Source organism: Arachis stenosperma, chromosome 5 (assembly GCF_014773155.1).
Source record: "Arachis stenosperma cultivar V10309 chromosome 5, arast.V10309.gnm1.PFL2, whole genome shotgun sequence".
In the NCBI taxonomy this organism is placed as follows: Eukaryota; Viridiplantae; Streptophyta; class Magnoliopsida; order Fabales; family Fabaceae; genus Arachis; species Arachis stenosperma.
In genome coordinates, this window is record NC_080381.1 from 127,068,417 (window position 1) to 127,140,505 (window position 72,089).

The window sequence follows — 72,089 nt, forward strand, 5'->3', positions numbered from 1 at the left end:
GCTGCCGGTATTTCAAAATTTGAAGTCATAAGAGGCAGGGACAAATTTGTAGTGGATCTTCTGAAGAAAGAGTGTACTTGTAGAAAATTTCAAATGACAGGTTTACCTTGTCCGCATGCAGTTAGTGCAATTAATTGTGCTAAGGATGATATTCGAAAATATGTTGCAAGCTGTTACACTAAAGCTGCTTATGTGGCTTGTTATACCCCCATGATTAACCCTTGTAATGGACATACAATGTAGGAGAGAACTACTCACCCAGATGTGATGCCTCCACCACATAGACTGCCAATTGGGAGGCCTAAGAAGAAAAGAGCAAGGGGGAGGGTGAAGAACCACAGGGCCCAAGCACATCTAGGCTGGGGTTACAACAAAAATGCTCTCGTTGTCTGAAATTGGGTCACAACAAGCGAGGCTGCCCTCTTAGAAGGCCAACCGTAAGTACTTGTCTATTGTTCCCTTTTCCATACATAAGACTGTTTCTAATGCTATTTACCTTTTCTAAACTGTAACTGGCTGTTTTTTGTTCATGTCCATCATAGGAAACTACTGCTGCTACATCGTCGGCCCAAAACAATAATGCTGGAACTGCTACATCATCACCATCCCAGCACAGCACTGCTAAGAAAGCTGGATCTACTGGCTCAGCGCATAAGAGGACCAGGTTGGCCAATGTTGCAGCAAGGCCTAATACCCAACCAACTGCACAAAAAAAATTCCAGCCACCAAGACCAACTAGAATCCTTAGGAGCAACTCCACTTCAACTGCACATGGACAACCCTCATCACAAGGGAGTCAAACTCAGAGTACTCTCACAGGGTCTTAGTTGTGTCAAATCTTGTAATTGGTGTTTCTTTTGAAAGCTTGAACAATGTTGCTGTTTTGTATTATGACTTATGACCTATGACTCCAACTCTTTCTTTGTTGCTGAATTATTTTGCTTACGAATTATGTAATTCAGTTTTTACTTTGGTTATGACTTATGTTAATTGGAGATTATGTAATTCAGTTTTTACTTCGGTTATGACTTATTACAATTGGAGATTATGTTGATTAACAACTTATGTTATTTTGCTTATGATTAACAACTTATGTCATGCAAATTTTAATTAGAGTTTGTCTTGTCACAACAGGTTCTTAATGCCAATTTTAGTGCCAAACTATTTTAATCCTTTTAGGGATACTTTTGAAACATAAATTAAACTTCAAGGACAACAACATTAACAAGTTTTCGACTTTAGTACAGTTTTGAAACTGTTTACAAACAGCCATCCTATTCTTACTCTGCTACTTTCATCTGTCACAAACGCACTAGTACCCTAACCTCAAATGGGTTCCATTCTTCACCCACAGATAAACCATTAGAATCACCATAAACCAACCCAACACACCAAAAATTACAGCCACCAACAGTTTGCATTTGGCATAAACTAATTTAGCCTTCAAGGTGGAAATCTTCATCTTCAACCTTGCAACCTCAGCCTCTTCTATCTCTGCAACTCCATCCGCCCAGGAAAAAAATGTGCACTCCTTCCCAATTTGCAACATAAACACAAAAAAAAAGAAATTGAAGATACTCAGGAAGACATCAAAATGAGAAAGCACTCAAACTTACATCAAAGTATACACAGCCCCAAAATCTCCGGCCGGGATTGTCTGGTGTCTTCGACCATCTCAGTACAGGGGGTTCACCACAGTTGCACGTCAGCGTTCTTCGTCGCCGACTACTTTTTTGTGATGATACAGAGCCTTGGGAAGCCATTCCTTAGGGTTTCTGATTCTTACAGAGAATGAAGAAGACGAAGACGCAGACGTAAATGAAGAAGTTAGTTTTAGGGTTTCATGATTTTTACCTATTTTATTTTTTTAATATAAATTTTTAAACAAAAATTAAAAATTATTTAAAAAAACGTTTTACAAATGAGTCACACACATAGTTGCCACATGGAACTCCTTGTTGCCACGTCATTAACGTCTGTTAGTGATTTCAACGCTGTTAACGTTCAGGGATAAAATTGATGCAATTCGAAAACTTCTGGGATAAAATTGAAACAAATTGAAACTTAGGGGTAATTTTGAAACTTTTAGTAAACTTCAGGGACAAAAAGTATACTTTACCCTTACCCAAATCAATCTCCAATAAATTTAAAAGCGGATATTTTAGTCTCAAGAAAGATTAATACACAGATACCTAAGGTTTTATTCCGACAGAAAAATCAATTTCTAATTTATTTTTTGGTTGAGTAATTACCAAAATCAGTCCCAAGGATTTTAAAAGCGAATATTTTAGTCTCCAAGAAAAATTAATACACAGATTAATCTCTAATATTTTTCTCTGTCATACATAATATAGTCCCCCGTCCATATTACTTTTATATGTCAACTTTTATTATTATTATTAACTTAGTTTTGCGCATGTGGACAATGACATTAGCATATTAATACACTCTTTTTGTTAAAAACAAGTAAGGTGAATAATGATGCTTTGAAATTTAAATTAAAACATTTTCTTTTAATACAAACGTATTTTTTAAAATAGGACATCTTTTAATTATATTAAATATAAAAATATCAAATAATTTCTTGAATTTCTTGTAGAATAATCTAATAATTGTATTGAACATTATTATTATTATTATTGAGTTATATATATATATATATATATATATATATATATATATATATATATATATATATATATACTTTTTATATTATAAATACATACATAAGATAGAATCTAATGAATAAATTTATTATTATTTTTGTCTAAAAAATTATGGTACAGTATTATTGTGCAATTAATAATAATAATTATTTTATTTTATTTTTTTTATGAAGGACTGTTATGTACTTATGTTTGACAGAAAAAAAAGTTAGGGATTGATATGTGTATTAATTTTTCTTTGAAACTAAAATGTCTGCTTTTAAAATTCTTGAGGACTGATCTAGGTAATTATTCTGTCGAAAAATGAACTGGAGACTCATGTGTCTACCAGAATAAAATATTGGAATGTTTTTGTGTATTAATTTTTTTTGAAAACTAAAATCTCTGCTTTTAAAATCCTTAAAAACTGATTTGGGTAATTACTCAACTTTTTATAATGTAATTATGTACTAAATAGCATCTTTATTATGACATTTTATTTTATTTTTATTTTATTTTATTTTAATTTATCTTTCATGATTTGCATGCCATGAAAATTGTTTTTAAACGAAAAAGTTTCTCCCACACAACTATTTTGATTGAATAACTCTTGCCACTCAATTATTTTTTGAATAAGTACCAATATAATAACTCAACTAAACTTGGAGCTCATCATATCATTATTCAATTATCTTTTAACAGAGTTATAACAAATTTTATCATATGATCGACTGACAAAATTTGAAGGCTGTGATTCGTCACTTTATAGTTCGATTTTTATTGTGCATTATGAGTCATAACTCGACTTTATTTGCCTTCATTCTAAGTTTATAACGGACGATCTTAATAACCATTATTCTGACTTAATAACCAATGGTCATAATATCAACTTTATTCATCAACTCTATATATATAAATTTTTACTAATTTTTTTTACCAAACATACTAAAAAAATCTAAAAGATATGTTTCACTTAAAAAAATATTTTTTAATCGAAATAAGAAAGCAAAAACGTTAAATCTTAATATTTCTTTAGAAAAAGTTTTTTTTTTATGTTTTGATAGACAGTTTTAAAAAAAAATTTTAATTTCTTTGTAGCATCTGATAATCAGTATTCACTAGTTTTGTTTATTTATTTATGTAAAAAACCTCTTTATTGAAACAAAAGAAAAACAAAAAAGAAAAGAAAAGGGGCTTTATTCTGCAAAAGCCAATCTAAAGAGTAAAGACCGTCCTTCGTAAGTATGACAGCGTCAATTAAATAGACAACAATGTACCAAGTCACCACACCAACAGTATCACATTCGCACACTGACAAACAACTTGTTTTTCATTCAAGTCTTCCCGTTGACTTTGTCAAAGTCTTTCTCCCTCACACTCCTAACGCACCGCACACGAAGACAAGACTGTGTCACTGTCTCCCTCTCTCACACATGTTCATGTTTTAACTCTCTATGTTGAAGGCTTCCTCTTCTTCTTCTCCCATTATCAGCTACCTCCCAATTCCCAATAATGCACGCTTTTAGCTTTACTTGAAAATTTCTCCCCACACCCACAGGTAAGGTCAAATTCTTTTCGGGCTTCTCTTTCTTTTCATTGCATTTCTTTCTGGTCATTTGTGAACGAATTATGCTTGAATGTTCCTAATGATTCGTAATTCAGTTGTAATTGATCGCTTTGCTACTCGTAACACTACACAAACACGTATGTATAATTGTAGAGATAGAAAAGATGGTGGGAATTGGGAAGGACATTGATGCGTTTGCTTACTCTTTATTTGAAATTAGTGCCTGGACGCTACAAGCACTCGAGTTATTGTGTTGTTAATTTAGGTCAATTGTGTCTAGTTCTATTCTTCTAAGCTTCATCGAGAAATTTTCCAATATATACACAATTCTACACAGGGTCTCCCTTATGATGCATTGTGTTTGGATTTTGTGTTTGAGACAGAAACTTAAACATAGGGAGACATGACTGAAAAATTTGTAGTCTTTGATTTGGTTTGGTTAGTGAGTTGTAATCTTTGGCTTTCCCTGCTGCATTGGTTATTTCTGTATTTCCGGTTATATATAATTGGCAAGGCCCCATTCTTTTCAAATATAAGTTGAATTGAACTGTTACATTTTGAAATAGTTGAGATGATTCATAAATATATATATATTGAGTGTGTTGTTTGCTTGATAAAAGATTACAGTTGTCAAGGAAACATGGCTAGCTTTGAGAAAGATGAGGAGCCAATGCTGTTAGAAACACGTGGGCCGCGATCTGATGAACCTGTGGATTCTAATTTCCGGAGGCTTGTGACAAGGACACGAAGTGCATCAATGTCGATTCCCATGGTCTCCATGGAATCATCCGACAGAGAAGCTACTTTTGTGGGGCATACTGGTCCACTACGTACTGTGAGAAAAACCCCTTTTCCACAAATGAGTGGTCCACTCTATCCCACCCAAGGAACCGGAAATTCTTTGCAGCGTAGTAGAGTTGTGGCAGGAAACAATGTAGGGGAGAGCAGGATAGAAAGGTTCCGCAACACAGGTGAAAGTCATTGGAATAACAACAATGATAGGAAGAATGAACACTTACTGAGGTCTGGGCAATTGGGAATGTGTAATGATCCTTATTGTACTACTTGCCCTGCTAACTTTAAGGCTGCCCAACAAGGAAATTCAAGAACTTCGTATAGACGTGATCCCGTGGTATCTTTCGTTCTTAAATATATTATTTTCTTGCCACAAAATTGTTGTCATGTATTGATATTTTAATCTCAATATGTTTTGTTTTGCTCTATATCTTTATTTTGGTACATGTCTGTGTTCTGAGTTCATTTCAATGATTTTTTGTTACTCTTAATAAATTTATAGGTACTTAGCTAAATTACAGTGCCTTATGTGCTTATCAAGTATAAATAGTTTATAATTGCATAACTTTGATGCATTTTTTTTTCTTTTATATTTTTTCCATCTCAGTCACATTGATCTGCATTATTTTCCAATTATGTAGTTGTGGGTTTCTGAACTTGTATATCATCATATGTAATCATATTCAAATATTTTCATTTTATCAAATCAAGTGATTCATCTATGAAAAACACTTTGTTTAAATTGTGTCCTAAGGCATGAGTTCAAGCCTAGCTTCTAAGGTTCATTTGATATGTGATTTTGGTTTATCATGATACATGAGTAACTAGTGTCAACAGAATTGATTGGATATTTTGGCAAAATATTGATAGAGTATCTACCAGTATATTAGCAGAATATTTGCTCATTCAAATCTTCTAATTCTGTGATTGTGCATCTGTAATTATGTAATCAAACTCTGGGATTGTGCAGCTGTAATTATGTAATTATATCCCAGATTAGGTTACCTAGCTATAGGTAAGCATATGAAATTAGCATGTGTTTACTCTATTTAATGCTGTAGAAAATTCAGAATACATAAAAAATAATAGTTTGCAAAATCTCTTGAACCTTAAGAGTAAGACTAATTCTCATCAGTATGGAATTGATTTAATAAAGCTGCTGTGTTCAAGGTGCATAATTACATTTTTTTTACTATTAAGGTTTAAGATTTAGGGTTCAAGGTACACAATTATTGCTGTTGTTATTATCATTGCTCAATTTGAGGGGCAACAAAGTGTTGTCGATTAACAATTTCTGGTGTTCTTGTTTATTCAATACTTACTTTTCAAAGGCCATTTTGACAAGGGCCTGTGTGTAGTTTGATCATCTTGTAATCTTTTCCATTTCCATTTCCCTTTTATGAACATCTATTAGCAATTTAGCATCACCTTTAATAACCAAGAAATTTACTTTCTGTTGTTTTTCTATCATATTTTGTGTTCATAGTTCCATAATGTTCTCTATGGAGATGCCAAGGGTTTCGCTAGAAAAGTTTACTCATTTTTCTCTTCTCATGTTCCTGGAGTTATGAATCCTCACAATAAAGTTGTGCAACAATGGAACAAGGCTTTGGCTATTTCTTGTTTGGTGGCAATTTTTCTAGATCCATTATTTTTCTTCTTACTGAATGCGCGGGAGGTATGATTGTTTACCTTTTATTTAACTACAAAATTCCACTAGTTGCCACTGTTATTCTTCTCTTGATACTATTTGTAACATGTTTACACCCTTTGGGTGTGGCTGTTCTCCGGGACCTGTGTTACAGGATGCTTGTCCATCGGGCTATCCCTTTTTATTTTTAAACTATTCTCTACATTTTTTTTCTGCAGGATTTGAAATGTATTGTTATCAACTGGCCAATGACAGCTACACTTGTTTTGTTTAGAAGCTTGAATGATGCCATATATTTCTTGAACATTCTTCTTCAGGTAATTTCTCATTGATGATCTGTTTTGAAATATTCTGATAAGTATATTTCAGAAGAGTTTTCTGGCAATAAATAATCGGGTTTAGAAAATCTTTCATCAATCAGAATTTTCTAACCAACGATGTTTGTGTTGTATATACTTACAACGATGTCTATTATGATATGAGTACTTAATATCTCCTTTACCTCTGAAAGAAGCTTACATAAAATTTTAATTGATGCCTTGTATGTATTTTGTAGCAATATGATGTATATAAAAAGTTCCTCTGAAATTTTATGTTATGATAAATATTAAAATGCATTCATCTTGCTTAAATAACTATACCAAGTTGCATGTTTGCAGTTTAGGTTGGCTTATGTTTCTCCCGAGTCAACAGTGGTTGGTGCCGGAGATTTAGTTGACCATCCGAAGAAAATTGCTTTACATTACCTATGGGGCTATTTTTTGCTTGATTTATTTATTGTGATTCCCCTTCCTCAGGTAAGTTTCTTGTCATCACTTATTTCTCATGGAAGCATAGCTTTTGGTACTTCTCTTCTGCATCCTTTTTGCTGGGTTTCTTCTTTTCATTTTAGCTTCATATTTCGGGTCTCCGTTTGAACTTAATACTTATTCGTGTTTTCTCTCCACATCTTTGTTATATGTATTCTGTTTATGGTATATTTTTCTATTCTTATATAATATGTATGTAAACGGTTTCACTGTAAACATGATATATGACAGGACACAATGACATTGCTTGATCCATCTAGCCGATCCCACATAATGGGATAAGGCTTTGTTTTTGTTGTATAATCAATATCAAAAGAAAATGTCAAGGTCCTTAGTTTGACATTTTGTTGGGATTATCATTTGAATCTATAGTATGTCAAAATATATGAAAAGGCTAGAGATTCATATATCAAAACAACTTTGATGCTACTGTAGAATAATTCTCTCAGGAACGCGTATATATTGTTTGTTCTCTTGTTACTATATCCTCATTTCTACTATTACTTGTACCCTGTTATCATTTTAAAGTTTAAAAGTGAACTACAACTTTTACTCTGCTTTGTGTGGCACTCCAAAGAATAAATTGTCTATGAAGTATGAACATGAACATTTTCATGAGAACATGTGATTGGAAGATAAAGGAAAAACGGTTTTTTTTTTTTTTGGTAGAAGCAACTATCGTTTATGATGAAATAATCGATCAAAGACCTCTCCTGACACGTAGTGAATTGTGCAGATAATGCTTTATTTCATTATACCAACCTACTTGGGTTTCTCAGGGGCAAATTATGCTAAGAATCTTCTGCGTGCAGCTATCCTTGCGCAATACATGCCTAGACTATTCAGGTTTCTGCCTTTGCTAATTGGCCAGTCTCCAACAGGATTCATATTTGAGTCGGCATGGGGGAATTTTATTATAAATCTTCTTATTTTTATGCTATCGGGACATGTTGTTGGCTCTTGCTGGTATCTCTTTGGCCTACAAGTGAGTAAAAACATTGTTAGGCTTCCCCTCTCTTCTTTATTAAATGCTTATATAGATTCAAGACATCGATCATGAATATAACATAAAAGAAAAAATAATAGAAATATTACCTATTAATTGGAAAAAATGAAGTGCTTTTTCATTATGATAATTGTGTGTGATGGTATGTGCTCAGATATTTAATTCTTCTATTTTATTACAGTTGATTCTGAAATTCGACTATTAAAGTTTTTTTCATACCTTGGGACACTCAAACATAAATCATGAATGTATTTAGAATCAAGAATTTGATTCAGTAAATGAAAATTATTGTTCTATTACTAACTTTATACAATTTTTTCCCTCTTACTTGTTCCAGAGGGTTAATCAATGTTTTCGAAACGCCTGCTCTAATTCTACTCTTCCTGGATGCAAGAATTACATTGATTGTGGCCTGTCTACCAACACACCAATTGAGTGGCATAATAATGAAAATGCCACTAATTGTTTGAACTCCAGTTCTGGTGTTTTTGAATATGGTATTTATGCCAATGCTGTAAGACTTACCACAGAAACTAATGTGGTCAAGAAATATGTGTATGCTCTGTTTTGGGGTTTCCAGGTATGCAAATTATGTCCTATACTAGTAAGTTTCATGTGCAAATTTCCATTTTGATTATTTTTTTTGGTTTGTCTCAACCTTTATTGGCTTTTATTTGGTAACCTATTTTTGTAATTACATGATGTACATTCCTGCGGTGAAAAAAAATTGAATAATCCTATTTTATATACATCAAACCCCATCTTTCATATTATTATTTTTCTTCATCTTTGATCTCTTTCTCTAAAACTCATGACCAGTTCCCTTAGGTTTGAAGGAATACTCGGCACATAGTCTATGTTGTGCTGGAATTTTAATTTAAGAATTTTGGGGTGACAATTCATGAACGTGTGCTCTGATATCATGCCAAGCAACTTAGATCAGTAGTAACTTAAAAAAAGCTCCATGTGATGACACATTTGATATTTCCTTAACTTGCTTTGTGATCTTTAATACAGCAAATAAGTACTCTTGCTGGTAATCAAACCCCAAGCTATTTTGTGTGGGAAGTCCTGTTCACAATGGCCATCATAGGGCTAGGACTCTTGCTTTTCGCACTTCTTATTGGAAACATACAAAATTTTCTTCAAGGCCTCGGGCGAAGGTAGATTTTTTTTTTTTCTTTCATGCCTAGTCCCCTTAGTTGTTTTATGACAATATTGCTCATATTCATCTGTTTACCTTAAATTTATCTTCTGTTTACAGTACTCTCCATGTGAAAATTTACGAATGATGTTGGGATTGTGGCTTTTAGATAGTGAAGGGGGAGATGAGAGATAAGATAACGAAATAATATGTATGAAAATCACTAATATTATTATATTGCAGTGTAATACAAAAGACAAATTCCCATTTTTGTTTATAATTCATACCCTAATACTACTGAATAATGAAATAGTCATACATGACGGTAAATATCACAGCCAATCCTCAATATCATCTCTAGTAGTCTTTGATATTCTAAGATATATATTATATGCTGTCTTCTTTGTGTCTAAGAAATGATATTGGTGAATAATAGCTGTACTCGTGTTAACATATCTAACTAGGGTTTTTTAAACCCTGCCATGATTTATAAACAAACCCAACATGTCTAATTACTCATAAATAGCTGACTTCTCGGTTTTCCAATTTCTTCATAAAACCTTCTAGAGTGTAAATCGTGACAGGATTAAAGGTTTGTCTTTTTATTCATAATAAGTAAGATCGCCATATGTACTATCTCTATATAGTTGTTCCCCTAGTGGGTTGAAGAACCCACTAGTCTATGTCAATTTATGAGTATTAGAGGTGTTTGGTCAGATTTTTCATCTGCAACATCAGTGATGAAGTGCACTATGTTTAGGCGTATATTGTACTTGATATATTCTCTTCTATCTTGCTTACAGGAGATTAGAAATGCAACTTAGAGGCCGTGATGTTGAGCAATGGATGAGCCATCGTCGCTTACCAGAAGGTCTAAGAAGGTACAAAATGTAGTTCTTTTGACAATCATTCTCGCAATGGTAGTACTGTACATTGTCAATTGGTTTTTCTATTCATTCGTCATGAATCCCTACCTCTCTTGCCATAATTCTTTTCTTCACAATGTGCATGAGAAATTCACTATTACAATGACCATAGTTATCATGCATACCAAAATTTTTTAAATTATACTTCTGAGAACTTATTTTGGTTCTTGAAAGAGGTAAAATTGTGGGGCTCTACTAATTATTATATAGTAAAGGATGTATGCTTGGATGCTACGAAAATATTATTCCTCCAATGTTTCATTTATATTGCATGCAACTTGAAGTCATTGATAAAAATGCGCAAGTGACAGAGAATATTCTTGTATTGCAGGAGAGTAAGACAAGCTGAACGATATAATTGGGCTGCAACAAGAGGGGTAAATGAAGAAATTCTTCTAGAGAATATGCCAGAAGATCTCCAAAGAGACGTAAGACGCCATCTGTTCAAATTTATCACGAAAGTAAGTATTTAATATTCGTGGCATACGACTAGTTATATTCTCACCAGTGTAACATTCTTACATTTTGAGTGGAACGTAATATGTCATTTAGATGCTTGTTATACTTAACAATCTCAGCTAATATGTATAATATAAAATTCTTTTTTACCTTAGGTTTCTCTACTTACATCTGGCTGGGATTAGACAAACATTGATTGTGAAAACCATTTCAAAGGCTAATGATTTGCATATTCATCATGAAATATAACCATGTATTAAACAACCCTGAAAATTTTGTTTAACGATGAGCTTGAGGGTCTATTTGCAGGTTCGAATTTTCGCCTTGATGGATGAGCCCATCTTGGATGCCATTTGCGAGAGGCTTAGACAAAAGATATACATAAAAGGAAGTAATATCTTGTATCAAGGTGGTCTAGTGGAGAAGATGGTCTTTGTCGTGCGCGGGAAATTGGAGAGCATTGGAGAAGATGGAACTAAAATTAACCTAGCCGAAGGGGATGCTTGTGGCGAAGAACTCTTGAGATGGTATCTAGAGAATTCATCAGTTAGCACAGGTATAGTAGATTTTGATGCTATGATAAGTCATGTCTCTTAAATATTTTAAATCACTAATCAGCATCTTGGTCTCTATAAATTAAGAAACAATACGGTTTATACATATAGTTTCTCTTGCAGATGGTAGAAAAGTAAGGCTACCTGGACAAAGGTTGCCGAGCAGCAGGACAGTAACGTGCATAACAAACGTGGAGGCATTTTCACTCCGAGCTGCTGACCTTGAAGAAGTAACAATCATTTTCACTAGATTCTTGCGGAGTCCACGTGTTCAAGGAGCTCTAAGGTCATTCATTTCTGTTTTTTTATCTCATTTTTTGCCTTTATATAATCTTTGATTGTATAACTTAAAATTATGAAAATTAACCAAAACTAAATCTTGAAGTTGAACATATATAAGTCACAGATGCCTCACTTATATTTCCTTAGTAGACCAAATTTTATTTTATTTATTTATTTTTTAGTCTTAACGTATCCTCGTTAGTGAAAGATTTTTGCGGATAAAGTTTCGGTTAAGTGTATTTGTTGTTAAGGTACCAACGAGCATATCAGTAGCACGGAGGTCTTATATATTTATTTATGACTATATCGTTGATATTATTATCGTAACAGTCTTAGATAGTAAAAGCTTTTATTAAATCCATGACTGAAATTGTTTGATAATTTTGAAATTCTAGATACGAGTCGCCTTATTGGAGATCCCTTGCAGCAAGCCGAATTCAGGTTGCATGGAGATACAGGAAGAAACGACTAAACCGTGCCGCGTCACAACTAGATTAGGGTGTAGATTGTGTTCTATTTTATCATTTTTTTTTGTATAACCAAGCTGTGTCATAGGTTAATATAGTATGTATTGCTAGCTACCATGTAGAAAATATTTCTTGTTCACTCAAATGATGAATGAATGCTTCAACATAACATGAGGTAACCACGTGCAAGGGAACAGCGGAGTTATATTATTCCAATTCGTTCCTAATATAATTTAACTGGGTGAATAAAGCTTGTTATTTGTGACAAAGGAATAAAGATGTTCTTGCGGATTACATTTGCCTCGGCCATGAATCTTTGTAATGAAACATCGCACCAACTGAAAAACCCATATTATCGTTTTCTTCCAATACTGCTCTCGTTTGCCAAAATCGCCGGCACACTTTAACAATGGCGACAAGGACATAATTGCCTCACCAGGATGCCAAAACATGTTGACAGCAGCAACAGACTTCAACTTGATTCATCACATTCACAAAAATATACCAAGTACACCGTCTAATTTGTTTGGGAAAACAAATTTTTTATTTTCGTTGAGTGTTTTTTGTTATCCGTTCTTTGTGAAGTAAAAGGGGAAAAAAAATCACGAGAATAGTGAAAATGAAAACCAATGAGACATTGCAAATTACAATTTTATGTAACTCTAGTCTCTGCCACTAACATGACAATTTTCTCTAATCCCATACATCTAAATTACTCCTTCATCAAAACTAATTGCTATTCTCTAACCCCATACAACATTCTAAATCATAATATATTAAACTAACTTGAAACTATTTCATAAAACTAACAAATCTCCCTTAATAGGATATTTAATATTTTTACATCAGATCGTTACCTTCTTAATAACAGAAAAAAACCAATGCCTTGTTAGGTCTCTCTGGATATCCTCTGGCATATTCTTCATCAGTTCTTCTTCCTTCATTCCTCTTGTTGTAATCCGATTCTGAATTTCAGCCTCTAGTATTCTCCTGCATGACGAAATGAAAAACAGAATAAAATCCTATCATATAAATTAATGATCAATTCATCAAATGGAATAATTAATACAAATGTGTTCTGCCACACATTGTTTCTCTCCTCTAAGACTTCCATCCACCCGTTCTATTTTCTATAAATTCAATTCATACCTTCTTAATTTTTTTGGTAGGCGACAATGCCTTGACCATTGTTCAACTTCATTGTATCTAGTTAGCATGTTTGTGTTCCTGCAAACAATATTGAAGCATCAAGGACACTGTAATAAAGATAAAAGTAGTGGAACTTTACTATCAAATAAGATATAACAAGTAGAATGAACTTCTAATCTTCATTGTACATAGTAAATGCCCCATTGAGAAATATTTGCAACATAAGTTACATACTAGTTACAAATTTACAATCAAACTTTAAATCATTATATAGAGGAATTGTATACATAAGTTGAATTAAAATAAAATAGATGAATTTTATCAAATAATTAAAATAGTGGATACACAATATTATTTACCTCCGATTAAGGCCTTGAAGAATGCTTTGTATGTTTCCAATAAAAGATACAAAAAGTGAGAGTCCCATTATTCTGACAACCAATATGAAAATGGCTTCTTTCACTTCAAAAATGGTTGAGGTTTGAATAGAAATACTGCTAATTTGCTGCATTAAAATAATACAGTTAGTTATATGACAATTAAGCAATATATCAAACTATTCATGTATCCTCATTTAATTAATAGTTAAAATTATTCATAAGTGATAAGCTTTGTGTGTGAAGGTATTCATAAGTGTGCTGATAACTAATTTAACAATAGCATAACTACATCCTAACAGTACAGTAACAGCTATCATAATCTCTAACTAACTTTCTCTAACTTGGTTAATATCCCTAACAGTGTAAGCAGAGTAGAATGCAGAGGAATCAGAAACTGAAGATTTAAGGAGGAGATAGTGGTTGACAGAGAAGTAAGCTTGCAACTTAGAGAGAGAAAAGTAATTGAATTGGTGCAGCAAGAAAGCAAATTGATCGTATTAGGTCTTATTTTATGTATAGAATGGATAAATGATTTATCCACATGTCAATATACGGCTAACTGTCCATTAATAAATCAACTACGCATTAACTAACCCACTAGCCAATTATGGATTAGTCTAACTACTTAACCAATTGGTAAAACTACTACTCTCATTGTCTCCCAAATTCGAACTCTTATGATTAAGTTACAACTGTAGAGAAAAAATGATCACAAGAGAAAACACTTTGATTTATATTATAAAATTCTTGGCTGCTACTATATATATTATATATATATATATCCAACCTAAACTGCAACATGAAATGCAACTTGGTAGAATTATCAGGTAGATTCTAAGATTTAATTAGTAATTTTTTAGTGGCTAATTACGTTGGATACAGGATGCTCTAAAACCTGCTATTTAGTATCAAAAGTCTCTTCCAGAAACACATGTTCAAACTAATTTTAGAAAGGTCATTAGTAGAAACTACTTAGAGAAAAATGCTGAATAAATAAAACAAGTCAGTCACCATTCTGCCGAAGAAAACATATACTTCTACGGTGATCGAATTGACTCCAATACATTTCGAGTCCAGATAAGCATAAAAAATAGTGAGAAGGAATGTTGTTGAACCACTGGCATTTCCATTAAGAGCATTGGAGTGTTGCTATTTAAAATATGTGAAGACAAATAAATAAATAAATAAACAAAATTGTTGATGATAGTCATATATTTCTAATATTTTCTGAATTTCCCAAATCTATTACTACTAACATAATCACATGTCACAATAAATCTAACTTACATAGCAAATAAACTTTATAAACTTAAAATCTTACTGAAGTAGGACATACGATGCACAATATTTTTGAGGGGTATCGAACCGAACCAACTAAATTGGTTTTGAAACCAATGGGTAATCGGGTCTAACCCGAACCAAGTTGATGGCTTCTGTTAGTGATTGATTCGGATATCGATTTTGAAGATACAGAACCTAGACTAATTTGCGAACTCGATCATATATTAATTAAATAAAAAATATATATATGGCTTTTCCACTAGACAATGATTATTCATTATCAATATGTTTGAATTTTAATGAGTTTAGTTTTTAATGTATTTAGTGTTTAACATGTTTGAATTATTTCTATTCATGTTACATGTTTATTGTACTTGTTAAATTTTTTAAGATAAAAGTTTGGTTTTTTTTATGAATTTCAAACTTATCGGATACCCAATTATTTGAACCGAACCAATTCGTTCTTAATCGGTTTGATTTAGTTCGGGTACATGTACAAAAAAACACAAATTCAAATCAAACCAACCTAATTACATTTTATTCTAATTTTACCATAAATCCGAACTAAACCGACCCGTACTCACCCGGTCACCCCTAATATTTTTCCGATATCATAAGAGTATAGATATAAATGAATAACATTTGAACCAAAGTGCTTTCAATAGATGTATCATAGAAACTTGATAGCTAAATAAATGAAATGCATATTGACACTTCTCATTAAACTATATGATTTATTATCGTTTTTATTTTTACCTATACTTAATTACTTTTGAACATGACGATATAATAATATATAACTTTGAAAAATAAAATAAAATAACTATATAACCAAACCGTACATCACTAATAGTAAGTGACACAAAAATAATAATAAAAGCAAACCTACTCATATTCCACAGATATGAAAATTATAAGATACTTATGTAAAAGTACACTCTCTAATCTAACTAATTCATTCAAATCTTCTTTATGTTTTACTTTTTTTTTTAAGCTCAAATATTAGATTAATAATAAAAGTTTTTATTTTTTATAAAAAATATCAAATATTATATTTAAGGTGAATTCTATCCAATTCTCTCTCAAATAAAAAATAAGTTATCCCCTATAATATAACATGACTAATTACTATTGAATGAAATGAATTATATTATCATGATTAACATTAACTCTTAATTTAACTTGAATTTTGACAATTAAACTAATTAAATATAATAAAAAAATTGTAAATTATAAAAGTTACAAAAAAAATTTATTTTATAATTTTTTTATTTTTTTTAAAACCATACATATATTAATTAGATCTAACAATACAAAAAAAATAGAAAATTAAAAAGAACAAATGAAAAGAAAAACCAAAAGGCCTAATCACAAATTTAAAAAAAAAAGATGTTAATCGAGTAATTCCATAGTTATTAATGGGGTTGACATATGAATGGTGTGATTTTGTAGGGATAACATTCAACTGGTAATAATTAGTTTGGTTGTCAAAACTCAAATTAAATTAAGAGCTAATATTAATCATCTTGATGACATAATTCATTTCATTTAATAACGGTTAGATTGATCATAAAGGATAACTTATCCTTTGTTTGGGAAAGGGTTGGTGGGTAGAATTTACCTATATTTAAACACCTCTAATTTTTTGTTTCTCTTTTATCTTACTCCTAAACTCTATTGATATTGACTACCTCTTCAACTATTTCTTCGATGATCTCCATTCCTGTCATCCTTCGTGTGATATTATGCAATTTAAAAAAAAATCACTTTTATACATGTATCATGTTATCAATTTCAATATTTCATAACAAAATAATTTAATAGTAGTTCAAATAATATACTTGTCATTATATAAATTAAAAATTACTAATATCACAATAAAATTCTAAAAATAAAATTTGAACTGAAAAATAAATCTTAAATATTCTAAAATATAAAAGAACATCATACATAATTTATTGTCCACGTTAAAAATACACAATTATGATTTAATTACTGTAGTCGTCTTAATAATATTTGATAAAATTATAAAGATTTAAAAAAATATTATATTGTAAAATAAAATAATATTTTTAAAAATAGATGAAATGATAATTATTTGTGAAACTGCTTAATGTCATTTATTTTATTTGATCACTTCATGTGCATGGAGAGAAAAACTCAAAATAAAATAAAGAATGGCAAGGAAGAAGATGGAAGGTTGACTTAGAAAATAATGGAGAGAAAAAAAAAAAGAGAAAACATGTATAGTGTGTTTCTGAGCACATCAAATCATCAATATGAAAAAAAACATGCCATTACATTAATAGAACAGAAATGTTAAAACTTAAAATTATAGATATAATTGGGACAATAATATCTATTAAAAGAAGCACACAAAACAGCAGAGTTAAAATCATGATTATCATTATGTCCAACTATTTGATTAGGTAGGAAATGATGATTAATTAGTTTATGAAAATATTTTCTAGCTTTATTTTTTATTTTTATATTTTCATGCTGTCTTCTTTAGTCCCAAAAGCTACTTTAATTAACAATTTCCTGCAATTATTTTCATTAAAATGGTGGAAATAAACTATGCACCATACAAAGCATAGAATAAAAGATATCAAACGGATGTTTTCATTAAAAGATATTTTTAACAATTAAAACAAAAAATCATTAATGAAAAAAATTTTATGTCTTAAGTTATTTAAATTATGATGTTAATAGTTTGATGAATTAAAAAAGAGAAAAAAAATGAATTCTTCTTGTTTTTAAAATTTTTAAATGAATGAAAATAAAAAATTAAAAAATATATTTTTTGGTAATTAATCTTATGTACTCTTTATGTACTCTTATTATAATTAATTATTATCAACATTACATTAATAAAAAATAATTTAAATAACAATTTAAAAATCCTGAAAATGTGTCATTTTTATTTTTTTTTAACTTGTGTATCTTTCTAAAAATAATAGTATAAGAATACTATTATAATAAAAAAAGTTGAGAGTAAAAAATCATAAAAATAAAAAAAATTACCTCAATTAAAGCATGTTTTCGAGCCTTCAAATAATATTTAAAAAGAATAATCTAAAAATTTTTATGTATTAAATTGGAAAACCTATGAATAAATTATCATAGAATTTATTGTAATCAATTAAAAAATACACTCAAATTTTATTAATACTTGTACTTTTTTTTAAACTATCAATAATATAATTATCAATTTTTTTCAATCATTTATCTAAACTACTCCTTCATCAAATTCATCTTTATTATTTTTATTATAATATTTAAATCCATAATACATCAAACGAACATCAACTCATTTCATAAAATTCACATATTTCTAACATATGTAAAAATTCAAAGAAACTATACAATTTTAATTTAGGAAAAAAAAAACTTAAAAAGTATTGTTTCCACTTACCTCTATAATAACAAGATATCTGAAACAATCAATAAGATGTCCAATAAACACATGGACGGCAACATTTTTCGCATAAACAATCCAAATAGTCCCATCCGTGTTAAATTTCTAGGGAAATATCTCACTATTTGGATGACATGCTGGGCATTACAAGCATCCTAGAATCAAGACATCCAAAAAATGTAGACACTACCTCATTTTCTGAGACACCATGTAGCATTACCTAGAGACATTTCACCACGGTTATTTATAACTATGATTTATTATGAACTTTAATCCCCTAATTTAAAATTAAAAAAAAATTCAAAATGTTAAACGGCAAATTCATTAAAGACAAGAATATGATAACAAAGTAAGAGAAACGAAGCGATTTATATATATGCAATAGAAAAAGTTTAGGAACTAAAATTTGGCCAATATTTAACTAGTGTTATCTAGATAATTATTTTATTAATTTAATATTAATAGTAATTAATTATAATAGGAGTACATAAAAAGTACATAATGTTAATTATAAAACATTTTTTCAATTTGTTTTTATTCATTTAAAATTTTTAAAATGAAAAAAAATCATTTTTTCTTTCAACAACTTAGTAAAATTATCTAAGTAGATTCTAAAATTTAATAATTTTTAAGTGACTACTTATGTTTAATATAAGATTTTCCAAGACCGTCTACTTTAGTATCAAAACTCAGAAGTATTTTAAAAATGATCAAATTAATGTTGACAACTTAAAAAACGGTGACAACATTTACAAATAATACTAAAAATTATTAAAAATGATGATTATTTATGAAAATTTTTAATTAAATATAAGGAGGAAAGGATCATACCACATCCCATATATAATGAAAAAAATAATGCCTCACTCTAAATAAACCAGGTAAACAAGTGTGTGTGATCCACAAGGATACTCATTTACATACCGTGAGGATTCAAAACAGGTGAAAGGCAGAGGGAGAATGTTGTAGAACTGTTAGCATTCCGATTAAAAGCATTAGAGAGCATTAGAGCATGAAAAGATAAATAAATAAAAAAAATAACATAAATAATAATAGTCTTATATTTCTATATATTTTCTTAGTTTCCTAAATCTATGACTATTGACATGGTACAATAAACCTAAGTTGTATATCAAATGAGTTTTATTAACTTAAATTCTTCCTTCTGTAAAAAACAGGCTAGTTATTATAGAATATAATAAATAATAATAAGAAAGAATATATCACCATTTTTCATTAAACTATACCTATACTTAATTAATGTTGTTACTTTGATTCTTTAAAAAAAATATGAACCTATATTTTTAATAATTTTTTTATCTATGTTTAGTTCAAAATTTACTTATCACCTTTCTTACAATAGTTTATTTCATTTTATATTTATGTAGTGTTAACATTAAATAAAAATAGTATAAGAATATTATTACAATCAAAAAAAGTTGTGAGTAAAAAATTTTGGAAATAAAAAAATTACCTCAGTTAAAGCATATTCCCAAACCTTCAAACAGATGAAAAATGTAATACAAAAGTATTCATCACATAATCCCAACATCCCAGATGCTAGCAGATATTTATTTTCAACTTGATCTTCATCTATTAATATTCAAATTTTGATGATGATTTGATAAATAAAAACAAATTGAGAGAGGAAGAAAAATATTTTTTTTTTAATTTTAAAAAGAATGAAAAAATTTTTTAAAAATATTTATTCAGTTATTACAACTTATATATTATGTACTCTTTATGTACTCCTCTTATAAAAAAAATTACAACAAGTAAACCTACATCTATTATTAATAAAACAAAATAATTCAATAATTTAAGTAATATATTTGTGATTTTATTCACTAAAAATTACTAATCACACAATAAGATTATAAAATAATAAAACTTAATTTAAAAATGAATCTAATTCCTCTAAAACATGAGTAAAACAAAATATTCAATAATTTAAGTAATATATTGGTCATTCTATTCACTAAAAATTACTAATGACAGAATAAGATCATAAAATAATACATACAACTTAATTTAAAAATGAATCTTAAATCCTCTAAAACATGGGTGAAGATAAGGGGTTGGATATATAACTTTGTCCCCACTATGTTTTTTACTTACATGAGCTAAAAATTTTGTTCTGAAATCTAACTTGAATGGTCAAGGTTAAAGATATATAATTATAGTTTAGTTACTTCAATCTTAATAGTTTTACTAAATTATCGAGCTAAGATCTAAGAGCTGTACTATTATCGTTCTTCCTATTCTAGCTAAGAGAGCACACGAATGATGAATGTAAAGTATTAGCTTGTTTTATTTTTTATTCTTGTAATCATGTTAAATGAATATAGTATTAATATATTAAATACATGTTATAAATTTTTTATATATAAAATTAGTACAATTTTACTCTAATGAATCAAAATCTTTTTGAACAAATATAATTTTAATTAATATCATCTAAACAATATTTAGTTTTAGATAAATGATATTTTAAACACAATTCACGTTATTATCAATATAATTTTAATCAAAATTAATTTTACAAAAATACATGAACTTCAATTGTTACTTATAAATGGTAAACCAACCACACAACAAGAACTTTTGCTCTAAAGACACTTACAGATGTGGTGGAAAAAACAACAATGCAGATAAAAGAAAAAAATAATTAATATAAAAAAAATGTCTACTAGAGTTATTAAGAAAATAATTTTCAACTATGGGTATATATAATGATATTTTTTTTAAGAATCTTTTAGAATTAAACAATATATATTATATTCTAAATCAAAGAAAACTTATATTATATACTAAAATTCACATTTTCTTTCGTATTTCAAAGGTCTGGTGAGTTCCAATTTTGTATTTTAAAATCTCGTAGATCCCACCAAATTTAAAGGGTTTAATATTTGTTATGTATTATATCAATAAAACTTTTAACCTAAGAGTACGAATAAAATAATAGATTTTTTTAACTTTTTAATATATTAAATGTATTAGGAATATAAAAAAATTATAATTTTTTTAGTAAAGTATTTTTTTAATATTTTTAAAATATATTAAAAACATAAAAAAAATTATCACTTCAATAATTTTGTAACATTTTAAAATACATTAAAAATATAAAAAATTATTTTTAATAATTTTTAATAAAATATCTTAGAATGTGTATATGCATTAACTACAACTAGTGACCTCAACAAATATGGGAGTGGATTCTCTCTAACGACAAAAAAAACTGGATGATGTGCAGTTTAATCTAACCATTCATCATTCTCTCTTTTATTTATTTTTGGTCCCATTTAGAGAATTAAAGATAAAAGATTACACTGATTCTGTCAAGTGTTAAAAACACTGGAAAGGATCCATTTCCCAACAAACACTACTACCAATCAAACCACCGTTCTATTGTTATTAAGTGGCATTATGTATATAATAAAAATAGTATAAATTATATAATCAATGTAAAACCGTAATGTTAATGGTAAGAAGTGTAGCAATGCAAATCTATTTTGAAAAATAATAGTAATACTACTAGAAATACATAAATCTATGAATTTCTAACAGAGGGGAAAAAACATTAGATAGGAAATTTCTTCATTGCCATTCTCTTCTTTATCTTCTTCAAAATAAAGAGCCAGTAACATCCCAAGAAGAATTCAAAGTCCATTCTTCCCATTACATGAATAGAACAAAAAATAATATATGTTAAAACTTAAAACTACAGATACAATCGGGACAATAATATCTATTAAAAGAGGCACAAAACAGCAAGGTGAGAGTTAAAATCCTCGCTATTATGCCCAACTACTTAATTATTTAGGAAATGATGATTAATTAGTTTATGAAAATATTTTCAGTTTTGTTTTCTATTTTTATTTTTTCATACTGTCTGCTTTGGTGGAAACAAATTATGCACCATGCAAAGCATAAAATAAAAAATATAATATATATAATCAAACAATTTTTTGATTGGGTAAAACTTGAAGAAACGTAACTGATCTCTTTTCTTTATTTTTCTTGTTTTTTAACCGAATAAAGTATTCTAAAGTTATTCCTAACATTTCAATTGTCCTATTTAAATTCATAACGTTTTAAAATTGACTCGATGTTATTCTGCCGTTAGAGACAGAATTGACGGCGGAACAAAATTGAGACGATTTTGAAACGTTAGGGACTTAAATAGGACGAAATATTGAGAACAAAAATGATACATAGAAACAAATTTTAATTTTATCCTTCAATAATATCAATTTTTTATTATACATAGTATTCAGTTATTTTTAATCACGTCTAAGTAAATTACACTTAATCATATTACTTTCATTTTAAATAAATTAATTTTTTATAATTTTACTCTTAAAGATTTTTAGTTATCATGAAATATTTGTAAAATGATTAGTATATAAACTTGTAGAAATATATATATATAATAAAATATAAATTATACCTTTTGTCTCTAATGTATTAAAATTATTTAAAATTATAAAAAAATAAATTTATTTAAAATGAAAGTAACGTGATTAAGTGTAATTTATTTATATGTAATTAAAAAATAATTGAATATTATGTATAGTAAAAAATTAATATTATTGAAAGATAAAATTAAATTAAAATTTATTTTTATGTATCGTTTTTGTCCCTAACGTTTTCATCCTATTTAAGTCCCTGATATTTCAAAATCGTTTCAATTTTGTTCAGTCGTCAATTCTGTTAATGAATCTCTAACGGAACGTTAGGAACAACTTTAGAACTTACCCAAACATTAAAGATAAAAATAATATTTTACTTTTTTTTTTTTACTCTTTAGACTCTAGAAACTAGATAGAGAGAATGTTAGTAGCCATATATACATGCGAGATGAGCTGAATTTATTTAAGAGGATCATCCATATGTTAAAATGTGCAGATATTGATATATGTTTAATGTTTATGATTGTAGCTAAGTCTGTGAATAGGCTATACACTATTATAAATAAATAAATAAAAAGGTGATGATTACTTACGAAATTCATGAATTACAAACATTTTTGCATTGGATTTCTTTCGTTTTTTTTTTCAAAGAATTTGTTTCGGTTGAAAGGTACATTATAGACTTATAGGACTTATATGATTAAATTTTTTCACAAAAAATACATGTTAACTTATTTCAGGAGAATAAAAATATATGTAAAAATGTATACATTTTTGCATATTTGTTTCAAATCCAAAACAAATAAAAATATATTACATGAAAAATTCTACAATTGAAGGAATATCAAACTTTTTAAAGAATCAGAATCTTTGTGCAATTTTTTTTTAATTTTAGGGTTCATTTGATATTAAATCAATTTAGAATTAGAGTATATTTTTTTACTCATTTGCACATGTGACACAACCACATTTCACTTCTTTGATGGTCAAAATGACCATTTTACCCTCCACACAAATAAATCTCTATTATATTTAATTTATTTTTCATTTTTTTATTTTTTTGACAAATCCAATTGCAAATTAAATTACATTACATAAGTGAATTATAATTTAAATAGCTCCTTTCATATAATAATGACACATTATTTATATTTAAACACTTGTCAAAAAAATCATGTTGACATTTTATAAATTGAATAATCTATTAAACTAGTTTTTATTCTTATTTATCCTATTTATATTTAAAATCAAAATTTATTCTTATAATTAGACCTTACCCAAACCAAGTATATTAATTGGATTTTTATATTAAAAATTATAAAATATCATTTTATTTTATTTTAAACTACTAAAAGAATATCCCGAGGGACCGTTTCTAGACTAATTTTTTTATATAAAAAAATATTATTTTTAAAAAAAAAAATAAAATTATTTAATATAATTACAGATGAATAAATTTTGAAGGTAAAAAGTCAATATTCAACTAAAATACCATTTTTATCTCCATATTAAAAATAATTTCTGCTGTTTCTATCTAAATAAAATTTGGCATAGAAAAAGCAATTAATACTAACCTATGAGCCACTAAATTACTTTTTCTCTTTTACATGTGAAACATAATGGGAGCTGAAATTCTCCAATTACACATAAAATTTATGTAATATGTACCCACAATCATAAATTCGCTATAAACTGTTTCAGGATTCATACGCTAGTGATGGTTCCAATCGATACTTTGATGATGAACATAGGACATACATTAGGATAGCATTGCACGAGTGCTGAAACAAAAAGCAAATTTAATCATCCACTCTTATGCTATGATGTTGATTTTTCAGGGTCATCTAAGTCACAAATTAAACTGCATAACTATAATTAATGGCTTGAGATTCCTCCCATCCTTTCACGATAAGCCATCAAAAAAATAGATATATATATACACGGAAATCTTGGGGAAACGAAAAGTAGGATACAAAAAAAGAGAAGGCCCTGCAAATCATGTTGGACAAGAAAGGAGAGTTCTAGGCTCCTACATTAATCCAAATTTAGAAAATTGTAGAAGTAGCATCTCCGGCAACGGCGTCAAAAATTTGGTGTACGAAATTGTAATCACACTTTTGTAATCCGCACAACTAACCAGCAAGTGCACTGGGTCATCCAAGTAATACCTTACGTGAGTAAGGGTCGATCCTACGGAGATTGTTGGCTTGAAGCAACAAAATTTTTTCTCCAGAATGTGCTGTTTTTCTTTCTATTTTTCATTCTGTTTCTGCTTTTTCAATTGATTTGTTTTTATTTTTTTATTCTTTCTTTTAGTAATTTTAAAAATTTTAAAAATTTTAAAAGAAATTAAAAAATGAAGGAGGAAGAGACCTGAGGGGAGCGTCACTAAACCAAGGGTTGACGGCTATCTTGAATATACCTGTTTACGTCATTAAATCTCGAATAAAATATCGACTATTATATATTGCTGGAAAGCTCTGGATGTCTACTTTCCAACGCCGTTAAGAACGCGCCATTTATATATATATTAGAAGTTCATCAAATTTATTATTTTTAATTATTAGTTAGTTATTAATATTTAAAAATATAAGATAAAATATGTTGTTAGATTACTAAATTAAAAAAAATTAAATTTATAACTAACTAATAATAAATTCTAATAATTACTTAATGTTTTTCATGAAAAAATTGAAAAGTGTTAACTGTTAAATAATTTTTTTAATTTTTAACTAAATAGTAATTTTTTAGTATTTTAATATCTTTAAAAATAAAATATACATTTAAATTTTTACATTTTTAAAAATTAAAAAATTAAGAGAATAATTTAAAAATATCTATCATTATTTTTTTATATATATATTTTAATTCTAACTTTATTAGTAGATTAATAGGCATTGATATACCTATTAGTTCACTTTTTTTTCTTTCTAAAATTCAATGTATACAATAATAATAAAAATGTGAAATAATAAATATCTTCCTTTGTTTCACAGCTACGATTACTCCTAATTAGAATAATGTAATACGTACGCAGTACCATCTAAAACTGTTGACATAGTTTCTGTAATTGATTGCCTAATCAGATTGGTTTCTTGTTTGCTATGATGATGCCTTTGGATTTGTTGTAGCCCTCTGGTTGAAATAATTATTGTCAATTTCTTGTCTATTGTGCTGTCTTGTTTCTTACATGATAATATCACCGTACTCGTCTCCGTATCCTTAACATTATACCTATTCTTCAACAATCTCATCCATGAAAGCAGTTCGAAATCCGATCTATATAGACGGGAGAAGAAACAATGCATATACAAGCCATTAACATTTACAAATGTTACAAGCAGGGCGAAGTCAGTATAAGAAAAGGGGCAACTGCCTTTCCTAATTTTAATTTTTTATATATAAATTATATGTAAATTTCAGTTTACCCTCCTTAAAATTTTATTTTAGTCTTATTTTATTGTGTAAATATTTTTTGCCCCCTCTAATACTTCATCTAACTCCGCCCCTGGTTACAAGTCGTAAAGCTTATTACTAACATCCTAAACGCGTTCCAATTGTTACGTATAAGTCACGCACTATATAACAGAATTTTAATTCAATCAAAATCAATTATCGCGCGAATATATATCTTCCAATTTTCAAAAGATTTTGTTACCTTCTTCGAATCTCTTGCCAAGTTTATTCGTTCTCCTTCTAGCGTTCTTCCCTTGTCTTTTCGATCGTTCTTTCTTCTGCTTTTATCACTGCTTTGTTCTTCGTCATTCACCTGAGTTTCTCTCACTGTAGGTTCGTTTTATTTCAATTTTCTGGTTTCTGAAATCAAATTTTGAACTAGTTTTGAAGATAATGGATGATTCAACCTCAGATTGTCAGCTCAATCAGGGCGAAGTGAATTTTGAATTTGAATCGAACGAAACTCCTAAGGTTTGATTTAGATTCAGCTAATTAAGATTAATCCGAATTTCATGCAGTTATTCGTCTATGATTGTCTAGCTGAATAATTCGTGAACATAGACTGTGAAATTAATGCGTGAACATAATCTGTGGATTGAATCTAATGTATTAGTTTTGATTAATTATCTGCAATTTATAACAGACGCTCGGGTGTAGATCAGAACTTTTTGGGTGTATTTTTAGAAAAGTTTGGGTGTATTTTAGGAAAGTTTGGGTGTATTTACAGTTTATGATTTTTCTTGTTATTTTAATTGACTTGTTGTTGTTCGGGTGTAGATCAGGAGTCTTTGAGTGTATTTTACTTTAATTGTTATTTTTTTATGAGGTGCAGAAATTCTATAGTATTTTTCTTGTTTTTAACATGTTGTATTTTTGCAGCCCCTCTCTGTTGTTGATGAGCAGCTTGTTCCCAAGGTTGGAATGACTTTTAAAACCCTTGAAGATGCTGCAAAATTTTATAAGGAATATGCCAAGACTGCAGGTTTTTCTACAAGAGTTCGGAGTACAAATAAGAAGGAAAACGAAATTAAGAATCAATTGATCACATGTAGCAGAGAGAAAAAATAGAAATCTAAAATATCTCCGACCGAGAAGACAAATTCCACAGCTGGTTTAAATTGTTCTGCAAGAATTTATATACACACATTGAAGGATGTTGGTGCTTGAATCATTTCGAAGGTCGTGCTGCATCATTCACACCTTTGCTGTCCAACTCAAGCAGATATGCTCAAACAGCACAGGAAACTAAGCATGTCCGTTCGTCGTACAATAGAGAATAACGAGGAGGCCGGTATCAGACCAAGTAAAATATTCCAATCATTCGTTGCGGCAGTCGGGGGTCACCGCGAGTTAAATTTTATTGAAAAGGATATGAGAAATTACATCACGAGAGAAGTGCGGAATGTTTCGGAACAAGAAGATGCAAAGGAATTTTGGAAATATTATTGAGAATGAAAGAGAAGAATCAGAATTTCTTTTTCGAGCTCGAACTCAAGGACGGTCAATCAATTAAGCTTGCTTTTTGGGCCGATGCAAGGAGCAGAGCTGCCTTTGAGTGTTTCGGAGATGTTATTTCATTTAACACCACCTACAATACAAATAGGTAATATGCTGCTAAATTAATTTTGTTCTATGAAACTGCTGTAGAGGTGTATATTGGATGTTCCTTGGGTGTATAAATTCATTATATGGGTGTACGTAATGATTTTCATTCTGCAATGTCGTAATTTGTTACAGGTATAATTTGGTTTGTGGTTCTTTTGTCGGGGTGAATCACCACGGTCAGTCAATACTTCTTAGATGCGCTTTGATGAAAAACGAATAAATTGAGTCGTTCAAATGGTTATTTCAATGTTGGCTTCGTTGCATGGGGAGAAATGTTCCAAAAGGGTTTCTCACCGATCAATGTGTGTCAATGAAAAGGGCTATAGAGGCTTGTATGCCAACAATAATTCATCGTTGGTGTATTTGGCACATCACGAAGAAGATCCCAAGCAAATTAAATGGGTACAAGGGACATGCTGAAATTGAAAAAGAATTGAGCCAAGTTGTTTGGAACTCTCGTAGCAAAGACTCATTTGAACGAAATTGGAATGATTTTCTGCTGAATTTTGGTCTTGTGGACAACAAGTGGCTGTCAGGTAATGTTGTTTAAAATCTGTAGCAGAGGTGTAAATTGCATATTTTCTCGGGTGTATTTATAGTCTGTTTTTTGGTGTATTCTGCAGATCTTTCTGAAGACCGTCATATATGAGTTCCAATCTATCCGGATCACCACTTCTGGGCAGGGATGAAAAGCACCCAAAGGAGCGAGAGCATGCATTTATTTTTTAACAAGTTTATTATCCGAAACAACTCGCTTATTCAATTTGTCAAACAATACGATAATTGCCTAGGAAGCAGGGAGCAAGCAAAGAGAGAATCAGATGCTGTAGATTTTCATACGGTGATACTGTGTGCAACCAAATCCTCCATTGAAGCTCAGTTTCAAGATGTGTACACTCATCAAAAGTTTAGGAAAGTCCAAGTACAATTTAGAGGAACGGCGAATTGCATCACTAGATTAACGAATTCTGCTCTAGGCTATTCAGTATATGAAGTTGGAGAACAAGTTTTCAGCTCAATATTCAACAAGTTTGTGGTTACTTACGACTCAGTAGCAGCCGAGGTAAAATGTCAATGCTTATTATTCGAATCAAGAGGGATATTGTGCCATCACGCACTAAGTGTGTTAAGCTTTGAACAAATAAGCCAAGTGTCATCGAGATATATATTGGAACGATGGAGCAAGAAGGTAAAGAGGCGACACACACACATCAAGAGCAGTCACGACGAGCCATTATTGGAGCCAAGAAGAAAGAGGTTTGACAAATTAGTTTTTCGTTTCGCAAATATTTGCAAAATATTTGCGAAATTAGTTTTTCGTTCGCAAAATATTTGCGAATTTTCATTAGAATCGGACGAGTTGACTGCCATTTTGCACCGTGCATACGATAAGGTCATGGTTGAGATGGAAGAATTAAAAGGCAAAAAGAAGGGGACATGTTCGTTATCTCATGAAGACGCCAACTTGGAATCCGTTAACGAGCTTCAAAGCCCTCCAAGAATTCGAATAAGAGGACGTCCAAAATATAGGCTAGGTTCAAAGTTAGACAAACAGATTGCAAATGCCTCAAAGAAGAAGAAAACAAAAGATCTAAACGAGGTAAAAGTGATGTTCTTTAAACTTGTTGTGATTGATTTTAATTTTCTTGTTAATATTTTTGCTAATATATGAGTTTATTATATCTAGTTAAACTTCTTTGATGCTGCATCAGTGGTGCATCCAAATTCCAGCCAATATCAAGAACGTGTTATGAATTATCAATTCAGGGAACCAGTAGCAGCAGATAGTTTTTTGGGTGTATAGTATAGTTACAGAATATGGGTGTAAACCTTAATTTTTTTGGGTATACTTCTAAATTTTCTTGTGTTTGACATTTTATATATATATATATATATATATATATATATATATATATATATATATATATATATATATATATATCAGAATCTGCTATTTATGTTATAAATTATTGTTTGTTTTTTTTATTATGGTTTAGGGTTTAGGGATAAATCATTAGGGGATAGATGTTTGGGTGTATATTCAACTTTCTTTAGGTGTAAAATGTCAAGTTATGGGTGTATATTTGGTTTGATGTTTTCTTTCATATAAAAGTACCTGTAAATCAGACATTTTGAATACAGCAGAGAAAGTTTAATTATGAAAAAAAATTTACTTATAATCGGATCAAATATATTTACAGTATGTGTTCAATTTCTAACAAGACTATATAACAGTTACATTAATTAGTGTCAATATCATTAGAATCTATCTGACAATATGGATTCAATAACAATGAAGATGGTCTGGACAGTCTTATTGCATCACTTTCTCTAATGGCTTCAACTTTGTCTTGATTCATTTTATGGAATAAAATCTGGAAAGCATATTCTACTCTATAGTGGTCCACGTCGTCCTGAAGTTTAAAAGAATTTTCTTTTTAATCAACTATGTTAATTTAGTAAGGTAATCTAGAGTTATTTAGTTTTTAAACACAATTACCCCAATATGGCTCATATACACCTATGTTTGTAACGAGTTACCTGACGCGTTGAGGTCAATCGCAGCCCCTATTGTTCTTGATCTTACTCTAAACGAACTGTAGCCGGTTTCGATGTGTTTTTCCTTAATTTAAAGGAGTTAGCCAACTCTTTTAATATTTTGTGATGCACCTTTAGCGGCGGGATGTGCATCAGGCCACCAAACCCCAAATCCCTAACAATTACTTTCTTCTCTTCGCTCATATTTCCGAATTTCTCACTCAACAGATGGGTTGCACACTTTAGGTCTTTAGTTTACTGTAAACAAAGCAAAATTAGAGTCAGATATATTTCTATTATAAAAAATTGATTTGATATAAGACATATATTTGTTCTTACATTTTTTGCAGTTTAGTTTTTGCTTGCCATTTTTACTGCAATGAAAAAGAGATGCTGTCAATATATAAAAAATACACCCATATATTAGTCAGATACACCCATAGATCAAGCACATACACCCAAACCGATTACATAAGTATTTAATAAGATCAATTCAAAATGATGTTCAATTCATTTAAATATGGATAAATATACAAGCTCAAGCAATATTACAACGTCAAGCAATATACACCCAAGGACAAGCAATATTAGAACAGTTGCAACAGCTGATTATATTACATTATATGGGTTCAAAAATATACACCCAACAAATTACGCCATATACACCCAACAATCAACCATATATACTCAACACATTACGCCATATACACCCAACAATCAACCATATACACCCATATAAATTATGCCATATACACCCAACAAATTAAGCAATATACAGCGAAAAATCAGTTATGAGAAGAACTAGAACAAGAAGAAGAGTAAAACCTAGAACCACTTAAAAGAACAGTAAAACCTAGAAGAACTTAGAAGAAGAGTAAAACCTAGAATAAAAAGAACAGTAAAAACAGTAATATGAGATTTAGAACAAGAAGATCAGTAAAACCTAGAAGAACATAGAAGAACAGTAAAACCTAGTTCTTCGATTTCGAAATCAGAAACAGAAATGTGAAAAATCTACAAGATGAGTAAAACAGTAACGTACCTTGAATAATATTTCTTCGTCTTTTCTGGAGATTGTTGATGGAGAGTTCTATCTTTTGTTGTTGGTTTCTTCTAATCTTCGCGACGAGTTTGAACGTCTCTTCAGTTTGGAATGTTCCTCGAAACTTGACGTTTTGTGTTTTCTTTGAAGTAGAAGAGGAAGAGTGCGCCATAACGAGCGCGTTTTGCAAAGCGTAACCGTTGTGTGAGGCGCGTGGGATTGACGCTCCATTCTAAGGAATGAGTGCGCGTGGATTATTTTTGGGTTGGACCAACTTGTAGGACTTGTAAGCCTTATTTGCTTGTATGTATAGTAGGGCCCTAATAAAAAAATGAAAATATTTGGTAACTATAGAAAATTAACAAAAAACAGCCATAATTTGTCTTATTTAGCATTCATTAATTGTTACGACAATTAATGAATGCTAAATAAGGTAAGTTTTGGATATTTTTTTTGTCTTACTAGTATTACCGAATAAAAAATCACAACAAATAATGCCAGCCCATCAAAGAGACAGAGTCATACTAGCCACTCAACTTCTCTGATCCCTTTTAGAACTTGGGACATCTCCATAAAGTTATCATTCCAAATACAAATGGTTCCTCCTAAGATAATGCCTTTTTTTTTTTCCTTTTTCGGATACAAAACACACTATTATAAATAATCCCTTATAGGAATGTGAGGAAACAAAACAAAACAAAACACCGTTTAAGAACAAGAAGCAGTAGCAAACCAAGGAAATAAAAGTCACAATGAATAATAATTCAAATAAGTAACACCAACAACTCTCTATCTACACCCTGATTTTTCTTTCCAAATTATGTGGAATTCTCCAACTTCATAATGAAAATATTTTAAAAAATGTATAACTAAACATATTTTATTTTGAGTTTATTTTTCACTTTAGCTAAAAACGGATATAAAAATAATCAAATCAACCAATTTTTTGATAAATTAAAAAAAATCAATTACATCTTTAAAATTGATAAAAATACATCATGTTAGTCCCTAATCAATTACATCTCTGATCGCATTATTATCACTCTATTGTTTATTGTTCAAACGTTGAGGAATCTCCGTTAAGGCGTTAGAAGCAGAATTATTAGTAGCCGTGAAGATCTTTTCACCTCTATCATAAAAAAGAAAGAATAATTTGTTGCTGTTATTTTGTAACTCTTTTTAGAGAAAATTATTTCAATTCCAAAACATCATGAACCATAAAATACATATGAAGTTGGCATTCAAATTTTAACAACTACATTATATCGTGTTAACACAAAAAATAAGTCAATGAGTACCATTTGCTGAAATATAGAATGTATAGAGATTCATATTTATAATTAATATTTATAAATAACATAATAAAAAATATAACAACAGTAGAAATATTGGATAAATGATTATTCTTTTAACTAAATTTCAACCAATAAGTCTCTAAAATATATTTTTATTCCTAATAATAGTAACATATATAATTTTTTTAAAATAGATATTTTTATAACTAACATAAATTAAAAAAAAAGGAGCAAAATGTTTTCAAAGAAAACACATTTTTTAATGAAAGCACAAAGGAGAGAAAAAAACAAAGAAAAGAGACGTTTAGATTTAAAAAAAAGAGAGAAAAGATAAAAAAAAATACAATAGCAATTAAACTTTTGAGAAAGACAAGAAAAGGAGAACAAAGGTTGAAGAAAAAAAAAAGAAGAAAAGAAACGTAGTTAATTTTTGTTTGTACTTATTTTAAGAGCTTAGTTGAGCAATAATTTATTCATATATATCACTCTTTTAAAAATATATTAGTGACTAAATTTTTGGGTTTATAAATTGTTTGATTATACTACAATGAAAATATTTAATTATTTTATTTTAAAAAATTTTATTATTTTATTTTAAAATATTTGATTATTTAATTAGATAATTAATTTTTTAATTGAAAGATTATATAAATTATGACGCACAAATATATAATAGATAATTTACTAACTATTTTTAATATTCATAAAACATTCTACAAAATTAAATAATGTAGACAGTAATATTCCTTAGAAAAAACTAAATAAATACAAATCAGTTATTATATCACTTGTATGGAGAGAAAACTCTAGAAAGTCTACCAAGATGATGGTAAAGAAGAAGATACAGGTTGGTTAACTTCTAAAAATACTAATAATGGAGAAGAAAATATAAAAGAAGTGCACAACTGCACATGTATATTGTGATTTATACTTGGCTGCAGTGACGGACCCAGAAAAATTTTACAGTGGGGACAAAAATATAATAATATTTAGATAAATGAATATATTTTTTTGGATTTTCACAATACCCAACAAGTTAAGAACTAATCCGTTATGAATATGAATTTCATTTAAGAGTCTGCAATTAGCCAATGAATTGCTACACATACGAGATAAAATTCGAACGCTCAACACTTGCTTAAGCGGACAACGACTAATCTGATCACTCGACCAATCCAAATTGATTTAGATATATTTAAAATTTTAAATTATAACTATCTATACATATTGATAAAGACTAAAAATATACACACAATCACTTATTATAATATTTTTAAATAATAAAAAGATAATTTTACACACAATATAATATTCAAAATAATAAAAACAATAATTTATATTGGCTTTCTTTTTATTTTTAACATAATAATAGTATTTTTTATATATGTTCTTAAAAAATTATTTTATTTTTTATTATTTCATATTTAATTGTTAAATCTATTTATTATAGTTTTTATGGTATAAATAAATTTTTTAACCAAAATAATTACTATAATCAAGACTATTTTAATAATAAATATTAATACAATATATTAATATATAAATAATATTTTTTTATCTTAAATAATTTTTAAAAAAATCACTAATAATTTAAGTTGTATTTAATTAAAAAATTAAGTTTTAATTTAATTATCAACTAATTAATTAATATAAAAAAATTAATTATCACTAATTTTGAGTTTATTTATGTATTTATTATTATACTAACCCAAATTTAATAATAATAATAATAATAATAATAATAATAATAATATTATTATTATTATTATTATTATTATTATTATTATTATTATTATTATTATTATATATGTTAAGTTTAACAAAAAAATTTAACATAAAACACAAAAAAATCATTTATATTTATTACTTTGAAGTAATATAAGAAGAGACATATATATAAGTATTAGAGCAAAGTGTCGTTTTTGTGCCCAACGTTTGGGGTAAATCCTATTTGTGTCCCTAATGTTTAAATCGTCCTATTTGTATCCCTAACGTTTGTAAAAGTGATTCAATGTTATCTTGCTGTCAATTACACATCATGAGCGCTTTAGTTTGAATTTTAAAAATCTCTTATCGAAGTTAGAATACAAATGTCTGGGATAGAATCGATTATCTACTCCGAAAAATAGCTCATCAAACGTTGAAACTAATTCCTACAATATTTATATAATTCACTTTTTTAGGGACATAATTGAATCTAAACACAAATAGTGGGTATAATATTAAAATCGAACACATCTAAGTGAGACCTAATTGAGAATGAATACATCCAAGTGAGAATAATTGAAAAATATAATCTGATTTGTTAGTATAATTGATAGTAGGATAATATTGAATCATTTTTATAAACGTTAAGGATACAAATAGAACGATTTATACTCAGAGAGAATGAGAGAAGGAGAGAGCGGGAACGAGTGTTTGAGGGCGAAACACAGTGAGAATGGCGGCCATGCTATCGGAAGAGATAAGGGGGAGAGTGTGGGTGGGGGTGCATCCGGTGCCAAGGAGGGTTTTTCACGGGAGGGTTTTTCAAAGTCTACAAAGATCTCCTTTAGAGATAAAGTCATTGGTCCAGAGAAATCGAAAGCATTTGCACTTGCAGGATCTCTATCTGGGGATAGTATAGCGACAGTGGTGGGCAAGCAGGGTGATCCCTAACCTCCATGTGTAAACTTCACTGAAGAAGCCAAGTCTTGTTTGGCAGAGCCTTATCGAGAAGCTTTGGTGATAAAGGTTCTTGATAAAAATTATAGTTACACGGCTCTTTCACACAAGTTTCGGATGGTTTGGCGCATCAAAGGTGGCTTTGATCTGCTTGATGTGGGATTTGGGTACTTCATGGTAAAATTCGATGCAGGTGAAGATCGTGAGAAGGTCATGCTTGGTGGCCCGTGGTTGATTGAGGGACACTATGTTGCTGTAAAACCGTGGGATATAGATTTTCAGCCATGTGAGGAATCCTTCGGGTCTACACTTGTATGGGTTCGGATTTCGGGGCTCCCAATCTGGTGCTATCAGGAACAAGCCATGATGCGTATTGCTTCTGCAATAGGAGTTCCCATCAAAGTGGACTTAGCCACTAAGTTGGCTGAGAGAGGACGATATGCCCGAGTATGTGTTCAAATAAATTTAGGACTGCCAGTGATCAAGCATATCATTGTGGAAGGCGTAATTCATGTAGTGGAGTATGAAAGTTTAAATTTAATTTGTAACTCTTGTGCACGTTATGGTCACGATATGGCACAGTGCTTGGGTAGAGACTCTAGGGAAGGAAAGAGTGCTGATTCCGATGCCACCAAGCCACGAGACAGTACAAAGACAGTGCCACATCCTGAGACCAAAATTCACAATTCAAATGAAGTAGAACCTGATGTGGTAGGTGACGTTACTGGCGAGAGTCCTGCACCAAGTTTACAAAAGGATTTAGAGGCTAATAATTTGGAAGGAAATAATGTTGAGGAGGCTTGCATGCATGATGAACCAGGCTGGGAGTAAGTTGTGAGGAAAGGTAAAACCAAGCTGGGTCAGAAGCAATCTAACAAGGTCCAAAGAGGCACTAAATCCAGAACCGATTCGGATAGAGTAATCAGGCCCACCATCCACTTCTCTCACACGAGTGGATCCAGCTCTTATCGCGCCAGGGTCGGGTCACGAGTCAAGGTCGGACACAGCGCTTTCCGTGTTGGTGAGACGTCGATCTCCTCAACCTGACACACCCCAGTGCCTTGCGGGTCCTCTCTCCGGAAACGACCAAGGCCGGGGTCCCTACAGAGCTCGCCAGTTGAGAAGAATGGAGGCACGGTGGTGGAAGCATCGTCATGTCTTCCTGCAACCGTGAAGGAGGATGTTACCGTGGCGGTTCCATTGGTGAAGGAAGGCGCATTGTCGGCTGTTATTGCGTCGGTATGCGAGAATAAGGAGACATTCCATGAAGATCCGAAAAACCTAAAGGTCACGGGAGTCACTTCTGCTGGGCAAGCCTCGATTTGAGGTTGGTGAAGCACTTTGATTTCCTTGTTATATAATTTTATATTTTATATTATGGATAGCTTAAATATAATAGTTTGGAATATTAGGGGTGCTTCTAATAAGTTAGCCCGGGTGAATTGTAAAGAGCTGGTTAGGAAATTTAAACCTGTAATTTTTATTGTGGTTGAAACTCATTGTCCTTTTCAACACTTGAAACTGTTCTGGGAAAGACTTGGTTATCACCCTATTGGTATAGTGGAGGCGTCAGGACATAAGGGGGGTATCTGGTTCCTTTCTGCAATGCAGGGTGTTCACTGCAAATGGGTTGATCCTTTCGATCAGTGTGTTACAGTTGAGGTTCAGGTAAATAATGTGATTTGGAGGTGCAGTGGTATCTATGGTAGTCCTCAATTTAATACCAGAGTTCTGCTATGGGATTATCTTGTTACTCAGTCTTCGTCTTTCTGCGGGCCATGGATTGTTCTTGGTGATTTTAATGAAGTACTATTCTCTCATGAATCTAAGGGTTGCCTCTTCTCAAGTCATCATGCAGATCGGCTTGCTACATCTCTAGGGGATAGTAATCTGTTTGACTTGAAGACTATTGGAAGATGATTTTCTTGGTACAGAAGGGTTAAAAATGGTGTTGAGGTGGCAAAAAAACTTGACCGGGTCTGTATCAATAGTGGCTGGCTATCTCTCTTTCCAGAGGCTTATGCAAAAATTTTAAATAGGCTTCAGTCTGATCATTGTCCTATCCTAGTGCGCTGTGCAGGTCGTCCCCAACCGAAAAAGAATAGACCTTTTCGGTTTATTGCGGCTTGGGCAACTCATCCGGAGTACAGAAATATTGTGAACCAGTCACGGCAGGCTGGCTACAGAGAGATGCATGGCAAGCTTTCAGAAGTGCAGAAGAACTCTTTGGAGTTTAATTCTAAAGTGTTCGGCAACATTTTCGTTAGGAAATGCAAATTGGAGAGACAGATTAATTTCCTTCAGAAGCGACTTGAAGTAATGGAGGATTTGTCTATGCGGCAAAAAGAAAAACAACTGATTGAGGAATTTAATAACACGCTTGTGCAGGAGGAACTTCTATGGTTTCCAAAATCTAGAGAGCAGTGGGTAAAATTTGGGGATAGAAATACCAAATTCTTTCATGTCCAGACTCTTGTGCGGAGAAAACATAATAAGATTCATGGTCTCTTTCTTCAAGATGGGGTATGGGAAACGGACCCGGATGTCCTTAGAAGGGAAGTTGAATCCTTTTATAAACACCTTTTCTGCCAGTCGGAGGATGTAGACTTAGGTTGTCTTGGTAATGTGCCGCTACCTTCCCTGAATGATGAAGCCTGTTGTAGCCTCACAGCGCCAGTTACTCTAGAAGAAGTTAAGTCGGCCGTTTTCAGTATGCATTCTTTTAAGGCGCCGGGCCTTGATGGGTTTCAAGCTTTATTCTTTAAAGAATACTGGGAGATTGTTGGTTTTGATGTTTGGACTATGGTTCGTCATGCGTTCTCTGGTTTGGATATGGATCTAAGGATGATGGAAACTCTTGTGGTTCTTGTTCCGAAGGTAGAAAATCCGATTTCCATGAAGGATTTCCGACCAATTAGTCTCTGTAATGTGGTTTACAAAGTTATAACGAAGGTCCTGCTCAATAGACTTCGTCCCCATCTCAAATAGATTATTGGGCCCCTTCAAGGAGGGTTTATCCCGGGGAGAGGAACCCCAGACAACATCATTGTAGCACAAGAGGTTCTCCATTTCATGAAGAAGATAAAGTCAAAGAAAGGCACCTTGGCCTTTAAGATTGATCTAGAGAAAGCGTACGATAGAGTGGATTGGGGATTTCTGAAACAAACCCTGGTGAGTTTTGGCTTTCCTCCTCCGACAGTCAATCTGATTATGCGTTGTGTCACTGCTTCCTCACTGTCTATCCTCTGGAATGGGGATAGATTAAATAGCTTCACTCCGAGCAGGGGTCTTAGGCAAGGAGATCCTATATCACCGTATCTGTTTGTGTTGTGTATGGAGAGATTGTCTTGTTCTATTAATCAGCAAGTTGATAAGGGCTTGTGGAAGCCGGTTGCGATTTCTAGAGGGGGTCCAAGAATTTCTCATTTGATGTTTGCCGATGATTTGCTTCTTTTCTGTAAAGCTGAAAAACAACAAGTTCAAAATGTAATGGTAGCTTTGGAAAATTTCTGCAAAGCCTCTGGGATGAAGGTTAATGTGGAGAAATCTAAAGCGCTATGCTCTAGGAATGTTTCAGCAACAAGAAAAGAGATTTTCACTGGAGTCTCCTCCATCAGATTTGTCCAGAACTTGGGCAAGTATTTAGGGGTGAACCTTAATCACTCTCGAGTGACACGCGCAACTTTCAATGATGTTCTGGACAAGATTCGGGGAAGGCTAGCCAGCTGAAAAGGGAGATTGCTTAATAAGGTAGGTAGACTCTGTTTGCTCAACTCGGTAGTGACTGCGATTCCTACTTATCGTATGCAAGTATCTCTCTTCCCTAAAGGGGTAACTAATAAGATAGAATCCATGATGCGAAACTTTCTATGGAAGGGTCAAGCTGATGGTAGAGGCCTGAATCTAGTTAACTGGAAAGTGTTGGTCACCCCTAAGAAGTTTGGAGGTCTGGGAATTAGAGATCCTTTTTGTGCCAATATTGCTCTTCTTGGAAAACTAGTTTGGAAATTTTTTCACCATCCCGATAAGCTATGGGTTCAACTGTTGACGGAGAAATACCATTCTTCTAAGGATGATTGTCTTAGTCGGTCTCGAGAAAGGGGATCTTATGTTTGGAAGAGTATATGTCGAGCTTGGGATATCTTGAAGGAAGGTTTTATTTGGTGCATTGGGGATTTGGAACAGAACTTTTGGTTTTCTAAATGGAGAAGAGAGGGGCGACTGTGTCAGGAGATGGATTATGTTCACATTTCTGATTCGGATCTCAGGATCTTGGACCTTTGGTCATCTGGACAGTGGAACCTTGAGAATATCTATTCTCCTCTGAATCAGTCTCTGCAGAGCAACATTAACTCTTATAACCCAGATGTTCAAGCTGGTTCAGAGGTCGGTTGGTGTTGGACTGGTGCGGTTTCAAAGGTTTATGATGCTCATAGTGGTTATTTGTGGCTCAGTAAGAAGATGTTTAGTTGGGAGGATAAGGGTAATTGGCTTTGGCTTTGGCGTCAATATGTTCTGGAAAAGCACAAATTTTTGGCCTGGCTATGTCTTCGGGAGGCTCTTCCTACTGCTGCATTTCGTTTTAGGAGGGGCATTTCGCACACGGATAGCTGTCCACGATGTTTCTCAGGTCAGGAATCGGTATTACATTGTATTCGGGATTGTCCAAAAGCCCAACTTGTTTGGCAAGCTTTAGGGATCTCCGATCAACCAGTGAATTTGATGAGTTGGTTCTTACATAATAGCAAACAATGCCCCTTTAGATTCTTTTCTGGTCTCTGGTGGATTTGGCGTTCGAGGAATAACGAGATCTTTCATCCTCACGACCATTGGACCACAGACAAGGTGATTGGTATGACTTTGTCCTTGGAAAAGGAGCTCCGAAATATTTTTGAGTTGCAACGACTGTCTATCCCCTCAACCATTAGTGGCTCTTGGATTTTCCCCCTCAGTGGGTACCTTTAAGATTAATTGTGATGCTAGCTATCCTGGCAGTGGTGCTCGAGTTGGTTTTGCTTGTGTTAGCAGAGATTGGAAGGGAAGGTGGCAACGAGGCTGGTTGGGAACAATTGAGAGTCGTAGCATTTTGCAAGGAGAGTTGTTTGCTATTTGGAGAGGCTTTCTTTTAGCATGGGACTCGGGACAAAGAGACATTATATGTGAGACAGATTGTGTGGAGGCTTTTACTATTGTCAATAATTTACAAGATTGCTCTGGGTTTATTGATCCTTTGGTGTTAAAAATTCGAGATATCATGTCTTGGAAATGGCGTGCTGATCTTCGGTTGATCTTGAGAGATGCAAATACAGTAGCAGACATCATGGCAAAGACCGCAATGAGGACCCTTTCTCCCCAAGTGGAGCTTCCGTTGCCTTGAAAAGAATTTGAGAGTAGTATTAAGTGGGACTGCCTTTCTTAAGCAGTTTCTTGTTTTTTTTCTCGTTCTTAGTTTTTGTTTATTTTCTTTTAAGTCACAAAAAAAAACGTTATGGACACAAATAAGGACACAAATAAAACTTACCCCAAACGTTGGAGACAAAAATGATACTTTACTCTAAGTATTAATATTTTTTTTTTAAATTTTGTGGGGACAATTGGACAAATGCCCCCTCTTCCTTATATGTAGGTCCGTCCCTGCTTGGCTGCTACTATATATATATATATATATCCAACCCAAAAAAGTTACTAGATGAAAATTTAGGATGTATTTGCTTTCTATTTGTATTTTTTGTTTTTATTTCCAATAATAGTTGTTTTTTATTTTTAGAATTTTTGAAAGAAAAAAATAATAAAATCTTTTTATTTTTACTTTTTATTTTTGTTTTTTTATTTACAAAATTCTCAAACCTGAAAATCTGGGGAAAGAAAAAACAAAAATGCGTGCATACAAAAATCACCGGTGCACAATTGCACATCAGCATATACATAAACTTTACTGATATAGTTAATGTTAAAGGAACAAAAGGTGGAAAAAAATATGCATACTGTGATACCTCAAAGCGTTGCCAATTGCCAATAAATATTGAGTAAACACTCAATTCGGTTCTTGTCCATATTAAATTAGAACAACGCGATCTCTCACAAAAAAAATAACCCAAACCGGTCCTTGTCTATGCATAAAATAACCCATCGCGCCCCCTCCTATGTATTCCCGTCCATAGACAGGGACCGGCGTGGGTTATTTTTTTGGTGAGGAATCGCGTTGTCCTAATTTAAAATGGACAGGGACCGGGTTGGGTGTTTACTAAAAAAATATTAAAATTAATAGTGTCAAAAAATATTACAAATTTAATATTATAAAAAAAATTATATAAAGACTAGTTGACTAATTTTTAAAATTTTACTACAGTTGATATTTTAAAAATTATTTTTAGTAAGTATAGAAATAAATGTGGTGTTTTATCTAATATTGATATTTGACAATTGGATACGTCAAGGGATGTTACTTCAGCGTCGTCAAAGATTCGTCCAAACATGGCACACATATAGTGTTCAACACGTATTTTGTGTTTTAGTTATGACTTATGATCCACCTTATATATTAAACATGTTCCACCTACAGCAATATCCAAATTTTTTCCAAAAAAAGGCCAATTTTCAACAAAAATATTCAAATTTTTTCTTATAGAAAAAAATTAAACCATGATATTCTTTCATTTTTAAATTAATTCTTATTCAATTTATTAAAATTAATATATTAGAAAAAATTCACCTAAATATATTAATTTTTCAATAAATTCAAAAAGTTAAAAGATTTTAATAATGTAGATATAGAACTTATTTTATACCATTATATTACCTTAACACAAAAAATTAATCACCATATAAAAATAAGTTTAATATTCATAAAAAAAATACTTTTTTGTTATGAAAAAATTAATTTTTTTATTATTGACAAATTTATTATTCTCTTATATTAGATTTTGTTTTCTTTGGAAAGTATAGAACCTAACTTTGCTTCGTGGCTGCTCGCCAGTAGAAAAATAAAGAAGTTAATAAGAAATTTCGAATATAACTAGTTCATTACTAAGGGTATAATAGATATTTTGCCAATTCTTTTTACTAAAATCTTTTCACATAGCCAACGTGAAACATCTTATAACCAAGGTAATATTCACTAATTTTATTGTGTATTATCAATTTTTTTATTTTTGTGTCATTCTTTTTCGTCAATCTTCTCTTATCTTTTATATCTTTAACACTTATGTTGCATTATTTGTATTTATTACACAATATGTCAATATAACAAATGATTCAGTATTTTAATACATATTTTTTCATGTTATATCAATTATGAAGTACGAACACTTTTACTGATTTATTGTATCGGATAAATATCGAGAAGTATCATATTTAAAATATATTCAACATATAGAAGTGTCATATTTTTAATTAATTATATCTTAATAAAAAATAAAAAATTTGCAATATTTTTGGACACTACTAATTTTAATATTTTTTTTTAGTAAACACCAAACTCGGTCTCTATCCATTTTAAATTAGGACAACGCGATCCCTTACAAAAAAATAACCCATGCCGGTCCTTGTCCATAGATGGGAATACATAGGAGGAGGCGCGATAGTTTATTTTATGCATAGACAGAGACCGACGTGAGTTATTTTTTTTTGCGAGAGATCGCGTTGTCCTAATTTAATATGAACAGAGACCGAATTGAGTGTTTACTCATAAATATTTCAAGTGGTAGCATCCGCAAATGTCCCAACGCCAAAAGCTTTAGAAGAGAGGTTCGAACAAGTTTTGACAGCTGTATTATGCATCCACTTTTTCCACTGACGGAAATATAATTTTGAATCAATGACAGCGTCACAACCAATAAAAGCTTCACATCCAACCATGTCAGAATCTTCACAGGCATGTCGGAAACAATTGTCAATCTTCTCAAGAAAGAACAAGAAGGAAAAAGATTAAGTCAATTAACAAAATAATGTCTGTCTGTATTTTATTTTTTGAATCAAATTGCTAAATAAAAGAATTAGACTTCTGAGCATATCCCGCCATATAGCTAATATAATTTCACTCACTTGTAAAGCGGCCAGCTACTCGAAAGAACCAATAACATGTCCCATTAGCACAAGAAGGATCAAATTATTAAGACAGACTTCCCAAACAGTCTTGAACAAGAATTTTAGCATGCGCATGCCCAGTTCAGGCGCTCACGATGCCGGTTGCTTTTTGTCGTCTTGGAGGTTCGAGTATTAGTCACGTCTCACGTGTATACCAATTGACGAAGTTGGTAAATGACGGATTGCTTTTAACCTGCACCTAGGATGGAAATAGGCCATGCTGCTACCTGTTATAAAATAATCACAAACTTAAATTTTTATAAAAGTCTTAATATATTAATAAATTAGATTTAGACTTATTAATTAAGGTCAATTTAAAAAGTTTTAAAAGTATTTTTTTTAAGTTTTTGACTCACGAAAAGTAGTAGTATTAATATTTGGTACAATTTTTAAAATTAAAATACAGTTTTTTAAGAAGTTATTTAGGAGCTTATAGAGAAGTTAAAAAAATGACTTCTCTCATAATATTACTATTTTTTACTACATTTTTATAAAATAAGTACTTTTAGAACTAAAAATCCAAACACAAAATAACTTATTTATAAGTTAATTTTAATATAGTCACTTATTGTTTAAGCTATTTTTTCAAAAAAAGTTTAATTAAGTTGTTTACCTAAATAGAACTTTCTTATTAGTCTTTTAGATTTATTTGATTTGTTAAAACATAATTAAATATATAAATTATTTTTTATTATTAACATAATTATTAGATATTTTAAATTTATTATATTTTAAATATTTTAAAATTTAAAAATTTTATAAATATTAAATATGATCTATTATATATATTTTTATTAAAAAATAATTTTTTAAAATAATATTTTTATTTTTATAAACAAAATTTATCTTTCTTTTAACAGTTTACAAGTCAAGCCAAATTAAATAATAAGTCAAATTTAATATTTTAAAAAAAGTTTATAACAGACTGTAGACTAAATCAGACCAATCAATCATTTAACTACATGACAAATTAGGTCTATTAAAAATAAAATTTGACTTGATCTCACTTATTTTCACTCTTATCTGTAGAGTTAAACTGCAAAATGGTTCTTGAGATTGGCGTTTTGCACTAAAATCGTCCTTGAGATTTTAATGGCACCAATTACGTTCCTGAGATTGAAAAAAATGCACCATATTAGTCCCTAACCTATTTTCCATTAACGACGTGATGACATGGCATGATGAAGTGGATTGTAAATGACACGTGTCACTTCATGATTTGGCCACGTGTAATGGTATGATAATGTGATGACCAGTGACACATGGCATGCTGACGTGGATGATTGTGTCACGTGTCATAATGTTATTTGGCCACGTGTCCAGTTGTGCCACGTGTCGCAACAGTATTCGTCCACGTGTCATCCATTATGCCATCGTTGTATATGCACCAAATTAGTCCCTCACTTTGTATTAAGTGACTCATTTTAGTCCCTAAAATTGAATGCCGTGCACCAAACTAGTTCCTTCACCAGTTTTTTCTTATTTTTTTCTATAAATTCAAAATTCTCAATATTTTTGAATGCATTAATTTCAATTCAATTTTTTCACATGTTCTTCAAATAAAAATATTTTTATAAAATATTTTTTCTCTTGTGAATACCCTAATCGCCGACTTGGAGTTGACGTGAAGGCTTTTCAAACACTTTCACTACCATCTCCGACCTCTTTCAATACTTTTATAAAATATTTTTTTCTTGCGGATACCTCTAATAGCCGCCGTCTTTGAGTTGACGTGAAGGCATTTCAAACTTCCCTCATTACTATCTCCGACCTCTTTCGTCTAGACTGCAGAGGTCAAAGGTAGTAGTGAGAGTGCTTGAAGTTCTTTCAATCTAACTCATTTATACATAACCAAAACATGTATTTCATAAGAAAAAAATGTTTATTTTAATGATTAATTTCTCGTTAAAAATACATGTTTTTTTATGAAAAAAATGTGTCTAATCAATCATATAATTATTTTTTTTATATATTACAAAATTTACCAATGTTAAATTATTTAAAAAATTATATAATTAAAACTAAAATCTTAAAAAATTTAATAAAAGCACTTGTATTTAAATGATATATGAAAAAATAGAATTGAAATTAGGGTATCTAAGATATTAAAATTTTTAAATTTAAAAAAAATGAGAAAAATTGGTAAAGGGACTAGTTTGGTGCACGACATTCAATTTCAGGGACTAAAATGAATCACTTAATGCAAAGTGAAGGACTAATTTGGTGCATATACAACAATGGCATAATGGATGACACGTGGACGAATACTGTTACGACACGTGGCACAACCGGACACGTGGCCAAATAACATTGTGACACGTGGTACAACCATCCACGTCAGCATGGCACGTATCACTGGTCACCACATTATCATACCATTACATGTGGTCAAATCATGAAGTGACACGTGTTATTTACAGTCCACGTTATCATGTCATGTCATCACGTCGTTAATGAAAAATAGATCAAAAATTAATATAGTGCTTTTTTCCAATCTTAAGAACATAATTGGTGCAATTAAAATTTTAGGAATGATTTTATTGCAAAGCGCCCATCTCTAGGACATTTTGGAGTTTAACTCCCTATCTATACGTAATTAGAACCAATTTATGTCATTTGCAAATGTATCTGTTGTCTTGGGTGAGAACATAATATATATGTTTATGGCGGTCAGTATTATATATTTGCATTCGTTTGGGCCGTGAATGAACAGGTTTAATAGTTGGGCTGTGTTTTTTTTTAAATTTGAAAAGGTGTGATATCGATTTTCATGTATAATTATATCGATTTTCGCCACTTGTTTGGACATAAAAAAAAAAAACTCAAGAGTGGCCGAAGCATTGCACCAATAATCAATATGTTGGCCTTATAAAAATCACATTTCAAATTCGAATTCCAGTTATGGCTGGATAGTGATGAACCTTTAGTGTATGTGAGTGAATGAATGTGAGTATATATGGCCAAAAAAAGAAACTCAAGAAATAAGTGTGCCTATAAATTGTTAATTTTGAAAAAAATAAGGTTTAATTATTCTATTAGTTTTTATAATTTTTTTGAATATTCAATTAGATTTTTATATTTTTTTCTTTTTAATTAGGTTCTTATACTATATCAAATTGAGTAAACACCCAATTCGGTCCCTGTCCATATCAAATTAAGACAACGCGATCCCTCACAAAAAAAGTAACCCACGCCGGTCCCTGTCTATGCATAAAATAACCCATCGCGCCCCCTCCTATGTATTCTCATCTATAGACAGGGACCGACGTGGGTTATTTTTTTTTTTGTGAGGGATCGCGTTGTCCTAATTTAAAATGGACAGGGACCGAGTTGGGTGTTTACTAAAAAAAATATTAAAATTAGTAGTGTCAAAAAATATTGCAAATTTTTTATTTTTTATTAAGATATAATTAATTAAAAATATGACACTTCTATATGTTGAATATATTTTAAATATGATACTTCTCGATATTTATCCGATACAATAAATCAGTAAAAGTGTTCGCACTTCATAATTGATATAACATGAAAAAATATGTATTAAAATACTGAATCATTTGTTATATTGACATATTGTGTAATAAATACAAATAATGCAACATAAGTGTTAAAGATATAAAAGATAAGAGAAGATTGACGGAAAAGAATGACACAAAAATAAAAAAATTGATAATACATAATAAAATTAGTAAATATTACCTTGGTTATAAGATGTTTCACGTTGGCTATGTGAAAAGATTTTAGTAAAAAGAATTGGCAAAATATCTATTATACCCTTAGTAATGAACTAGTTATATTCGAAATTTCTTATTAACTTCTTTATTTTTCTACTGGCGAGCAGCCACGAAGCAAAGTTAGGTTCTATACTTTCCAAAGAAAACAAAATCTGATATAAGAGAATAATAAATTTGTCAATAATAAAAAAATTAATTTTTTCATAACAAAAAAAGTATTTTTTTATGAATATTAAACTTATTTTTATATGGTGATTAATTTTTTGTGTTAAGGTAATATAATGGTATAAAATAAGTTCTATATCTACATTATTAAAATCTTTTAACTTTTTGAATTTATTGAAAAATTAATATATTTAGGTGAATTTTTTCTAATATATTAATTTTAATAAATTGAATAAGAATTAATTTAAAAATGAAAGAATATCATGGCTTAATTGTTTTCTATAAGAAAAAATTTGAATATTTTTGTTGAAAATTGGCCTTTTTTTTGAAAAAATTTGGATATTGCTGTAGGTGGAACAGGTTTAATATATAAGGTGAATCATAAGTCATAACTAAAATACAAAATACGTGTTGAACACTATATGTGTGCCATGCTTGGACGAATCTTTGACGACGCTGAAGTAACATCCCTTGACGTATCCAATTGTCAAATATCAATATTAGACAAAACACCACATTTATTTCTATACTTACTAAAAATAATTTCTAAAATATCAACTGTAGTAAAATTTTAAAAATTAGTCAACTAGTCTTTATATAATTTTTTTTATAATATTAAATTTGTAATATTTTTTGACACTACTAATTTTAATATTTTTTTAGTAAACACCCAACCCGGTCCCTGTCCATTTTAAATTAGGACAACGCGATCCCTCACCAAAAAAATAACCCACGCCGGTCCCTGTCTATGGACGGGAATACATAGGACAGGGCGCGATGGGTTATTTTATGCATAGACAGGGACCGGTTTGGGTTATTTTTTTGTGAAAGATCGCGTTGTCCTAATTTAATATGGACAAGGATCGGATTGGGTGTTTACTCTATCAAATTTTGTAATAAGTAAGTTCCTATCATGACAAAATATTGAAATTAACGAAATAATATATAGAATATTCAGTAAAATGTTAGGCATATTCAATTTATTTAACAGAATATTTTGTTAATTTTATCGTTTTTAGTATTGTAGGAATTACAAAATATAATATGATATAAGGACTTAATAAAAAAAAGTACAAGGATCTAATTAAAAATTTAGTAAAATTATAAAGACTAACAGAATAATTAAACCAAAAAATAATTGTTATAAGTTATGAAATTAATTTAGAGGATTTAACGTTATAGTTAGTAATTGATGTATGTTTATAAAATGGGAATTATTGTTTATAGTATTGGAATGAATTATTAGTTAAGTGGCTCTTGGAATGAAAAAAGAAGGGTTGACACATTGAATAAAATTATTTTTATGTTCATTTATGTACTATTAGCGTTTAGGTTATGAATATAAATAGACATAAACACAACAAATGGACACAGTAGAGGGTCTGTTGGCTTGGCTCCATTGAGACATCAATTTCTAAGGATGGAGGAAGACATGGAAAGATACTTCAATGTATAATGTATAACTTTATACAGAAAAAATATTGTTATTTTTAAATTAATTAATAACATTTGACGAAAAAATTTAATTAATAATATCACCTTTAAATTATAAAATTTTGCTACAAACGAACATTATATTAAAAATATTATTTTTTAAATTGAAAATAATAATATTCACTCTCTTAACTCTTTTATTTCTATATTCATCTTAAAAAATTTTCAGTAACAAAATTTTTTTTTATGGGATAAAAAATATGGGATAAAAAATTTAGGGATCCCATTTCAACTAATTTATGTTATAATTAAGTCTTTTTAATATAAAAATGTTAAAATTAACCAATATCAAATAATTTGTAAAAGTCATACACGAGTTTTCTTTTTCATAATAGGAATCCTTTTATTAAATATTAAAATATGAAGAAGTTATATAAAATACATAATTATACAAGTGATGCTAACATAGTAACATAATAGACATTAATGTTATTATATACAACTGACACTATAAGGCGATCGGAACTTACCCGCAGTTTAATGTTAAGAGTAAGAGTTTATTGAAAGGAAAAGTATAGGTGAACAATGAAAATATTAAACAATGTAAATAATAAATATATTGGATGTTCATTTTACTAGTGTATGGATGGTTATTTTAATATTAAAATTTAGAAGGTTAATTTGGAGGTGTAGTGTGTTTTTATTTAATTGGTGGTTGTTCATATTGTTCAATAAAGTCATTGTCCTCCTAGCATTCCCCTGATTGAAAACATAGAATCAGCAATACAAAGTAACGAGAAAATAGAGATAAGAAAATAAAAGATATGTATTAAAATTATTGTTTACATGATAAATAGTCATGTTATTTATAAGGATCTTTCAAACCAACTTCATAAATATTTAGCTACCAACTACTAACTTTCAACTTCTTATTATTACTTTAACACAACTACTTATTATTGTTCTAATATGTCCCCACAAGTTGGAGGATGAAAAATGTCAAGAACTTCTAATTTTGAGAGATTAAGATGAAAGAGATGAGGGGACAATGACTTAGTAAAGATGTCAGCTAATTGTCCTGAAAAAGAGACAAGAAGAAGTTTCATCATTCTAGCTTGAGCCTTTTGACGGATCACATGACAATCAACTTCCAAGTATTTAGTTCGCTCATGAAAAATAGGATTTGCTGCAATGTGTAGAGCACTCTGATTATCACAAAAAAAAGGAGTGCGATCAATTGGAATTTGAAGAAAATGCAGCATATTGATCAACCATTAGAGCTCACAGGTGGTATTTGCAAGAGCCCTATATTCTGCTTCTGTTGAAGACCTGGCAACATTGGATTGCTTCTTTGTTTTTCAATAGATCAAAGACTTTTCCAAAAAAAAAAACAATAATCAGTTAAAGAACGACGAGTCTCTGGACAACCCGCTAGAATCACTGAATCCACATATATGAACAGAAGAGTCACGGGGAAAGAACCTCTACCTGGATTAGACTTCAAGTATCTCGAAATCCGATTTGCTGCACGAAAATGGGATTCAGTAGGAGAAGCCATGAATTGGCTAAGCTGCTGTGTAGCATATGTAATGTCAGGCCGGATAGTAGTAAGGTAGATGAGGCAGCCAACAAGACGACTATAAATTAAAGGATTGGGAAGCAAAGGGCTATTGTCTTGATGTAACTTTGTAGAACTATCCATGGAAACAAATGCTGGTTTAGCACCCAACAATTCAGAATCTTCCAATAAATCAACACAATACTTTTTTTTTGAGATAAAGAAATTTCTTGAGTAGAATGAGCAACTTCAATACCCAAAAAATATTTAAGAGTACCCAAATCTTTGATTTTGAAATGCTAATTTAAAATAGATTTAATGGTAGCCATCTCAGAAATAGAATTGTAAGTGAGAACAATATCATCAACATACACCAATAAGACAGAAACTTCAGCACCAATAAATTTGACAAAAAGACTCTATTAGTACCCACAAGAAATTAAAAGTTTGGATAATTTTTCATACCACATACGACTTGATTGACACAAATCGTACAGTGATTTCAGCAGTTTACAACACTGGTTTGGATGACTAGAACTGATTCTAGGAGGCAAGGTCATGTATACATCTTCAAATAAATCTCCATGCTAAAAAGCATTGTTAACATCTAGTTGATGGATAGGCCACCTATTCATGGAAGCCAGAGCTAATACAAGTCGGATTGTAGCTGGTTTTACTACAGGAGAAACAGTCTCCAAGAAATCCACCCCTTTCTGTTTATGTGAATCCTTTCGCTACAAGACGAGCGTTATAGCGTTCCACAGAACCATCAGTGCGACACTTGATCCGATACACTCATCTACAACCAATGGGTTTTACACTAGGAGGACAATCCACAACAGACCAAGTTTGGTTCAAATCCAGAGCAACAAGTTCATCTTTCATAGCATTGCGCCAATGAGAATATTTATTGGCTTCTTGAAAAAACTTTGGCTCAATTTCAGAATGCAAGGATAAAATGAATTTCTTATGAGAAGGGGAAAGAGAGGTCCGAGACAAAACAAAAGAAATAAGATACCTACAAGTTGAAGATGATGGAGTGGGAGTAATGAGAGAAGAGCCACAAATGTAGTCAGCGAGACGGTTGAGGGGATGTCTTTGATGGAGACTGTGACGGATGGTAGGATGAATGGTTAAGGACAGTGTAGGAGAAATTATGTCTGATTGAAAAGCAGGAGACTAGGTTAAAGATTGTGAAGGAGGAGAAGAGATGAACTGAGGTGTATTAGGCTGATGATGAAGTATGGATGGGTCAATGGGTAATGCTTCAGGCCCAATGGGGAGAGCAATGGGTTGTTCGGTTGGTGTTTTATGAAATTGTTTTATTTCGAATATGTGTGGATTTGGTCTGTTTAAAACAAATTTAATATTTAAAACATATGTATTAAAGTTGTTGTTTACATGATAAAGAGTCATGTTATTTATAAAGATCTTTTAAATTAACCTTATAAATATTTAGCTACCAACTACTAATTCTCAACTATTTATTATTACTTTAACACAATTACTTATTATTGTTCTAATAAAAAGGAGCTGGCTAAGTAAAAGAAAGAGCTTATGCAGAAAAAAATTGCTTAAGAAGTTCAAAACAAAAATGAAAATAATAAAGCCTTTAATTCTATTTCTTTTGTGAGTAATATGGCTTCAAAATGCTTTGGCGGGTCTTTAAAAGGTTGTAAAGCTACAAATTTAAGGAGTGTCTTTGTGCTTGTGATCAAAATTTTATTTCTAAGACTTATACACAAAAATTACAAAATTTAGAATAGAAAAAATGTTATAGTTACTATGTATTTATGTTTTCTAGCATAGGGGGCAATATGGTAGTAACAAAGAAAGTAACACACGATTAGCTTTATATACTACTTCACAGTAGGCAAAGGTTATATATATACCATCACCACCTCACTTGTTTATTTTTTACACATTAGGCAAAGTTTACTCTTTTAATAGTAATTGATTATTCTACAAATAAAATATTCTAAAAAGATTGTACTACTGCTGCAAAACATGTATCAACAACGTAAATTAATGGTGTCCTCGTACTTTAATCCCAGCTACAATAATATTTACAAAGATATCCAAAAATAAATGCTATAACTACTCCAGTATGGCCCTACTAAATAGTTACAAATGGCTATATATACATATAAATTGTTAACGTAAGTAATTATTGCAACATATTTTAGAATCAGATCAAGAAACTAAAGAAAATATATATTTCTTACACTCATGAGTGAAACAATGAAAGCAATAAATCAATAAGGTTAAGCTTAAACTCTTGTAATTGTACATTAGCAGGGGTGTTGTAAAACTTTTGAAGACTATATATTTAGGTGTTTTAAATTTATATCAGTACTATCTAGTATTAATAATATTCTATATTACAAGACTTAAACGGCTACATAAGCATGCTTCTATCTACATGATCAATTGATTTTTTAAATAAGTTAAAAATTAAAAAATAAATAAAAAAGGAGAAGATAAAAGTGGCACAGTGCACTAGAGTCCTATCAAGATATGATAAAGAATTAAAGATGCAACATGAACTACGGAGTCTCACATTCTTAAACAAAAAATAGGATAAAATAAAACTAACCTTATAAATTAACACAAAAAATACTATGTAAGATAAGTTTTTTTTATAACATAACAAGCATTCAAGCAATGTTTGGGCCCATCCATTCATGGTGTTCATCATTTATTTACTTGTGTGGATCTTTTATGGGCCCATCAACATAAAAAAAAAAAGGAAGAAATGAAATATATTAAGCATGTAATATGTCTTCTTAGCTACTGTCAAAATAAAATTTTGAAGACCCACTAGCAAAGCAGCAACCTGTGTTAGAGATGACAGGCTAGCTAAAATTCACCAACAATCTTTCAGGTGTCTTGGTAACAAATTTGAATATTCTGATGATAGTCTGCACAATCAGCCCAGCAAATAGAACATTATTTACATACACACATTTTCACCACGTGTTAGTAGGCCTTTGATGGTTTTATAATAAAACATATTATTTCTATGATTTATTAAGGACTTTCAGCAAGACAAGCTAAAAAAGTAATGATGGCATCATTTCAGACATGAGCATGATAATGATAACAGAGTAAGAGAAGCGGTTTATATACATAAACTAGGAACAAGAGAACAACAAGGGTGACAAAGAAATTTACCAAAGGAATGGGAATCAGGACACACAGATCAACCCAAAACCGAAACCCTGTCATGTAATGTCGAGCAATCTTTCTCGGATGGTCAACTAAATATCCAGCACCAACAGCTGTTGGCTCAAAAGAAATATAAGCCAACCTAAACTGCAAAATGAAATGCAACATGGTAGAATTATCAGGTTGATTCTAAGATTTAATTAGTAATTTTTTAGTGGCTAATTACCTTTGATACAAGATTCTCTAAAACCTGCTACTTTAGTGACAAAAGTCTTTTTCCAAGAACACATGTTCAAACTAATTTTAGAAAGGTCGTTAGTAGAAATTACCTAGAGAAAAAGGCTGAATAAATAAAACAGGTCAGTCACCATTCTGCCCAAAAAAACATATGTTTCTATGGTGATCGAATTGACTCCAATACGGTTCGAATCCTGCAGATAAAGCATAAAAAATGGTGAGAAAGTTTATAATAATACTAAAAAATATTAGAAATGTATTTCTAAGATTTTCTAATTAAATAAAAGGAAAAAGGATCATACCTTATCCACATATGGTGATAAGAAAAGTAATATATCCAGAAAAATTGTAAATAAGCAAATCGTATGATAAATCTTGTTCCATCCGAGTATAATTTATCGTGAGGGTTTATTACAGGAATTCGTAGAGGCCAGAAGGAGAATGTTGTTGAACCATTGACATTCTCATTAAGAGCATTGGAGTGTTGCTATTCAAAATATGTGAAGACAACTAAATAAATAAATAAACAAAATTGTTGATGATAGTCATATATTTATAATATTTCCTGAATTTCCCAACTCTATTACTATTAACATAGTGTCATAGTCAAATGTCACAATAAATCTAACTTACATAGCAAATAAACTTTATAAACTTAAAATCTTACTGAAGTAGGACATAGGATGCACATATTTTTCCGTTATCATAAGAGTATAGATATAAATGAGTAACATTTGAACCAAAGTGCTTTCAATAGATGTATCATATAAACTTGATAGTATAATAATATATAGGGGTGAGTATGGTTTTGGTCCTTAAAGTTTTTCGTCAGAATCGAAATCGTCCCTCATCTAATTTTCAATTTAAAATCGTCCTTAACGTTTTTTTCGTATTAAAATCGTCCTTTTAATTTTTTTTGGACAGAAATACCCTCACCAGTCACCACTACCAACACAATTACCTCCTCCACCATCACCACCAACACCAACACCACCACCACAACCAGTACCACCACCACCACCAACACCAACATCAACACCAACACCAAAACCAACACAACCACCACCACCACCACCAACAACACAAACACCACCACCAACACCAACACCAACATCAACACTAAGAACACCAAACAACAGCAACTTCTTCCATTAACAAATTAAAATACAATAACAAAACCAAGATTCAACAAAACCAACAACAATTCAAAAATCAAATCAGATACAACAAGAACAAAACCAACAACAATTTAACAAATCAAATCAGATTCAACAAATCAAGAAGCAGAAGAAGCAGAAGACAAAGCAGAAACAGAGATCAAAGCAAGAAGCAGAGGCGGCGAGGAGCAGTGGCGAGTTGGTGAGGAGCAGCGGAGTGAAAGCCGACGACGACGACGAGGTCACGGCGGCGACGACGAGGGCGAGGAGGAGGAGCAGAAATGGATCGACGAGGAGGGTGAGGCGCGAGGGCGCGGCGGCGGCGCGAGGGCGAGGCGGTGACGACGAGGGCGAGGAGCGGCGTCGGCGGCGACGACCCCTTCTCTCCCTCTTCCTCCCTGTTTCTCCCCCCTTTCTTTCTCTCCCCACCCCCCTTCTCTGTATCCCTTTCTCTCCTTTCTTTCGGCGACGGCGACGACGACGGCAGCTCCAAGCTTCGCCAGCGCCGGCGCCGTCCCCCTCCCCCTCCCCCTCTTCCCTTCCCCTCCCCTCCCCTCCCCTCCCCTCCCCCTTCGTATACCCTTTATCCCCCCCCCCAAACGTGTTTTCTTCCCCCCTCCAACACGCGTTTTTTTTTTATTTTATAATTTTTATTATTAAAATAGGAATAGGGGTAGTTTAGGAATAATATAAAAATTTTTATTAAAAATGACGATTTTAATACGAAAAAAAACGTTAAGGACGATTTTAAATCAAATATTAAATGAGAGACAGTTTTGATTCTGACAAAAAACTTTAAGGACCAAAACCATACTTACCCCTAATATATAACTTTGAAAAATAAAATAAAACAACTATATAACCGTACATCACTAATAGTAAGTTACACAAAAATAATATAAAAGCAAACCAACTCATATTTCACAGATATGAAAATTATAAGATATTTATGTAAAAGTACACTCTCTAATGTAACTAATTCATCCAAATCTTCTTTATGTTTTACTTTTTTTTTTAAGCTTAAATATTAGATTAGGGTTAACTACCAAAAATGCCCCCGAATGATTCAAACGCTAACAAAAATACACCCGAATTTTATTAACGACAAAAATATCTTTAAATAATTTTAAAATACAACAAAAATATCCAACAGTAAATATGTATTTTCAAAAAATATCTTAGAGATTGAATTTTGATAAAACTTTTTACAAGCATGATTGGAAAAATGAGATATTATTCTTAAAATTTGGTAATTTTTTGCTGAGTATATATTTTTTTGTGATTTTTTAAAAGTTTTATTGGTTGTTAATAAAAAAATTACAAACAAATTATATACTTAACAAAAAATCACCAAATTTTAAGGATAATAATATCGTATTTTTTTAATCATCCTTGCAATAAATTGTATAAAAAATTAATCTCTAATGTATTTTTTGAGAAATACATATTTAATGTTAGATAATCTTACAAAAAAGACTAACATTAAATATGTATTTCTCAAAAAATACATTAGAGATTGAATTTTGATGCGATTTTTTGCAAGTATGATTAGAAAAATAAGATATTATTATTCTTAAAATTTGGAGATTTTTTGTTAAGTATATATTTTTTTGTAATTTTTTAAAAGTATTATTGGTTGTTAACAAAAAAATTATAAAAAAATATATACTTAACGAAAAATCACCAAATTTTAAGCATAATAATATCTCAATTTTATAATCATGCTTGCTAAAAATTACATCAAAATTCAATCTCTAAGGTATTTTTTGAAAATATATATTTACTGTTGGGTATTTTTGTTGTGTTTTTAGATTATTTAAAGACATTTTTTTCGATAGTAAAATTCGAGTACATTTTTGTCAGTGTTTTAATAATTCGAGGGCGTTGTTGGTGGTTAACTCTATTAGATTAATAATAAAATAAGTTACTATTTTTTATGAAAAATATCAAATATTATATTTAAGGTAAATTCTATCTAACCCTCCCTCAAATAAAGGTAAGTTATCTCTTATAACATGACTAATTACTATTGGATGAAATGAATTATATTATCATAGTTAACATTAACTCTTAATTTAACTTAAATTTTGATAATTAAACTAATAAAATTTAATAAAAAACTTTTGTAAATTATAAGAGTGGTAACAAAAAAAAATTATTTTATAACTTTTTAATTTTTTTAAAATTGTTGAAATGGTGAAGCGTTCACGAAGGGACTAAAAGAACTTCACAAGATGAGAAAATTGTTACCAGAGAGGAAATCGGAGTTCTCTCACAGTCTCAAAACTGATTTCACTGAATTGGGTTTCTAATTGACTTTTACAGCTGGCTACAACTCTTAAATAACAACAATTAGCCTCCTAACTAACTATTATTTACAACTAACTCAGCTACTAACTATTCTAACAAGTTACTCTACATGTTTCTCATGTAACACCCCCTCTTAAGCTAGAATTGATGCTTTCCATCATTCTCAGCTTGCTCAAATATTGTTGAAACTGATTGGGAGCCAACGCTTTTGTCAATATGTCTGCCACTTGATTGTGGGTGGAGATGGGTAGCAGCTTTGTGACTTGCTCTTGCCATTTGTCTCTCACAATATGACAATCCATCTCTATATGTTTGGTTCTCTCATGGAATACTGGATTAGCGGCAATATGCAATGCCGATTGACTATCACAGTATATCCCAATGGGTTTTTTCAGCTTTATTCTCAGATCTTGCAGCATACAAGTGATCCACTGTGTCTCTGGCATGGCCATTGCTAGGGCCCTATATTCAGCCTCACATGAAGAATTAGCAACCGTACTCTATTTTTTACTTTTCCAGGACACAATTGAAGTGCCAATGAAGAAGCAATAGCCTGAGGTTGATCTCCTTGTATCTGAACAAGTGCTCCAATCGCTGTCCGAAAAATCAGTGGGTGTTAAATTTGTGTCAGATGCAAATATCAGCCCCTTTGTCGGTGTTCCTCCTAATATAAGTATATCAAAACTCTCAATAATGCTGCTTCAAAGTGTATGTTTGTGGGACAATCCAAGTATTGACTTAGTCTCCCAACAATATATCCAATTTCTGGCATAGTATTAGTCAAATAGATCAATTTTTCAATCACCTTCCTATACTTTGTATTGGACTGCAACGGATTTCCTGAAGTCTTGCTCAATTTGATGGTGTAGTCCATTGGTGTTGCTGCTGAATTGGCATTTAGTAGGTTATAATCCTTCAAGAGATCGAGGCAGTATTTCTTTTGATTCACGATGATCCCCCTCTTACTTCGAATCACCTCCAAGCCAAGAAAAAATTTGAGTTCACCAATGTCTTTGATCTTGAACAAATGATGCAAATGTTGTTTGATAAAAGTGATTTCTACCATGTCATTCCCTGAAACAATTAGGTCATCAACATATACTAGTATAACTGTGAAACCAGAGTCTGTAGATTTGATGAAAAGGCTATAGTCACTTCGAGACTGACAATAACCAATCGAAAGAAGAATGGAAGTGAGCTTAGTGTTCCACAGCCTGCTGGCTTGTTTTAAGCCATAAAAGGAGCGATCTAACTTGCATACTAGTCCCGGGTCAGAGAGGGAAAGTCCAGGAGGAGGCTTCATATAAACCTTTTCAGCAAGATCCCCGTGTAAAAAGGCCGTGTTAACATCCAATTGATGCACGAACCAGCCTTTGACTGTTGCAATGGCAAGCAAGATTCGAAGGGTTGTCATCTTCACAACAGGGCTAAATATTTCAAGATAGTCCACCCCAGCCGTCTGGGTGAAGCCCTATGTCACTAATCTGGCCTTGTGGCGTTCCACCATTCCATCAGCATTGAGCTTCAATTTAAACACCCATCTGCAACTTACAGTTCTTTTTCCAGCTAGAAGAGGTGTTAAAGTCCAAGTCTTATTTTCTTTTAGAGCATTTAACTCCACATTGATCGCTTCTTGCCATTTTGGATTAGTGACAACCTCAGCATAGCATTTGGGTTCAGTGTGTATTGGCTGGAAGGTAGTTTGATTGACAAATTTAATGGAGGATGGACATAATGGAATGAGGGATAAGGTTGAATCTGGTATTGCAGATTCAAAAAATAGCAGGGTGGAATGTTCAAAAAAAATTTGTTTCAAATCATGAATAATGTCAAACTGATGTTTAAAAAATTTTTTATGAAGACACTGCGAAGGATGAGTTGTGCTAAAATCTGGTGTAGCTAATAGAGCTGATGAAGTAGTCATGCATTGAAAATCAGCAAGGTATGTTGGTTTTTTTGTCTCCCTAGTAGACCTTCTTAATGGTTGCATAGTGGGAGTGTGTGAAGATTGAATAGGAATATTGGTATGAGAGGATGCTGATGGTGCATGATCTAAAGGTGAGGTCCCAGATGAAGTTTGTTGTGTGTGTGATTGTTGAATCTCAATGCACAAGGGATCATCAAATGTATGTAAATCATGTATGCAAAAATATGGATGTGTTTCATGCTCAACTTTCTCATTTTGTACAGTTTTCTGTAATGTAAAAGGCAAAACAAATTCATAAAAAATAGTGTTTATTGAAATGAAGATATCTCTACTGCTAAGATCATACAATAAGTGTCTTTTAACTCCTTCCTTTATACTAAGATAGACACACTTTCTAGCCCTCTTATCTAGTTTGCTTCTATGATTCACTAGTGTAGATGCATACACCAAATATCCAAAGATTCTGAGATATGAAATATCTGGCTATTTATCATATAACAATTGATATGGTGAGACATTTCTTAAAATATTGCTGGAAATTCTATTCATCAAATAAACTGAATGTGCCGCAGCATAATTCCAAAATTTCTTGGGCAAGTTGGAGTGAAATATCAGTGCTCTTGTTATTTCTAAAATATGATGATGTTTCCTTTCAATTATTCCATTCTATTGAGGCGTCTCAACGCATGATGTTTAATGTATGATTACCCTTAGTGCATAGAAAGCATTAAGCTTAAATCCAGGTCCATTATCTATTCTAATCTTCTTGATAGTGATACCAAATTGAGTTTCAATTAATTTGACAAAATTTTTAACTAATTCAGCAGCTTTACTTTTTCCTTTCATGAAGTAAATCCAAGTGAATCTACTTTTATCATCTACTATCATTAAGAAGTACTTAAAACCAGAAATTGATACAGTGTTTATTTGGACCCCAAATGTCAATATGCACAACATCAACTCTGTTCATACTTTGTGTAAGTCTTGGTACAAAGAAATTTCTCTTTTGTTTTGCATAGTGACAAGAGTCACATGGCTTATTACAACTAGAAAATTGTAAATTAGTGTATGCCCCTTGCATCACCTTTATTCTATGATTCGGCAAATGCCCTAACCTAAGATGCCATAATGCATAATGGTCAGGATATGATGAATATGATGTTTGTGTATTGATGCATGCTGAATTTGATGTAGCTGGAACATGTTGAAGATTTTCAAATGCATACAATCCACTTTGTTGTTCAGCTACACCAACTGTCTTCAATGTTTTCTTTTCCTGGATTGCACAACCATTTTCATCAAAAATCAATTGACATTCAGAATCCAGAGTTAATTTTGAAACCGATATCAAATTGAATTTAAAAGTTAGAATGTTAAACAAATTAAACAGTTGTAAATTATTATGAAAAATGACATTTCCTGCTAGTGTTGCAATTGTTCTAGTTCCATCAGGCATGTTAATGATTACAGGGTTAATTTTATAAATTCTGTGGAAGGATTTGTGTGAGTAAGCTACATGGTTTGTGGCACCTAAGTCAATGACCCAGGATCTTGGGCTAAAAACAGAAAGTGATATGATATATGATATACCTTTATTGGACGGGAGAATAGTGGTGCTAATCTGATTGATGCTATGTCTTGGCTGAGATTCTTGGTTTTGCAGAAGAGCAAGCAATGCTTCCCTCTGCTCTAAAGTAAAATTAGGCTCAGACCTATCATCCATTTCTTTCTGGCACTGGATCTGCATGTTGCTGTCTTCATCATCATCTTCAGCAACTATGTTGTTGAATGAGCTTTGATTGTTCTTGAGATTAGGAGGATATCTATGCTTCTTGTAGCATACGTTAATTAAGTGCCCTAATTTTCCACAGTAGGTGCATTGTTTTTGACCTCTTCCTCCTCTTCCTCCTCTGCCTCTGCCTCTGCCTCTCATATTGCCATTACTAACCTCACTTTTTGAGTTTGCACTACTGCTTCTTGCATTCATCATCAGTGCATTGTTGTCTATGGTTTCAGGCATATTTAGCTGTCTTTCTTGCTGTAAAACAGAGGCAAACACAGATTCTAGCTTTGGCATTAGCTTCATCAGCATGATTTGTGATCTTACAGTGACGAATTGATCACTTAATCCTCTCAAGAACCTTACCACTTGGGATTCTTCTTTGTAATTCCTCATGATACTAAGCTCGCAAGTGCACATATCAATGCATCTTAAACAGTTTGGTACAAGGCAAAAGTTCTCTAGTTCTTCCCAGATTGTTTTCAATTGCGTGTAATAATCTGTCATAGATAGTTCTCCTTGCTTGCTTGCAAACATCTCTTCTTCCAACTCAGAAATCTTGTACATGTCTCCTTGGCAGTAACGTTGTTTCAGTTCTCTCCATAGTTCTTCTGCCGAGTTGATCAAAGGACACTTTTAGCTATGTTAAGACTCAATGAGTGATTAATCCACGAAACTACGAATGTATTGCATCTCTCCCATGCATCAAACAGTGGATCTTCTTGTGTTAGTCGCTGAAGTGAACCATCTATGAACCTGATCTTGTTCTTTCCTCTAAACGCTCTCTACATTGCTCTCTCCCATACTTGATAATTGTTGTGCTCTAATGCAATAAGAATTAGGGCTGTCTGTAGCACCCTCACTACCAGAATGTCACGCTTCCGGTTGCACCACTCTGATAGCAAGAAGTATTACGACTACTTTATATACTAGATATTAAAATAGGAGCTTGTGACTCGACACCGTATCGCTGATTTCTTTGAAAACCGAAAATAAATACTTTATCTAAAAAAAACAAACACATAGATTCATATACAAGATTTCTCACCTAATAGCTTATAAAATAATATACATATAAAACACAAATCTCCTATCCCTCTTACAGAATTGTAATAACAAAGACGAGGGAAGAAAAATAATCTAATTAATATAACATCATATAACCCAAAATGCAGTATGACTCTTCATTTGATTCCTGAAAAGGTAAAGCTGTAGGGAGGTGAGACCTAACCACACGGTCTCACCACGGGGTTTCAGAATAGTCATAAGAAGATATTTAATAAGAAAACTGTTTTCAAGCTCAGTGATTATCATTGCTTTATGAATCTTTTAAAAACCAATAGGTAATCGTTCAGAACCTTTTCAAAGAAACAATGTTTAATCTTTCAGAAATCCAAAATCGTTCCTTTCTTATAAGAAAATCTCAATCAGAAACCAACCACGCGATCAATCAACACAATCATTAATTCAGCACCAAAGTTCATTCTCAAATGTAGCACACCAAGACAAACACATGTAAGACAAACAAGGAAAGCACATGTTTAGGTAATAGTTACAGCAAATAGTTCAGGTAGAAATTAAGAATAGTTTAGCAATTAGGCAAACCAAAACAAGTTCAAACCCAAGCAAAGCATACAAATGCATATGATGCATGCCTGTCCTATGGCTAATGAGCTCATCTGTCGGTTATCCAGCCAACCCGACAAGTCCGAAAACCTTAGATTGTCCCTCGACGTGCATCCCTAAGAGTCTATGCATAACTTTTTCTCAAATAATCAATATTGCTCAATGGGGATAACATTCCCGGAAATTTATAGTGCTCAGTCACCCTTACGTCATAGGGTCAATAGAGTATCAAGTTTCAACCTGGTACACATGGTAGCAAGCCATGGTACTTTACCCAGGGAACTCGTGTCTCAGATAATTCAAATTTATAAGCCATATGGATAATTCATTCAACATTCATCGATATCTAAGTCATTCTCAATATCACCATCATTCGTCAATTCATATCTCATTTCCAAATTCATTCGAAGATCATATTTCAAAGTCATTCATCATCATCCTTCTTCCCATTCTGTTCATCAATATTCCCAATTCAAAAAACAGAATTCTTTCTTTGATAAATAAATCCACTCTAAAACATGTAATGTTTAAAACCAAATCTTTTCAGATAATACTTTAAGCGAAACTTCCAATTTACAAAATTTCGGCAACATCTCCTCTAAAACTCGGACATTGCCACCCTTTTCGGGTCACATTCAAACATTTCTCAAACCTTTTCTCAACCATTCCCAAATCTCAATCATTTTCCAAATTCAACTATTTTCAATACCAAATTATTTTTCAAATCGAACCAATTCCAATAATAAAACTCTTTTTAAAACCAAACCAGCTCAAATATTAAATCATTTATAAAATCAGACTAACTCAAAATCAAACCGCCTCCAGAATCAATTTATTTTCATATCTCAAATTATTTTCAAAATTGATTCATTCATATTACTAAGTAAACTCCAAAACCAAGAAATCAATTTTTCATAATAATCAAGTAAATAACATTTTAAACCGATTTCTTATCAACAACCATACACCACTCACGCAATCAAGCAACCAATAATTCAGTCTAACAAACCATCACATTCACAAGACAAATATAATCACAAAAGTATATCTTTTTGCATTAATATCTATTTATAACAACTCTGTAATATAAAATAGATTTTAAGAAAAACTCCTACCTTGATTTAGTTAAAGCTCAGTAGTTAAACGCATCAATTCCTCTTTTATTTATTTTCAATTTTACAGCAGCGGCAGTAGCCTTGTTTATTTTCAGGCAATATCAGCAGCGGCATCAAGAATCGTAGCAACAACACTTTTCTGACATAAATTAGAATTTAACGCAAAATTGATATTGAACGGAATTAAAACAAAATTAGTAATGGAATATTACGATAAATTAGAACAGAACCAAATAATCTTACCACGAGAAACGAAGTAGCAGCAACCCACTGAACCGATCAGGCGGTAGCTCCGGCAACTACCTCTAGTGACAGCGGCTACCAAAAGCTTCAGTGATTCAACAACAACCTTAATTTCAATGCGCAAATACCGGAACTCAAACCTACGGTACCAACATCTCAGAATCTCTAACAAATTATAACAGGACACAGATTTCAAGGGGTTTCAGAAACAAAATGCTTACTAAGAAAATAGGGGTTCCGGCGGCAATTTTCGGCAACCACACCCGCAGCAGCGCAGCTTCCAACAGAACCAAATTGAGCGGCAATAACCTTCGAGCAACTCTGCTGAGCTTCATCAGCGGTGACTGTATAACCTGATGCAGACAACTTTAGTAACAACTCACGGTAGAACCAACTTAACAAAAAGAAGATCTAAGGCATATTAGAGCTTACCAAGCAGACCTAGGCTTTAGTGGCGGTTTCTGGTGACGGCGGCAGCGGCGTGGAGCTCTGGCGACGCAGCAACAAGCATAAACAGCTGTGGGAAGATCGGCAAGGGCGGCCATCCTTCCAGCAGCGGCGACTGGACCCGGCGACGGCAACTGAAATGGAAGTGGATCTCAACGGCGGTAGAAGCTCGGCCACCCACCTCCAGAAGCGGTGACGGAGCAACGACGACGGCTGGACGCGGCGGTGGTGGCAGGACCGACTGCCTCTCTCTCTTCGTGCACTCTTCCTCTTCGAGGTTCTGTTACTTGCGGGCGGTTCGGCGGTGACGGCTCAGTGGCGCGGTCCCCCTCCAAGGTCCGACGACAATGCGACGATGGTGGTGAGGCGTGGTGCAGCGGCGGCGCGACTTCTCTGCTCCCTCAACCCCGCGCTGTTTCTCTCCCTCTCAGATCTCCTCTTTTCTCTGTCAGCAGCGGCGGCGACGGTGGTAGTGACGCCGACCGCGCCGCCTTCCTTTTTCTCCCTCTCCTTGCTCTCCGCAGCCCCACTTTCCTCTTCCTCTTTTCTTTCTTTTTCTTCCTTTCTTTTCTTTTTTTCTTTCTTCAGGTGTTGAGTGTGTGTTGAGTGTGTAATCGTGAGTGAGAGAGGGTGCGACGTATGTGTGTGTTAGTGTGGGTAAGAGTAGAAAATTAAGTTTAGATAAAATTAGGGTTAAGTTAGATATTTTATTAAAATTTTAGGTATAGTAGTGTAATTTTATAAAATAAATAAAAGATAGGATAATAATTAAAAATCAAGTTAAATATAAAATATCTATCTTTAAAATACCTTTCAATTACAAATTTGTAAATTAGTTTCAATTAAATGCTAATTAAATAAAAATTAGAGATAGATAAATTAATTCTCCTTCATTTATAACATAAAGTTAAAAATACAAATATTTAAAATTAAGGCATATAAAATATTAACTATTTTTCAGTTATAAGAACTCTGAGTAAAAAATAAGAGTTTACTCAACTTTTATATAAAAATCTCTAAAATATAGCATTAAATAAATATAATGCATCATAAATAATTAATTAATAACTTTTAAAAATTTAAGGGTCTTACACTGTCCCTGAATTTTCTCCAGAATGTAAGAAATACGGACTTACTGGATCTAAAGCTGGATTCTGCTGGTTCCTGTTTGAATTCGACTATATTTGATTTAGCTGATTCAGAAGACTTCTCAGCGTTTGTAGATTGATTGTTGGATTCGCCTCTGATGCCATTTGCGACTGACGCTGGAATTCGCAATCAATTGCGCAATCTTCTTCCCAAGACCCGCTAATCGAAAATGGTTACCTGAATCTTTGAATCTTGTTCAGACAACACAGATCTCATTAGTCTCTTTCAGGAAGAGACTGAAAGAACTTCACAAGATGAGAAAATTGTGATCAGAGAGGAAATCGGGGTTCTCTCACAGTCTCAAATCTGATTTCATTGAATTGGGTTTCTAACTGACTTTTACAACTGGCTACAACTCTTAAATAACAACAATTAGCCTCCTAACTAACTATTATTTACAACTAACTCAGCTACTAACTATTCTAACAAATTACTCTACATATTTTTTCATGTAACAAAAATCACACATATATTAATTAGATCTAACAATACAAAAAAAAATAGAAAACTAAAGAGAACAAATGAAAGAAAAATCAAAAGGCCGAAACACAAATTTAAAATAAAAAATTAGATAAAGTGTTAATTGAGTAGGGGTGAATTCTATAGTTATTAATAGAGTTGATATATGAATTGTGTGATTTTGTAGGTATGAAGTTTAAGTGATTTTAGTATAATTAATTAATTTAGTGGTCAAAATTTAAATTAAATTAAGAGTTAATATTAATTATTTTGATGATATAATTTATTTTATCCAATAACTATTAAATTTATTATAGAGAATAACTTACCTTTTATTTGTGAGAGGTTACTAGTGAGTAAAATTTACCTATATTTAAATATCTCTAAACTTTTCGCTTCTCTTTCAACTTGCTCCTCGACTCCACTGATATTGACTAACTATTTCTTGGATAACCTCCATTTCTGCCATTCTTTCTAATTATGCAATTATAAAAAAAAAAAAACACATTTTATACATGTATCATAATTAAAATTTCATAACAAAATAATTTAATAGTTCAAATAACATATTTGTCATTATATAAATTAAAAATTACTAATGTTACAATAAGATTCTAAAAATAAAATTTAAACTGAAAAATAAATCTTAAATATTCTAAAGTATAAAAGAACATTTAATTTATTGATCCATATTAAAAATATACAATTATGATTTAATTACTTTGGTCCTAATAATATTTGGTAAAATTATAAAAATTTAAAGAAATATTAGATTATAAAATAAAATAATATTTTTTAAAAATAGAAGAAATAATAATTATTTGTGAAACTGTTTAATAAAAAGATAGATGGTTGACTTAGAAAATAAAATTAAAAAGAAGGAAAAAAAAGATAGAAAATATGTATATTGTGTTTCTGAGCGCATCAAATCACTATGAAAAAAATATGCCATTACATTAATAGAAAATACGCCATTACATTAATAGAACAAAAAATAATATATGTTAGAACTTAAGATGTAATTGGGACAATAATATCTATTAAAAGAAGCACAAAATAGTACGGTAAAAATTAAAATCATGATTATTATTATTATGTCCAACCAGGGACGGACTCAGGAGAAAAAGTGGTGGCTTTGGCTCCAATAAATTTTAAATTTATATACTATTATTATAATAAATATATCATATAAAATAAAATTTAATAGTTAAATAATAATAAAAATAATTAATATTTTTTATGTATTAGAGTTTATATTTTTTTACATATATTTATATTATTTATAATTTTTTTATTTAATTTAAAATCCTTTTTATATTTATTTTTTAAAATTAATTTTAACTTTTATAATCATATAAAAAATACTTTAATATTATTTATAATAATATTTTTTTTAGTTGGTAATTTAATTGTTTTTTATTATTTTTTATCCTTATTATTATATAAAAATACTTTAGTATATTTTAAATTCACATAACAAAATTATTAATGATATTAATTTATATTATTTTATGTCATATTTTATAATAATATAAAACATAAAAATTTAATTTGCGGTACATAAATATTTATTAAAATAGATTAATTAATAAAATATTTAAAAATAAATAATTTTATATTTTATTAGATGTAAAATCATAAAAAATTATGAAAAAATTATAAAGACTGAGATAATTTTTTTATTTGATAAGTATTTATTAATTTTTTAATTAAAAAACTAATTATAATTATACCTGTTATTAAATATATGACATTATATTTGATTATACAAAATTTTAATTTTCGGTCTCTCCATAATTTGATTCCTGGATCCGTCCCTGTGTCCAACTACTTAATTATTTAGCAAATAATGATTAATTAGTTTATGAAAATATTTTTTTAATTTTATTTTCTATTTTTATTTTTTTATACTTTTGTCTTTGGTCTCAAAAATTACTCTAATTAACTGTAACAATTTCTTGTAATTATTTTCATTAAAATGGTGAAAATAAACTATGCACCATGCAAGTATAGAATAAAAGATATCAAACCAATGGTTTGAATGGACAGATATAGTGTTTTCATTTAAAAAATATTTTTAACAATTAAAATTAAAAATGATTGATGAAAAAAATTTTATATCCTAAACTATTCAAGCGGTAATATTAATAGTTGGATGAATTATAAGAGAGAGAAGAAGATTGAAAGTTGGAAGAGAGAAAAATGAATTTTTTTATTTTAAAAATTTTTAAATAAATAAAAAAAAACTAAAAACATATTTTTTTGTAGTTAATTTTATATATTTTTTATGTACTCTCACTATAATTAATTATTATCAATATTAAATTAATAAAAAATTAATCTAAATAACAATTAAAAATCTTAATAACACGTTTTTTTTTCAACTTGTGAATCTTTTTAAAAACATCTTCAATGAAATTTTTTTTAATAATTCCAGAGAAAATTATAATAATGAACCATTGGTACATATTAATTATTCAAAAGGATCAATTATACTTTTTTTAGTTAGATCAGTTACAAGTTAGTTGTCTTTAGACTCTCTACATATAGACAGCTGTTAATTACAAAGCATGTGGTAATACTTCAATTCACCTTTGTTACAAAGTATGTGATAATATTTTAATTCACTTTTATTAAATTAGTGAACCCTTTTCTCTTCTTCTTCAATTCTTTATTCTTATTTCCTGTTCTGCTACTACTCTTATTCTTCCTTCTTACAGCGACGTGAGAAAACAATAATATATCTAATCAAATAATATTTTGAGTGGTTGGACCTTGAAAAAACGTCATTGATCGTTTTTCTTTATTTTTCTTGTTTTTTAACTCTTTAGACTCGAGAAGCTAAACAGGGAGAATGCTACTAGCTATACATACATGCCAGATGAGCTGAGAATGAATTAAATAATAATTTTATTTAATAGAGATCATGTTAAAATTTTTCGTCATTAATACAGGTTTAACGTTGATGAATATAGATAAGATTATGAATAAATTATAGATTACTCTAGATAAAAAAAAGTGATAATTACTTACAAAACTCATCCATTACAAACATTTTTGCACGGGATTTGTTTTTATTTTTTTTTAAAGAATTTGTTTCAGTTGAAAGCTACATTATAGATTTATAGGACTTATATGATTTAATTTTTTCATAAAAAAATATATGTCATCTTATTTTAAGAGAATAAAAATATATATAAAAATGTATACATTTTTGCATATTTGTTTTAATTCCAAAATAAATAAAAATATATGTTGTAAAATAAATAAAAAAATAAATATAAAATAAAAAATATAAATAAAATACTCTAATATTAATATCTATTAATATTATGATTTTAATATAATAGAGTTGTTTCTAAAAAATTATTTTTTAATAATTTATCTTACGTATTCTTTATGTACTTCTATTATAATTAATTATTATTAATATTAAATTAAAAAATAATTTAAGTAACCATTAGAATTCTAAAAAGGGGCAATTTTTAACCCTTTTTTTTAATTTGTGTATTTTTTCTAAAAATAGTAGTACAAGAATACTATTATAATAAAAAAATGAGAATAAAAAATCTTAGCAATAAAAAAATGACCTCAATTGAAGCATGTTCCAGAGTCTTCAGATAAGTCGGCATATAATACAAAACTGTTCATCACATAATCCCAACATCCCAAATGCTGACAGATATTTGTTCCCAACTTGATCTTCATTTATTATTAATAGTGGTGGTGTTTTTTCTCCTCCTTCGATTTCAATTTGTTCCTCGTTAATATTGACTCTTATCACCTCAGTCATGTCCATCTTTTTTGAAATGTCATATAAGTTTGTTTGAAGTTAAAATTTTTTTTGATAAAGTGTAATTTTTTATTATTGAATAATTTTTTTTATTTATTTTTTATTCCACTTATAAAATAAATAATAAAAAATCACATTTTATTTTTTAAAGTAAAATTTAAAATTTAGAGAACAAATCTTTTCATTCATATCACAACATTCTTCTTAAATATTTATTTAAGATTATTGTCTCATTAAAACTTTACAAAAAAAATTAATTTAATGAAAACAAAATTTTTAGTAAAAAAAATTACAATATTTTTTATGATGAAGACTGTTTTGTTAAAGATTTTGTCAAAAAAATTTAACAAAAAAAATTCTGACAAAAAAAAGAGAGTACAATTTTTCTTTTTTATTGATATTATTTAATATATTAAAATTGATGCATCACAATTTCATGTACCAATTTTTAAAAGAAAATTTTAAAAATAACTTTCTAAATAAATGTGTCATTTGTTGGACATCAATTATTGAATACTATATAAAAAATTTAATTTTACTCTTAAATTTTATTAATATAATTTTAGATGTGTGCAAAAAATACTTTGTGTATAAATAAATAATTTTAAATGTGCCATATTCAAAATCTCAATTAATTTGTGTCTTGTATTCCTTTACTTTTTTTTTTTTTACCAAAGATAGAAGACTCGAATCCGCAATCTCTTAATTGAGTATGAGGAGACTATGCCATTTGAGCTATTACTCATTGGCTTGTATTCCTTTACCTTACTGTGTGCGTAAACTCAAGTTGCTATTAGTATGATTCTATTGAAGTTACTTTAATAATAATAATAATAATAATAATAATAATAATAATAATAATAATAATAATAGAAAATTCTACCTTCTAAAATAACATTTTTCTCAATTTTATTTTATAAATATATATTCTCTTCTCTTCTAATTTTTAAAATTTTTTTCTTTAATCTATTTTAAATTTTTTTGTGTTAACTAATATTAACTTTATCTATTTTTTAAGAAAAAATAAATTATTTTTTGAAAAAATATCCATTAACAAAAATTTTATTTTTTATTATTTAATTTTGCTTATCAAAATATTCTTTAATAAATTATTCTTTTATTGATTAAATTATATTTTTAACAAAATATTTTTAAAAAAATTAATAATTAAATTATTTTTTTCTAAGATACCTACCCTTCAATAATTTTTTAATTATTAAATTGTGATTTTACTAAAATTTTTGTTTACAATTATTTTTATATTTACTATTAATTTTTCGATATCTATATATATTATTTTAATATTAAATAAAAAAATCTTACCACTGTTAATATGTATAACAATTAATATATATTGATATTGAAAAATAATCTTACTAAAATTTTTTATTTAATGTTAAAATAATATATATATATATATTAAAAAATTAATAATAAAATATAAAAAATTGTTAACAAAAATTTTGGTAAAATTATAATTTAATAAGTAAAAAATTATTGAACGGTATTTTAGAAAAAAAATATATAATTATTAAATATTTTTAAAAATAAAATTTAATCAATAAAAAATAATTTATTAAAGGATATTTTGGTAACAAAATTTGATGATAAAAAATAAAATTTTTATTAATGAGTATTTTTTAAAAAAATGGATAAAGTTAACAATTAGTTAACACAAAAAATTTAAAATAGATTAAAGAAGAGGATTTTTAAAAGTTAGAAAGGAGGAAAATATATATTTATAAAATAAAAGGGAGGGGAGTGTCATTTTAGCATTATAATAATTCGACTTTTTGAAAATTAAAGAATAAGATAAATTATTATATTTATTGAAAATTTCTATTTTAAAAAAAATATTTTTTTAAAAGTAATTAAATTAAATTTTATGATATTTTAAATTTAAAATTTATTAAATTTTTTAAATAATTTTTATTATAATAAAATATTTTAAAAAAATAAAAGAATTTTAATTATTATTATTATTATTATTATTGTTGTTGTTGTTGTTGTTGTTGTTGTTGTTGTTGTTGTTCAAAACGAAAAAACAAATGGCCGAAGGCCATTATTATATATATATATATAAAAGAAAGAAAGAAAGCAATGAAAGTATATATATAAAGCATGACACATGTTTTCTTTGCATGTATAATTAATGAC

The 72,089-nt window shown here is 30.5% G+C and overlaps 2 protein-coding genes across 3 annotated transcripts; one reads left to right on the plus strand and one right to left on the minus strand.

Annotated features, from left to right (window-relative positions):
- The first annotated feature begins 3,961 nt into the window (after positions 1–3,961).
- Positions 3,962–12,601, plus strand: LOC130983178 (probable cyclic nucleotide-gated ion channel 20, chloroplastic). 2 transcript variants are annotated; one of them, XM_057907365.1, is made up of 13 exons: positions 3,962–4,203; positions 4,840–5,344; positions 6,494–6,685; positions 6,877–6,975; positions 7,318–7,455; positions 8,204–8,452; positions 8,811–9,053; positions 9,491–9,636; positions 10,421–10,498; positions 10,875–11,004; positions 11,312–11,558; positions 11,680–11,842; positions 12,234–12,601. In XM_057907365.1, the coding sequence occupies exons 2-13, from the start codon at positions 4,853–4,855 to the stop codon at positions 12,334–12,336; spliced, it is 2,280 nt and encodes a 759-aa protein (XP_057763348.1). In that variant the 5' UTR covers positions 3,962–4,203; positions 4,840–4,852; the 3' UTR covers positions 12,337–12,601. The 2 variants fall into 2 exon arrangements, with proteins under 2 accessions (XP_057763348.1, XP_057763347.1); XM_057907364.1 differs by having other exon boundaries at positions 3,963–4,203; positions 4,833–5,344.
- Positions 12,602–13,062: 461 nt separating this feature from the next.
- LOC130979698 (probable cyclic nucleotide-gated ion channel 20, chloroplastic) lies at positions 13,063–14,178 on the minus strand. The gene is made up of 4 exons (XM_057903219.1): positions 14,166–14,178; positions 13,814–13,959; positions 13,455–13,532; positions 13,063–13,295 (listed from the first exon to the last, which is right to left on the minus strand). Exons 2-4 carry the CDS (start codon positions 13,879–13,881, stop codon positions 13,151–13,153), a joined length of 291 nt encoding a protein of 96 aa, XP_057759202.1. The 5' UTR covers positions 13,882–13,959; positions 14,166–14,178; the 3' UTR covers positions 13,063–13,150.
- Between the last annotated feature and the right edge of the window lie 57,911 nt (positions 14,179–72,089).

What these genes read in the sequence shown, in the direction of transcription:
- LOC130983178 (XM_057907365.1), top strand. Translation starts at nt 4,853, where the DNA reads ATGGCTAGCTTTGAGAAAGATGAGGAGCCAATGCTGTTAGAAACACGT. An exon ending in CTTCAAGGCCTCGGGCGAAG is followed by an intron (nt 9,637 to 10,420) that starts GTAGATTTTTTT and finishes TCTTGCTTACAG; the next exon opens with GAGATTAGAAATGCAACTTA. An exon ending in CGTGTTCAAGGAGCTCTAAG is followed by an intron (nt 11,843 to 12,233) that starts GTCATTCATTTC and finishes TTGAAATTCTAG; the next exon opens with ATACGAGTCGCCTTATTGGA.
- LOC130979698 (XM_057903219.1), bottom strand. Translation starts at nt 13,881, where the DNA reads ATGGGACTCTCACTTTTTGTATCTTTTATTGGAAACATACAAAGCATT. An exon ending in CTTCAAGGCCTTAATCGGAG is followed by an intron (nt 13,533 to 13,813) that starts GTAAATAATATT and finishes TATTGTTTGCAG; the next exon opens with GAACACAAACATGCTAACTA. An exon ending in CTACCAAAAAAATTAAGAAG is followed by an intron (nt 13,296 to 13,454) that starts GTATGAATTGAA and finishes TTCGTCATGCAG; the next exon opens with GAGAATACTAGAGGCTGAAA.